Genomic DNA, 72089 nt, shown 5'->3' on the forward strand with positions numbered 1-72089 from the left:
AAACTTGGCATTAAAATTTTGTTTATTTTACCCTACTACTCCCTTCCTATTTATTTAATAAAGAAATTAATTCTTCAAGAATATCAAGATATTGAGTAACGTTTATCATATTACTTCATATTTATTTTTGTTCGACTTAAACTGGTCTGGCAAGAAATGAGGAGTTACGTCATTTAATGCTTACATTTTTTGGTGTTTTATTCTTGTGCCACTGATTATACTGAGAATTCTCCAAGGAAATCATCCCTCCATCTTTTAATCTTAAAAAAAACACGACGAGGTCTGAGATAAAAAAATGAAAAAAATCTCTTGCTTTGTCAGAACTTATTTTTTAAAACTATATTATTGATATTGAAAGTGTTACAATTATTGTAAAATATTTTGGTCATATAATTTTAGCAAATAGGTTATACCAATCCGGCGAATAATGGTCAGTATTCCTTGCTGCTGTAATCTGCGTCACGCGGATTAAATCCTTCTGATTAATCGTACCACGCTAAGATTAATTGCAGCGAAATAAAATAGCTGAAGATATCTCGCAGACAAACCGCTATTAATTATAGTCTGATGAGAGTTTTTAATGGAGATGTATTTCCGAGGATATATTTTTCGATTTAAATATGTATAATAGGAATAAAATTGTTTAAGAGTTTCGTTCTTGTATATAAAAAAATGTTTGTCTTGTCAATGTTACTTTTGTTCTAACCTCGAAAATTCCATTATCGCTGCATATATATATATATATATTTCAAATAATTACGTGCATCGCTGTAATTTCGGAAATAAAAATATTTAAATTACGAAAATAGCAGAATTTTTACGTAAAGCTATTTCTGATTAATTATTTTTTTTTATTACTTAAAATTTGTTAAAAATGATTTTCGTTACAGTCTATTCATTGAAATCATACATTGAAATCTTGAAAAATTGCGATCGGGATAACTATGATGTTGTTCATTGGCCACAAAACCATAGGCACGGCCGAGCTTTGACTTTAGTGGTCATCCAAAAAATTATAATTTATCTCTGCAGTTAAAGTTTATAAAAGTAACATTAGGTGAACGTATCTGTATCAACTTGTAATGTCAAACAGTCCCAACACAAGTGTGTTAAAGAGCAAGACGTGCACAGTCTCGCGGCAGGTAAGAACTGGTTGTGCGCTTTCACCTGTGGCCGTCGACTATACTCGACGCTCGTACTGAAATGGTTAAAATTACTCTACTTAATACAAAATAATTTCAGCAGCTTAATTAATTTAAGTAGTTTGCCAGATTAGTATTTTTTTATCTGTGAAAAAGTAGCTAATCATATTGATATAAAATCGAATTTATACGTAATATCATATTTGGTTTGGGTATATAGCTTGAAATCATGACGATGTTTTGAATTTAGATTTGTAAGTATAAACTACATTAGGTTACAATCAAAATGTTAAAGTAATACTTTAACAACAATTATAAAAATATTTATTTTGAAAGTGATCCTTCAAAATAATTTTATTTGGATTTACTTACAATTTTTACTTACTAACAAAGAAACAAAGCCAAATTTAGTCTTTTGTTAAAGGATCGTTACAGTTTTGTAAGTATTATAATTATATTAATAAATTTAAATTTATATATTCTATGCCAGGAATATTTATATTAAAATGAACAATTGAATAGCATATATTTTTAAATTTAATTAATTTGTTTTACTCTCAACTTTATCAGAAATTCATAAAACAGATGACAAATTAATTAACGAAAATGTCTGTAGATTGTTGGAGTACCGGGCAAATTCATTTCGGTCGTATAATAAAGGAAATATATTTTTATTTTCCCCGTTAATTATCTCGGGCGAGATCTTCTTTAACCGTTCATCTATAAACGGAACTACGTTGCTAATTAAGGGACCCAACTTACACTTGTTGGCGTAATAAGTTATAATATAATATGCCACATTTTGTACGAATGCTTTTACTTTGGCAAATTTTCCAGATTAACTACTTGCTTTTAAACTATTACATATATAATAAGCTTCTAATTATTCTCTTATGTTTTATATTTTTTGTACCAGTAACAATAATGAGAGAATATAAGTAACAATAATATAGTAACAATAATCTTTTATTTCTTCATTAAAGCTTCAAAAAGAAAAGCTTTTTGTTTGATCGGTAGAGAGTTCAAATCCAAATGGGGGGTGTTATGAAATAACTCTACTTTTGCGTGTTTAAAATTATCTTGTAAAGGAGGCGGCATAAGGGTTTTTTCTTTTTAGGGGATGATATATAATATAAATTTCGACGGCTAAACGTACTTATCCGTTATTTATTACATTAATAATGAACACTCTGCGTTGACGTACATATTAGGGTAAAAAGTTTTGGTATAATTATTATCAAAACTTCCTCTTTATTTGATTGTTAGTAATACATACGTATATATGATCAGACTAGTACATTCATTTAATGGAATCAGGCGTTACCTTGCGGAAGTCCATCATAAGTAAGAAAAGGACCAATATTTAGCCACTTCCACACATGCAGTGGTAGTCATGCAACAAAGTGCACCGCCCGCCTGCCCGCTGATAAATGCGTATGCGGCAAACAATGCGAATTACACAACTGCCACCGTTAAATCGACACTCAACACGTGTTTCAACCCTCAACGGGGCATCTTCAGGAGTTATGATACACCGACTAGAGCCAAACACTGAGTCACTAGAGACGTAATGGCCTACAATACTAACGAAGAAATAATAAAGGCCATTAAGACCCAAAACAAACACCTGCTGGTCGACGTCTCTGAGGAGGATCAGAGGGCAGAGGTGAGGTTCAGGAGGAGGGCGCGAAACGTGCAGACGGTCCATGTGGTCATGCGCGTGTCGCCTGCTCTCTGGGGACGGCTGACGGCTGCGGGCTACATGCACGTGGACCTCCAGCGAGTGCGGGTGCATGATCACTCCCCGCTAGTCCAGTGCACTCGGTGCCTAGGTTACGGCCACACCAAACGGCATTGCACAGAGAGCGAAGACCGGTGCAGCCATTGTGGTGGCCGGCACCTACGCGCCGAGTGTCCGGATCGGCAAGCCGGGAAACCTCCCGCCTGCCGGAACTGCCGACTAGCTAAGGCAGACCGGTGGGACCACGGCGCATTCGACGAAGACTGTCCTGTGCGGAGAAAGTGGGACACCATTGCACGGGCGTCCGTAGCGTATTGCTAAGGGCACCCAGGTGACTCACCGCACTCTCCGCGCAGGGCACCACCAGTACCGCGTGGCGCAGCTAAACCTGCAAAGGTCCAAGCTCGCTACTGCCGAGCTGATATGCGAAGCGCCGAAGAGAGGCTGGGCGTTCGCATTGGTCCAAGAGCCGTATATCGGCGCTATTGGCGAGATGAGGCACTACCCAGGGACAAGGGTGGTACAATGTGTCGCGCGAGGCAACGGGGAGGTTGTCAAGGCGGCCATTGTGCTATTCGACGACACCATCGATATCACTCAATGTCCCCAACTCACGTCTGGCAACGTTGCTGTGGCCAGGCTGAGGACTGGGGCTTGGGAGATAGGGGTGGTGTCCGTCTACCTGGAGCCTAATACGCCCGTCGGACCATACCTGGACCGGATCGGCTCGGCCGTGGAGGGCTTGGGGACTGCCAACGTGGTACTGGGTGGCGACGTCAATGCGCATAACACCTGGTGGGGTAGCCGGTCCACGGACCGAAGGGGGGAGGAGGTCGCAGCCGCCCTCGACCAACTGGGAGTGCACGTGTTGAACCAGGGGTCTGAGCCGACGTTTGATACGTATCGGGGCGGTAAGCATTACTCCAGTCGCGTCGACATTACTGCTTGCTCGACCACCCTGCTCGACCGAGCGGTGGGCTGGAGCCTCGTGGACGACATATCCTCGTCGGACCACAGGGCAATTGTGTTCAATCTGAAGTTTGAGAGGTCCCAAGGCACGGACGTCAAGCGGACCACACGGCAGTACACTACCCGTAGGGCAGACTGGGGCGAGTTCCATCGAACTGTCGCTCGGCTGCTATCGGATCGCTGTCTGACGCCTACCGAGGTGAATCAGATCACCGAAAAGGGGGCGTTGGACAGCACGGTCGGTCGGTATGTGGAAACCGTGAGGGACGCTTGCGAGTTGGTCCTGCCGAAGGTCTCCAAGCGGAAGAGGACGGAATTGCCCTGGTGGTCCGAACAGCTCTCTCTCCTCAAGGCGGATGTCTTGAGGAAGAAGAGAAGGATCAGGGCCGCGAGGCCGGCTCGTAAGGAGCTGGTCTGGCGCGAGTACTGCGACGCGAAGGAGGCATACCGCCTCGAGGCGGGGCGCGCTCAGACCCATAGCTGAAAGCGTTTCTGCGAGAGGCAGGATCGCGAGACCATGTGGGACGGGATCCACCGTGTGATGCGTCGCACGGAGGTGAGGCGAGAGGACGTCCCCCTCGTCCAGTCAGGTAAAGTGCTGGACGCAGCGGGATCAGCCAGGCTGCTGGCGGAGGTTTTCTTCCCGGAGGACGACCCCGGGAAGGACAATGCGGACCACAGAACTGTAAGAGCTAAGGCCGATGAAGTCAATTCGAGGGACCATGATGGAACATGCGACCCCCCGTTTACGATGGAGGAGCTCCGATGGTCCGTATCGACCTTCAACGCCAAGAAGGCACCTGGCTCTGACGGACTCACCGCGGACATCTGCCGTGCGGCCGTCGCCGTGGACCCCGTTCTGTACCTCGCGCTCTCCAACCGGTGTCTCGCGCTTTCCCACTTCCCCACGAGATGGAAGGAGGCAGTGGTCGTAGCGTTGCGGAAGCCGGACAAGGAGGACTACACGCACCCGAAATCCTACAGGCCCATCGGACTCTTGCCGATTCTCGGCAAGGTCCTTGAGAAAATGATGGTCCGTAGGATCCGGTGGTACACTGCACCGTATATCAGTAGCCACCAATACGGCTTCATGCCGCAGAGGTGTACCGAAGACTCCCTGTATGACCTGATCCAGCATCTGCGAACCCGGCTGAAGGAGAAGGAGATCGCGGTGCTGGTATCATTGGACATAGAGGGAGCCTTCGATAACGCCTGGTGGCCTGCTATACGGTGCAGACTGGCAGAGACTCGCTGCCCCGCGAATCTGCGGCGTCTTGTTGACAGCTATTTTAGCGATCGCAAGGTGTCCGTACGGTACGCGGGGGCAGAGTGGGCCAGAGAGACCACCAAGGGGTGCGTGCAGGGATCCGTAGGCGGCCCAACCTTCTGGACCCTCCTCATCAACCCTCTCCTGGAGGAGGTGGCAAAGACCGGGACACACTGCCAGGCGTTCGCAGATGACGTCGTGCTGGTCTTCTCGGGGCAGAAGGCCCAGGACATCTCGAGTCGGGCCAACGCCGTTCTCGCCCATGTTCATGAGTGGGGGGTCAGGAACAAGCTGAGGTTCGCACCACACAAAACCAAGGTGATGGTGCTAATCAACAAGCTAAAGTTCGACTACCCATTACTGAGCATGGGAGGTGAGCCGCTTGGCCGGACTGGGGAGGTCCGGATACTAGGCCTCACAGTTGACGATAGGCTCACGTTCAACAGTCACGTGAAGAACGTGAGCAAGAAGGCACAGGGCCTCTATCGTCAGCTGTGCAGGGCTGCGAAGGTATCTTGGGGTCTGAACTCGGAGGTGATCAGAACGATGTATCTGGCGGTGCTGGAGCCGACGATTTTGTATGCAGCGAGTGCATGGGCGCCGGCGGCTAGGAAGCTGCTGGTCCGCAGGCAGTTGGGCGCGGTCCAGCGGGGCTTCGCGCAGAAGATCGCGAGGACCCACAGGACCGCGTCCCTGCACTCGGCCCTTATACTTGCCGGGTTGCTTTCCCTGGACCTTCGGGTCCAAGAAGCAGCCCGCTTATTTGAAATAAGAAAGGGTCATTCCCGGCAGGTGGTAAAGGACCGAGACCTGGAGGTACCGGTCAGCTACCTGAGACTACCACACCCGTCTGGTCAAGTTGGTGTGGAGTTCTCCTGTCTGGGGGAAAGTGCGGAGGAAGTCCGACTTGCCACCGCGGCTGCCGATCTGGTAATTTATACCGACGGCAGCCGCATAAAGGATAAGGTGGGTGCGGCGTTCTGCGTCAAGCGGGGCGCCGTAGAGTCATACACAAAGAAACTCAAGTTGGGCAACTTCTGCACCGTATACCAGGCAGAGCTGCTGGCTCTAGCTGAGGCAACAGGGTACGCGGCCGGCGAGTCGGCGCAAGTCTGCGCCGTACTGAGCGACTCGCGGTCCGCTCTCGAAACTGTCGCAAGATCGGACACCCTCCATCCCTTAGCGTTAAGAGTGAAGGAGAATGTAATGAAAGCGAGAGAAAAAGGGAAGGATGTAAGGTTGTATTGGGTGAAAGCGCACGCGGGGATGGAGGGGAACGAGAGGGCGGACCAGCTGGCCAAGGAAGCGGCCCTGAAGAGTAAAAGACGACCAGAGTACGAGAGATGCCCTGTTTCATTCGTCAAGCGGCAACTGAGACTGGAGTCGCTCGACGAATGGAACAGGAGGTATGTGGAAGGAACGACGGCTTCGGTAACGAGGATGTTTTTCCCGGACGCCGTCTCAGCCTACCGCGTGCTCCGCAGCATCGAGGTGGACGCGGTCTCGGCCCAGCTCTTCACGGGGCACGGGGGGTTCTCTGAGTACCTTCATAGGTTTAAGCTCAAGGAGGACCCCTCATGCTTCTGTGAACCGGGCGTGGACCAGACCGTGATCCACCTTGTGGCCCGGTGTCCCGCATTCGGGGGACTCCGGTTCGGCTTCGAGTGCCGGTCTGGGGTTCAAATCAGGGAGGAGACAATACCCTCCCTGATTGGTGGCGAAAACAAAACGACATTTATATCCCTATGCAGAGAAATCGCCAAAAAAGCGATTGAAAGAAACAAAACAAACAATTTATAAAAAAGATAAAACAAAATAAAAGGCTAAGAGAACAAATATGTGATAATTATAGTATAAGTTACAATGATAAGAAAATGTTAATCAAAATTACAAATTGAATGTCAAAAGAAAAAAAGGGAAGAATGTCAGACGAACAGAGCGAACGGGAAAGAAAGTAGAAATGTAGCACGAAAGACAGACAAGACCGAAAGAGTATGTGATGAACGACAGAAGAGTATGAAAATAAAAATAACTGTGAAAAAAAAAAAAATTGAAAAATAAGTCCCTGTCCCACCTAAGATAGGGGAACGAGAGGCCCCCAATAGCGGGGGTCATTAAAAAAAAAAAAAAAAAACACTGAGTCACTCTGAAGTGGCTAAACATTGGTCCTTATCTTAGTACATTTATTACCAAAAACAGCAAATACAGCATCAAACTAGTCAAAGAAAAGTCATTATACTACTACTAAAAGAACTTGTGAAGTCGAGATGTATTCGATTTTAAAAGATAAAAAAGTATGTTTCTCACCACACCAAAGTGTAACAATCCACGTAATGAACATCGCTGAGTAATACATATAAACAGATACAAGTAAATATTTTTCTTCAATATTTAATATTATTTATGAGCGTTTGTCAATGTCTTATAAATTTATTTCCACTTCATTAATCCGTGACGCTAACGAACAAGTCATTCATTTACATTTTGATGAAAAGAAAATATGACGGAAAATTTTTAGGACGATGAAATCGTTGGTAATCATTTTGCTACTTTCATTTCTTTGATATTTTAATAAACACTACGCTTTTATATAAAATAATTTTGACATAACACGTTATTTATATAAAAAATAATGTTGATTAAATATCAAATAATGATTTGGGTTAAGTGAATTCTGTTTTTCATTATTCCTGCTAGCGCGGGCCATTTTAGTGTTGCAACGGTATTAAGTATTAATTTAATTAATTGATATTGTTTGTCCATGAAAATTACAGGGGCCTTTGTTAGCTTTGCGGTTAGATTGTTTGTAGTGAATGATTTTGCAATATTTGCATGAACAAATGGCTAATCTTTAAAATCCTTTACGATTAGTATACCAAAGAGAAATTAAAATTCAAAACAACTGTCTTCATGCGTTAAAGAAACGAATTTATAGTAAAGATATACGCTTAAATTAATAGAATAAAATTATTTTTTTTTAAACATTTTAGTCGTTATGCGAAGGTTAATGAGTGGAGGAGTATGCAAGAACATTGCTTTATCAACGGTTAACGGATTTATTAAAAACCCGTAACATGATTGCCAAAATAGTGTGTTGCTAATGAGAAGATAAATTAAAATACAATTATATTCTTATTAGGTCAAATACGCCTTTTTTCCACATAAACACGATGATTGGAAATAAGTAACATTTTAAAGGACAATTTATGGCTCATTTCTCAGCTAAAGGTTTTGAAAACGTCTATTTTGAATCTGAAAATTATATTCCTGTATATAATTTTCATAGATATATTACATAACAGCTTATTTTAATAAGTTATATTTTTTAAGAGTATTGTTCATATTAGAATCTTACTAACAACTTACCGGCTATATTTTTTTAATTTGTAGAGTTGATTAGCTGATCTGGCTGATAATAATAGATTTATAAAACAAGATTATGATCGCCATTTCCGCCCATAGAAGCCCACTACAAGGCATAGTCCTCCCCAAAGATATCTATGCGTGATATCATAGTCACCACGCTTGCCAGGCGGGCTGGCGATTGCAGTATGTTATTATCTTGAGCAGAGAACGCAGCTGCCCCTCGGGAAACATGTTTGTAAGCAGTGTCAATCCTATAGAGTTAATGTACAAAGTCTGAATTATATAATATTGTATTTCTGGAATAAAACCCGTGGCCTACAACCGCATGTCTTAGACTTCACCGCTGGGCTATCTCTGCTGTATAGTGATCACTCTGAAATATTTTTATCTCACATACCGCAGTTTTCATGAGCTCAATTTTGAATAAGCTGCACAAAGCTTGAATCGGCTATCGGCATAACGTCAATTAAAACAAATGCAGTCCAAAATATAGGCCAATAATAAATAAATAACTTCTGGCGGTAAAAAGTCTAGGTGTCTAGTCTAGACGGTAAAGACAGTAAACACTAATTAATTTTAATATGTACTAATCAGAATTTTGAAAACGATTTCTCTTATTATAGTATCACTACATTATTTATCATTTTCTAAATTATTAATTTTCAGATAGTTGTAATACAATAATTGACAGCAAATGTGTTATATACTCAAGGAGTGAAATAAAGCTTTTATTCCTATAACTATAAAATATTTTAAACTAAATATATTTTTCTTGAGGATGTGATGTTTTATTTAAGCTTACTTCTGAATTTAGGTTTATAAATGAAATGTCTTCTCACTAACAGCAAGTAATAAATTGTCACGGCAATTAATCACGACGCTGATAAATATTTTCTTTGAAATATTTGCTGGGCATCTGGGGAATTTATTCTTAATCTCAACAGAAATATCGTATTTTTCGGTACATTTAAAAAAAAAACAATAAAAGGAATCAGTATCTTTTAACTGATTCCTTTTATTGTTTTTACTAATAGTAAGAACTTTGTAATACATAGATTGGAAGTATATCTTATACTTGGTAACATTTATACAACATCCGATAAACTTCGGATACCCAAGTATGAAGACTATGGATCGTCTTAATAAACAGATAACGTTTTAAAATTTTTATTCACAGTTATGTTTTAAACATTGTACTTTGCAGTTAAAGGACAAAAGATGTGTATAGGTAATTAACTAGATGTCAAATTTAATATATTATAAACAATCTAAATTGTCATACACCAAATTAGCAACCTTTAAAGATATGAGACAGTTTTAAGTCTGAAAATTATGAGTATGACGATGCTGTAGCAAAATTCGTGCCGGCAAACGATTTTTGTATTACTACGACTAATCACACGTAATGATGAATTACGAATCGTTGTCTCTCGTTGCTAAAAGTACATTTGTTCACAAATTAATTATTTTGAAGTTCTAGTAACTTTAAAGTTTTAGGTATTTAATTATTATTATTTATCTAATTAATTATTATTATAATTGTTGTGAAGTAGAAATTTTGTATTTGAATAATAGTTATATGTTGAATAGTTAGTTATTTTCTTTTTCAGCAGCGAAGAAAATATGCATGAAAAAGCTATCTTGACGTACTAAGAGAAGGAAATATTGATAAAATTTATTTACATATTTCGAAGAAATGAGGCCCAATGAGGCAAATACAAAATCAATCGTAAATTAAAATGTTTAATACCACTTAATATATATAATTTAACATTTTAATGTTGTTTTCTTTTAGCCTTCATACCTTCCTTTATACTCATGTAGTGAAGTATGTATTTTAATACATGTAATTATCACAAAAGAGATAGTCTTTGTGGAATACGATAATAAAATCACAGTTTTAAATGTAAAACAGTCTTATAACATTGTCTTTTGTCTGCTCGATATATTTATTAAATTATTTGTCTCACTGAAAAAATATTATTAACAGCAGATGAATGTTCCTAAACTTACATATTAATCTGTGTAATGTACTGTATTTAATATAATTTAATTATTGACACTGTGCTGTAATAGAATTATTACCTAGAGGTTCCCTAGCCTCGTCAGTTTTTATTACGATAGTTCCGAGATTACCTACAGCGTCACTTTCATAGTTGCTTCAGCATTCAATATTAGTTTGACGATCCCTCAGAAAATCATCGTAAAACTACATTGAATAAATTTGCATAGCGTCGCGAAAGTTTGCTCTATACGTAATGCATTTTTTCTGTCTGTTGCATGCTTTTACTTAAATTGAATAATCTCGGACGGATTTTTATAGAGCTCCTTGCGCTGTTCGTGTTCGTGAAAACATCAGTCAGACGGCGAGAAGGCGCGATGTTACGTTAATTAGTGAACTCCCAAAGATGTACGTATTTCTTAACGGAGAAAATTACCTTTCAAACCTTTCAATTTGTTTTATCTATCCTATAGTGACAATATTAGAAATATTACGAAAAATTATGTAGCGACTTTAAATAAATTTCAGCAAACGTACAAATTCCTTAAAAGTTGCAAAAAGATCGATTAAATTAAAAAAAAATGTTCAAAAACCTGAATTAAAAGTGTTAAAAATGGGGTTCTTGTATTAATTTTTACATTATTAATACGATATTAAAAAAAAACATTTCAATAACATACTCAAATTTACTTTTATTGCGGTCATTCTTCATAAGAATGTTTTTTCAAAAAATACAATTTTTTTTGTCATGTATATTGCTTTTATTTTTCGAGTAAAAACTGTTTATTTAATATGACTAACTCTCAAAGGGAAGTTATTTTTTTAAAGTTGAATTCTAGATATTACTTTTTAGGTAGGCTCCACAAAATATTGTTAAAGCGAGGAATAGTTATTAATAAAAATAAATTTGTTCGCTGCGGTCTCATCGCAATATGAACAATGGCCGAAGCAATTTGTATTGCGTGGACGAACAACTTTAATTCATTCATTAAATATTCATTGCATTTGCGTATGCAAAACTTCGTGTTAAAAGCCGCGTCCAGTGCTCTATATTTTTAAGCTGTTCAAAGTTGAAAAAATACATGTTAGTTTAAAAAAGTTAAAAATATTATTGACAACCTTTGTCTACAAATAAGTAATATTTTTGTAATATTGTAGTATTAGTGAGCAATGCATTAAATCTTTTTTAATTTCTTCCATTAATGAATATAGGGCCGTCACTATCATTAAGTAAAATATTAAAAAAAAAACTATTTATTTCTTATGGAAATTATGCCTAAATCTAAAACTTATCGTTATTTTTTTAATACTGGGTACTTACAGTATTAAAAAAATAACGATAAGTTTTAGATTCGCGGAAATATGGGGTGTACATGTGTACATGAACTTTAATATATTTCTTCGTATGCTTCCATATGTGGTATTTTAGTCCGTCGATTCCAGATCCGGAGCCTTCCTCGTATCTGTAAATAGCTCATAACGTCATCGAATATTTATGAATGCGCATGGAAGGAGAGCTCAAGCTGTGTGCTAAAGTAATGTGCGAAAGTGCTTTTTGGAAATTTAAATTGTGTTTGTTACATTTTTAAGACACGTCAACAAAGTAAACACAAAAAATACAAAAAGATTATAGAAAATTTTAAATCTAGTCTATACATTAATGACAATGATCACAACATCTTTATTTAAATAAGATTTAACCAAACATTATTAATTTAAACTATAAATTAATCAAAAAATAATACAGCTTAAAGGAAAAACATTTGCTTTTCCGGCAAGTACTTGTTTAAAGAGAATCATGGTAAAGATGGTAACATTTAAATGAATGGAAAAGGCGCTATAATAGATTTTACCTTACATTTAATTTTTAGGATTCTATTTTTATAGACGGCAAAATTAAAGTGCCCTTTAGAAGTTTAATAGACAAAAATAGCGGATATGAGCGCGACCATATAACACCAAAGTATGTCAGAGCACTTGCCAGCTCGGCACCAACTAGCTCGGGGCCGTTGCGCTCGTCCCTCGCTTCCGCACAGCCGACTCACGCGCCGTAGTATCGTGCGTTTAACAGAGGGCAATGCTGCTTGTCATAAATTGATAGGTATTCTACGTAATGTGTATCAAATGAATGCCTGAAGTCATAAATTTCTTCACCATAGTCGTCATTATTTTAGTCGAAAGACGTCTGCTGCTATAAACAGGCATCCTACATAGATTGCCAATAAGGCCGATCAGAAGCGGTTCAATTTTAGTATATTCCGACGACCTTAATTAGGTTATTTACCAGCCTTGTCACCCTATGCCGTGCTTCCCTGTTCGTGGCCTTCACTCCAGAAATTAAAAGCAGCAACTACCTGTCCAGCAGAGTATATTGTCTGCTCATTGCTACTTTAACTTGTCAATCCATCTCACCTTCAATCTCCTTACTCTTTATTCGATCTTAAAGAGTAATCTCGAGTTTCTAAAAGAGATTTCAAAATGAAATTACTTGTATAATATAATAACTTTCAAATGAATTTAATACATAAATCAATACCTAAAAAGTTAGCCGAATTTTGGTCTGCTTTTTGAATCGCTCAAAATGGTTTTTACATTTCTATTAATTAAATAGAACCTTTAGACAATTTCACTCCTAGTCTTGGTAGTTTTATGTAATCCTCTAGAATTACTTTCAAATTTAATTGCTCCGTTGCATAGATTCAATTTGTATAGAGGCTTCGTGATTAAAAATGAACCGTTGGTTAATGATCGTCTCAAGAAGCGACTTCTTTAATTCATGATAAGCGAACTGACGTTAAAAAGCTATGACTGGAATATTACGTATTTAATAGAATTAAGATGAAAGGTTAAAGGAAATTAAAACAACGTAATGATTTTACTCTCCTTAGGAATATTGAAGGGGTATTATTAATTTTAATAATAGATTATTATAGAGTCATTTTTATTTTAGGTTATTTCTTAAATAAAGAATTCGATAATTTAAAAAAATAAAACAATATATACTGATAATTATAATATTTTAAGAACCTATGACTAGATCAAATTATAAAGGTGATTGTATACAGGTGTAGTAAAAACTTTAAAATGTTGAATCTATAACTCATATCAAACAAATTCTTTAAAGCTTTTACACCTATTTCCATACTCTCTGTATGTGGCCTTTCTCTATATTAATTTATATTTTATATTGAAATACGACTGGTCAATAACTTGTGGCAGTATAAAGTCGACAGGGACCGACAGTAAACAAAAATTAATTTATTAAACATATAATAATTCTAATTTTGAAATCGCTTTCTCTTACTATGTTATCATTACGTTATTTGTTTTTTTTTTCTGAAACCTTTGTTTCTTAAATAGTGTGTACCGTACCTTAATTGATAGCAAATGAACTATACACGGACAATGGTAGCACAGCAGTAAGGATAGAGATCGAACGATCGAAGATACCGGGTTCGATTCCTGGGTAACAACCTTATATAATTTACACTTTATGATTTTATTATATAGGACTGCCACTGCTCGTAGATAAGTTTTCAGTTAACCTGATAGATACCATACTGCGATCACCAACCTACCTGCCACGCGTTGCGATTAAGGTATATATATTGAAGTGGGGATCTATGGACTGAAATGAGTAAAACAATTAGCCCTTTTAAAGCTTTTTAACCTATAAATAATCATCCTGTATAGACAGCTTCGGGTTAATTATTTTTAAACATTTAATTTTTGAAAAGTTTTTTTAGAAAGAAAATATTTTGCCTGTAAATGTAAAGGCTTTGTAGGCATTGTTGTGTAAGCTCTACAACGTAATGGACTTATATTGTATTCGACGTGACGTAGTACCATAGCAGAGAATCTCGTAGCGTCGTAGCGTCGTAGCGCGTAGGTGTGTAGCCATTTGTCAGTGGTTAAGTTACGACGCCAAGTTACAAATGTACTACAGCCCCAACATTTGTTTCTCCTTAAGTACATAAGACCACGAATATGTTATGGGAATTAATTATATTGTTTATTATGGCCTTGAGATGTTACATTCCATAATACTCCATTTGAGTTAAGACATTGAAATAAACGATCATTTAAAATATTATCTTTGCTTAGAAATTAGAAATAATACAACGAGATTTTTTAAATCGTTATAGTTTTAAATTACACTAAAACGTAATTAAAATGATAATAATTAATAAAACGAAACCGTGACATTAATGAACTGGGCTTGAACGTGATTAGTGAGTCTTTGTCACTTCAGTAAAATGAAGAAATAAATTAATTAATATTTTTCTCTATCGTCTTTAATCACAGCGCTGGGTCGTTCATTAATAGCCGATACAACAGCCACCGTTAATTAAGAGAGTATTTTTGAGGAAGAAAAAATATATTTTGCTCTCCTCGATTTATTTTACTTTAAAAATAATGTATGTATATATAATGTAATAAAATTGTGTATAATAATTATTAACAGTTTAATATTCTAAAGCCTTTAAAGTCAAAATAACTTTATTATATTATATTAGATTAGACTATTATATTAGAACATTACAATCAACTATCTATAAACGTCTGCTTAAAATTAACGTTTACTTTAGTTAGTAATGCGCCGCTTACAAAAAAGACGTAATAAGAAACTAAGTGGAGTTTGTAATTCTTTTTGATGTTTGTTTTAAAAATATTTTTAGACCTTCACTTTCCAAATGTCTTCAATGATAACATACTTTGAAATAGAATAATATGCATTTTGTCAGAGCGTGCTTAATAAATTTCTTTTAGTAAGAGATAAATTTGCTGCAATGTTATTAATAAATTATATATTTATATATATATGTATATATATATATATATATATATATATATATATATATATATGTATATATATATATATATATGTATATATATATATATACATATATCATTATTAATATGTTAATCGAAGTGGATTACTGACACGGTTTAATTTTGTTATTGAAACAAAAAACTAGAGCGACTTTATCGACAGTTACTTCTGAAGTTTTTTTTTAAAGAAAGAAGTCTTCTGACGGTTTGTTCTTAAGAGAAGCATCGATAAAAACGACGAATAAAAGACTAATATAAAACGTGGTTAAATGAATCGACTATTTAAACTATTTGTGTATATATGCATATATACTATACGTATAAACAAATGAATGGTATTCTGGCACAAGATGTAATAGAACTGGATATGGAAAGCCTCAAAGTATTGATATCCAATTATTAATAACTATGAATATAGTCCAGCAGATTCGCAATTTGAAGTAGGAATAGACAGGCCCCTTAGCAAACAGACCGACCGGCAACCGCACCGTATGTTCCCGATAAAGTGGACACACAATCTTATTAAGGTCGTCGGAAGACGCTGCATCCAGACTGCTTGCAACGGGTCCTATTGAAAATATATTAGGGAGGCTTATATACTGCTGTGAATGTTTTGTAACTAGTATACTGATAAAGAATATGACTATTATATTTAAATAAGTTAGTTTAAATAGTTGATTTATTATAAGATAAATTTATTCAACGGGATTTACTTCTTGTCACAGATCTCGTAATTTCGCTATAGCGAGATTTAATTTCCTTCGGGACTTCTGTCTAAGTAATTTCATTCGAAGATCTAAAACTAACGCAAATAAAAGCAGACATCATGACGTCTGGGATAAGTATTATTTAAGCAGAAAAGCGCTTTTAATAGTAGATTTAAATTATTGACAGTGCTCTTGTACTTAAACTGATATTAAAATGATTTTAATCCTGCTTATTTTTTTAAAATGTTACGTAATTTAACAATAATCATGCATTGCAATAAAGTACAATAAGTTTACTCTCTTCTATAGAAAAATTGAGGAATTTGTAACACTGTGTTAAATCTTTCCGAATTTCTCTATGATATTGAATCAGGCGCTAGGGAGATAGCCGAACGAAAGTACTCACATAGTCTAGCGGATCGGCAAGTTAAAATGGTAATGTGCAGCTGGTAGCAAAGAATAGACGCTGGGACCTTCTTGAGTGGAGGCCATGAAGCGGCAAAAGTCTTGTAAAAAGTCCACCTTAAGTAAGAAAAGACCAATATTTAGCCACTTCCGCACATGCAGTCGTAGTTGTGCAACAAAGTGCACCGCATGCCAGTCTGTTGATAAATGCGCATGCGGCAAACAATGCGAATTACACAACTACCACCGTTAAATCACTCAACACGGGTTTAACCCCTCCACGAGGCGTCTTCAGGAGTTATGTTACAACGATTAGTGCCAAACACAGAGTTCCACAGTCCACAACACAATACAAAAGTCCACCCACAAGGGGTAAAGACAACTGTGGTAAGATTGTCGAAAGACTCGGGATGAAGATTGCTTCATTTTGGTTTATTAGAAACTTATCTAGGAGGCCAATATCCAGCAATGAACGTCAAGAGGCAGAAATTATAATGATAAATTGATTATTTTAATTTTACTAAAAACTTATAATGTATACAAATAGATATGTACATTAGGCGGATTTGCCACTGAAATAACGTCAGAGATGTTAATAATCATGTATTCCCTCTTTAACCTATATAGTAGAGTGCCACGCTATCGTCATCGACTGGCAGGGAAGCTTTTGTTACCACAAAAGCAGTGAACAAACAGGCTTTGTGCTCGAAACTAGTATAATGTAAACAGAAGTAGCATTACTAATTAGGTTGTGATTATGTTTAGAAAAAGAAGTACAGGTCTCATAGTAAATTTATTCTATATTTTAGAAAAATTGACAACTTTTTGTTGTAATATGTATTTACGTATAAAATATGAGTCATACGTGAATTTATATTTTCGCTTCGTCGAGAAATCTTACCTTAAAAACTTATGATGAATGAGTTATGCATACTAATACAGGTTAGGATTCCATGATACTTTGTAGAGACATGGACAGTAAAGGATAGATAGAGTACGGAAATAGTTGCTTGTTGCACGAAATTATAGGTTTGTGGTTCTGGAAAGAACGGCTCGAGAAAGCGATGCATGTAAAATAACCCAGTAAGAGAGAAATTGGATTTGTAAAAAGGCCCGTGCCGCGGTCTTAAAAAACCACGTATAATCTGCAACTAACAAATGAGGAATAAGTATGCCGTATACATGTGTTGACGAGCATTTTGATCTACCCATCGTCGGGTTGCCGAATTTGCATGTAAATCTAAGTACATCTTTCATTCAATTCATCTAATTAATATTCCATTGTATTATATCTTGTTCTCTTACAACATTAAGTATTTTTAAAAATAGGTAAATCGACTCATTTTTAAATTGAATATTACATATCTTACAGGCATTTAGGATTTTCTAATCAGTTATATGTTCTGTCAGGATATCGTAACTGATAAAAGTTTTGGGACTATTGAGATATACATTTCATGTGTTATTTTACATTATTACATTATTATTTTATCATGGAAAAATTTATTTCGTATACCCGAGGGAGAATTTTAAATGAAAAAGTATTGTAACTCAAGTTGTCACATAAACATACTTATCAATGAAACTATTATAACATAGCTGCACCGGTGATTTCTGTTTGCTTTTAGAAATGATTTTGCAAAGCACAGCGGGACGCACGCTTGAATGTGTTGGAATATTGAAATCCTCAATACCCGAAACACATTACTGCTAACGACCCATGCTTCAATACACGTTGCTTTGAATGTGTTGTGATTTATTTTATTTACGTGACTTATTAATGTTTTTTAGGTTAGAATCATGGCGCTCTTACGTTCCGCAAAATCGATAAAAATAGTTATTAGTTCTTCTATTTTAACGGCATTGTTAATAGTAATTTTATTTGCTTCATGACTTAAGTTTTCTGTATCCTAAAACATAATATACACGCAGTGAAACAGAGGAATGGGGGGTCGGCTTCAACTTTCCGTCAGTCAGCTGTCAATGCCTGTGGCGGCGTTCATGTTCTTCCTTACTTGGCCTCCACCATGCCGCTTTCTATTTAGGCTGCTTACAACGATTTCTGTAGTAGTGCTATTTGAAAATTATATGATTTACATATAAACTCAAAAACTTATATAAATGAAGGCATTTATATTTAGGCATTATTTTGAATGTAATTTTATTAATATATATGTATGAATAGTACGCTCCGTCGCTTGTTATCTCAGCATAATATTACTGATATGGAAAAACGTGGTTCATCTATGTCTTAATTATTCCAATTTTCCAGATAGCTATTATATTTGAGCATTATATGCTCTGTTATAACAATTTCTCTTGACACAACAAATGGCGATATTTTTTATTATATATTCAGAAAACACATATTTTTTAATTTTAACCATTTGATAACCGCTTTTGGTACAAGTGTTGTCGTACTATAAACCTAGTTCTGACAATTCAGTGCTAGTAGGTATTTTTTTACAGATGGACATCTTGGTGCTTATTGATGATGTTTATTGTTTTGCTACATTGTGGGTCATAAGTATTGCTGAGTGGTTAAAAAGAAATACTGTCTTGTAAAACATGTTCAATAAATCAACGTCAAGTCGAAATCTGGTAAAAACTGATTTCAGAAAATTTATAATTAATTTTTCAGCTCGACGCAAAATAACGTAACATAGTTTTTAAAAATAATTTCCAGGTTAGTCGCTAAGTCTCGTACTATCTGATTGCGGCTAGATGTTGATTTATGGGAAATATGTCCAAAAACCGCCTTCATGCGCGCATAAAGTGTTGCGCAAGGTTTTGTATTTCCAAAGCTATTATGTATACCTTTATTTAAATAAAATAAAATTTTTAAAATCGTTTTGTTTATTTATCACTTAAATAATACTCGCTTACACGCTTATGATTCGTTGCAGTCGCGCATACATGATTTCTTTGTAAGGAATCTGTTCCCATTGCCTCCGCAACCACCGTATTGGAACTCCTTACATTCGCCAACGTTGATGTCATAGTAGTACCTTAATTTAGATATATTTAAAATCCTTAACATAATATAAAATCACTATTGAATAATAGTAACTTAATGATTAACTTAGATAAAGGACTATGGTTTATAGTCACTTTTCCTCGATGACCTGAAGTTAGTGTTATAAAAGGAGAGAGGGACGGCAGTCAGAAGTCCTTTGTCTAGCAAAGGACGTCCTTCGGCTGAAATTATAAAGATGATGAAGGGGTTATCTTACTATCTTTTATGCATGTATTTTGGGGAAATCACTTTCATGAAAATTTTCGGCTTAATTTAGGCTTCCATCTACCAATAACTCGTGCAACCCTTATCTTTAAGAGAAGGAATGCCACTATAGGAATGTAAATTGTACACTTTGTGCTCTTAATAATTCTTGCAATGTTTGGAAGAGTGGCTTAACGCCAGAATCGGGAGTTAAAGATAGGTTGGCTAATAGTTGCACGTGTGTTAATTCTATGTATGTTTTATTGCAGTGGAGAGCTCTACTTTTCATTTTGATTTAGAGGGCAGATCTGATGGATGTGGAAGATACTTTGCCTTCTGGGGGGACAACAGTGGAATTTCGCCCCACTAAAATCCTGTATATGCTAATCCCGGTAGCTCCGTTTGGCACTCGCCGCTATCTCTCTAAGGTAGTGCTATTGCAGTTAATCTGGTTAGGGCATGCGTTTTTCACATTAAGCTCTCATATTACTATGGTTCGGGACCAAGTCGCTTAATCATTAACCTCAAGCTAAGTCGCTGACGTCTATGGCCAGCGCGCTTGAATTTCTGGTAGTGTGCTAAGGTGTGCCCCTTGTTTTGAGAACAAACATCTAAAGAGGACCGTAGGATTATTTTCACTGGTAGGAGCTCGACGTAAACCTTTAGTTACTATAAAAAAATTCCCGTAAGAAAAAAAAGGAAAAAGATGTTGTAAAATTAGTAAACATGGTATACTACGGTGAAAGTATGTTTGTATCACTACTTAAAAATTGACGAAATAAAACAAGATAATATTGCAATGCGGCTGTTGCAGTTGTTCCATAATTCGATATATCTGATATTGGATTATGGCTCGCAGTTTTGTTCTGGGTTTTAAGTTTATACTGTTCTTTACATGTTTCTAATAAAATTACTTACACTGTCTCGAGTGCTAGACAAATTCCAACGTCAGGCTGTAAAGCGCAGTAATTTGCTTTATCTTCTTTTACTGTTATAGAATATGCACCTAAAATTATATATTTATATAAAATATTTTTAAATATTTTTACATCAACACCCGTGAAACTTTGTTTTTTCTTTAAATTAGTTTGCTTTAAGGGCGAAATGAATCATTACTTTTCGCTTGCACCAGAATCTTTGCGTTTCTAATATGAAAGTCAAGTTAACAATACTTAATTGAATGCATACTTTTACAAATTTACCAAGATAGCGGCCTGTGACAAGAGTTATTTTTGTCACATTTTAAAGTTAATTCTTTTAACGGTTTGGTATAAAAACTCATCTAGGGATGTATCCATGGGGAGAGGGAAGGGGGGGATAAGACAGATTAGAGAGATCCGTTTGGACAAGAATAATATTGATTCGTAGGTGTACAACATTGATTATAAAGTATTATGTATGAAAGGAAAATTGTATGCCTTTGTACATATTATATCGTTATTACATTATTCAAAAATAAATGCTTTACTGATTATACTTATTTTTGAAGTTGTGAGCATATATGCGCGAATTGGAATTCCACTTTTATCTTTATAAAATATAGTAATGGTTTAAATAAAAGTTTAAGAAAAGAAAATATCGAAACCTGTATCTACTACGTCAGTATGCTTAACTGTTTGTATATCACAGCTCAAACAATTCATAGCGTTTAAGTGACTATTAAATTAATTTAATTAACGAAACAGCGTACAACGCTAATAGTATTTAAAAATTAAATTAGAACAAACCGTTACAATTTTGTTCGCATTTCGATTGCGAATCGAAATTATTGCTGTTGCCATCGCACCCACTGTAGGTGAAGTTAACGCACTGATCTAATTGGGTGTCGTAGTAATATCTAAAATAATATTAGAATATTAAGAGACATGAGTAAAACAATCTGAAAACTTATTAAAAAAAATAAAAATTTCACAGTGTAGTGATGCTACAAATATGTATGTAATTTTTTACTAGTAATCTGTAAGTAGTAATCTTTTACTGATATTAATAGCTTTCAACATCATCTTAATATACCTTATATTTGGAAAAATAATTACAAAAAATTGACTCTTTTTTGTAGCTTCTTCTTAGATAAGGGCGTGTTTTGAACCTTCGTAGCGTTGATTTTCTCATTACGTACACAATTAATTACAATGAATGATAATAAATAGATAATAATATGAATAAATGAATACATAAATGTTGCATTTACACAAAACATATTTGAAAGAATGTAATTTATGTTTCAGAGTGCGCCACGTTAACATATTGCAAATATTTCATTTGAAAATAAATTGATTTTCAAGCTTCCTTTTATCTGCAAAAGCAGCGGTGATGTATTTTTTTAAACGATGATGAAAATAATTCAAATTAAATATATTTTCAAATACAAAATTTTGCTATACTCCTATCGCAACCGTAACTTTTTAAGTCGCTGCCTACAATGTTACTGGCACATAAATACCTTAAAAGAGATTTTGTACAATTTCCTGTCTTCGGCTGCAATTGACACCAGTAATCCCAAGACCATATGTTATCAAATGCTGGAAAAATATGAAACAACAATCCATAATGATAATAATTGTGAACATCAAATTTAAGTGTTTTTCTTCCAACATTTAAAAAGCATGTGAATCGTCGGTAACACGGTAAACAAAAGACGCTAAATAAAAACGGTGAAAGGTTACACAATCTTTACGAATTGCTTCAATAGCATTCCGCTCAACCGCTGACTTTGTGCTGTCCGACTCTAATTTACTTATAATAGTAACGAGTATAAACACGTACAAAGAAAAAGATTTTTTTTTTAGTTTTCATCTGCCGAAAACAATAAATTAATTGCAGTCTCTAGATATAGTACGAGATAGAGCCGTAAATATATTAATAATTAAATTAATTCATATAAAACAGTAATGATTCTAAAAAATTAAAAAAAAAATTAAAGGAGGTTAGACGGGTTGAGTGTTGTATGTGCACAGATATAAAAAGATATTCCGATAAAAAAGATGTATGAATGAACTAACAAAATTTTCGTCCAGAAATATACGATAATCTGGAGTTAGTGGTGATTTCATTGCCGGTTGTTTTTACATTAATACTTTTGTATTTTTTTGTAGGTTTCGGCATGGTACCTTGACGTACGCTAGCTGATGACAATGTAACATTATTATCCGCCTTGTAGCTCACGGAAAAGTACACGAGTAACACAACGATTGCAACTACACAATGCATGCGCATATACATTTTATGAACATTTTACGGCATATTGCATATTGATACCCAACCCGTCAGTATTAAATATTTTATAGTGCAATATAATATTTTATATTTGATAGCGTACAATATAAATTTAAAACAAATTAGTAGTGCAATTTTTAACGAAAAATTATACCTCATAATTTTTTTTCCAGAATTAATCAATGTATTTAAATAAATTGTTTTAAATATTTTGATAATATGAAGTCTTTAGAAACATCTAGTGATTAATAAAAAATTATCAGTTTATAATAGAATGTGATTGGTTCTAGGTATAAAAGCTTTGAAGGGCTGAACATATAGCTCATTTTTCAACAAAAAGCTTCAAAGTTTTTATACCTTCTTTCAATCTATATTGTACGAGGGTAAATCAAAAAATTCTTGGAATCAATATTAAAAAATGCAAAGATTTAAATAATAATATTTTATTTTTCTACATAATCTCCCTCCAATGCAATGCATTTAGAATAACGCGTTTCTAACTTCCTTATACCTTGTGTAAAAAAATTATTTTCTTGACTCTCGAAAAAGTCCTCTCGGCAGCTATAACCGCGTCATTATCGTGAAATTTTGTTCCACGAATTTCCCCTTTAATTTTGGAAATAAGTGAAAATCACTTGGGGCTAAGTCCGTAAAATATGGTGGGTGGTCAAGGAGATTGAAGCCAGCACAGCGGATTGCGTTGAGCGCAACTTCCGATCGATGAGCAGGAGCGTTATCTTGAAGGAACAACACGCCCAACGACAGTTTTCTACGACGTTTTTCTTTAATCGCTTCACGCACTTTCGGGATTAAATTTGCATAATAGGGTCCAGTAATCGTCTGGCCTTTTGGCATGTAATCAATAAAAAGGATTCCTTCACTATCCCAGAACACAGAGGCCATAACTTTGCCAGCGGTAGGAGCAACTCGAAATTTCTTAATGGATGGAGATGATGGTCGTTTCCAAGACATGCTTTGTCTTTTAGTTTCAGGATCAAAATGGTGGACCCACGTTTCATCCATGGTGACAAGACGACGGCAAAAATTATCCGAATCACGCTGGAACATTTCGAGATTACGCTTGGAAATTTCCAAACGTCGCTTTTTGTTTTCGTCGGTTAACATTCGTGGCACCCATCTTGCAGACACTTTTTTGAACCCCAGCGAATCAATTAAAATGGATTGAACGCTACCAAAAGATATCTTTAGGATCTCAGCTATATGTTTTATATTCATTCTTCTGTCTTCCAAAACCAGATTCTCAACCTTTTTGACATTTTCTTCTGTAACGGAGGTTGAAGGCCGCCCAGAACGCGGGGTCATCTTTACAGCTTGATCTACCTCTTTTAAATTCAGCCACCCAGTACGCAACCGTAGAATAGGGTACAGCATCACCCCCTAATGTCTGCTGAATGTCCAAAAAAATTTTCTTCGTAGACATTTTTTTCAAACTGAGATATTTTATCACCGCACGTAACTCACTTTTATCCATAATTTTGACCTTTTAGCAATTCGTTGCACAAAAAAATTAATTACATGAGAACGAACTGACAAAAACAAGTGACAGTCTGCATAAATATAGTGTGATAGACACTCTTTAATTTGAATATCGAACTTGATCCAAAAAGGTTTCATATATATGCACTTCTAAGAACTTTTTGATTCACCCTGGTATAAAGCGATGACTCTGAAATATGTTTCATTAATTCATTTTTCTATGGGCATGCGACAGATCAATAATTTCTAGTATTACAAAGTCTGCATGGACAGATAGTATCTAATGATTAATTTTAATATGTATTAATCAGAATTTTGAAAATGATTTTTACTATATTGCCATTACATTATTCATTATTTTTGAAGCCATTTTGATTGATCATTGATTTTTGAATAGGGTGTAGTATACATTAATAGACATACTTGCTTTTCTACTATATAATAGATTTGTTTTATTTACGATAAATAATGATAAATTATTTAGCGTAAATAAAACAGATCAGCATATACTCTGCTGGCATACATACATATTTGTTACGCAAGATATTTTCATTTCGTAATAATAGCTGACGATGTTGATAATGTTGAAACACGTCCGAGTATATCGAATGACGCATCGGTCGTTCGATGTTCGAATTAATTGGAAGGTAAGGAAGGAAATCGGATTACAGAACAACTTTCACTCGGAAAATGTTAATGCAGATAAATGTTATTTGTATTTATAGTAATAGAGAAGAAAATATATTTTTCGAATTATGGAGATAAATTTGTGAAGATAACATTATTATTAAAATTTTCATTGTTGCAAATTCACTTTCGTTATTTATTTTGAGGTAGATCTAACTTCAGTTAAAAATAAAATAACCCAGAACAGTAACGAATGTCGACTGAGCGAGAAAATACAACATATAATATACACACAATATAATTCAATTATTTATAAACTTTTCAATTATCTCTTTCCACCACAATCCTGAATGTTATGGTAACTCTCCTAATTAGCGGCAATGTTTTTGGATTAATTAACAGTTTGTTTAAGAACCGAGTTACGAGAATTATTTTGATTTAATTACTTTCCTAGTTAGCAATTTTATTTGAAAGTTTGTTTTTAAAACGGCGGCAAAGTTTCGAAAAGTTTCTAAATTAATGATGTGCTCGTTCTTTTTTAAACGTGAACGTTGTTTGTAAGAATTCGATTAGTATCTATATTTAAATACATGTATAGATAAAAGTAGACGTAAATATAATATTCTCTGGCGATTCGTTGGAGACATAGTTAAAATAACCGATATATCTTTGCGGATTAGTAAATTAAAGTGGCACTGCGCAGGCTACACAGCCCGAAGAAAACATGGTAGCTGACATGACAACGGATGGCAAGCGCAACGTAGAACGTCCACCCTGAATGCAAGCTGTTTCTAGTTAGAAGGACCAGTTGGTCTTTTCAAAATCTTTAGGGTGACCTACGTAGATATTCTATGGCTGAAATGATGAAAATAATTCCATAATAAAGTATAGCGTTGGAAAATAATATTCTCCATAAAATTAGAAACCTACTGCTTTGTAGCTAAGCAGTTGTTTACGCTTTTACCATCTGCTTTCAGGTAATGCTTCAGAATTATCATATAATAAATTGATGAAGCTTCTGAGAAATTTTAAAAGAATTTTATGTGAAAATACAGCTAGGGTCTGAATTCATGTACCAATTTATGTATACTTGTGAATGTAATCACAAAATATATCCTGGTCGGTTTGTTTCGGACTTTTCTCGGAATAGGTCACGCCCGGAATCATTGCCGCGTATTTAAAGTTGAAGGATGGCAGTATAAGCAAATTCAATTTGATTTTAATTTCCAACAACTCTTTTTTTCCTATCTTTTGTCTGTGGTTGTAAAAAATATGTTTTAAATATTTATATACATATCGCGTAATAACAGATTACACAAATTTTGAGATCAATGTATTTCATTTGTGCATACAAGTAGCTGTTTGTACATTATGGTTTATCCATTTATTATTATAAGCAAAAAAGCGCTTAAGACGCCGCCATTCCGTGGAAGGCAATAAATTTACGAGATTGGATTAAACTGATTAAGCCCCGGCTGGCAGACGAGCAATTACCGACAGAGTCGAACGCTATAATCCCCGCCATGAAGCAAAAAACGCTAATTAATAGTCAAGCTTTAGCTATAATTAGCGAAGATATTTCATCGACGAGGTGTAAGGATCAAAGTAATATCTAACGATAATTATATCATAATCACATCCTTTGTTGCAACTACTAGCTTCAGTATTCTATTCACGACAAGTTTGAATTTTAATGACTTATAATCCACGTACATATAGATTGAATAAAAAATATTATGTATTTCACTTCTCTTAATTATGACGATAGGTAAAGTGTAATCAATTATTGTGGTTATCGATTTGGCTAAATTAACGATATTTTTAATGTATTTAAATATATTCTGTTGAATTTTGTTCGATGACTTTTTTAAATTTACTGCTATCTCATGTATTGTGTTACTTTTTTATCATACATCGTAACGTATCGCAGATCGTATCCAACCGATCTTATTGAAAATTTATGGGCGAGGTCTATATCCAGCGGTTGGTGTCCTGCAATTAAAATAATTTTAAAGATGATATATTATATTTTTGTATTTTTTTTGTTTTTATGCTGTATACTGAAATAATTAATGCCATTAAGATCGTGATATCTTATGTTTGCTAGTTGTGAATGGATATGGTTTTGTTACGCAAAATTTTATAAGACATAACTTATTTTTATAGTAAAGGATCTTTCGGTCATTTCAATAGTTGATATATCTTCAAACATGTAATCGTTGTCAGATATTTTCAAAGTTTATTGTAAATTAAAAGCCGACGAACAGATGTACAGGACGATTAGTTTTAAGTGTAAAGGCTTTAAAGGAGGGAATTTAGAGCTCATTCGCTGTCAATTAATGCATGGTACACGCTAACTTAAAATAGTTTCAGGAATAATTAATAACGTAATTATGACATAGGAAAAACCCGTTTTCAAAATTCGAAATTACGAATTACGTATTAAAATTAATTATTGTTTTTTATCTGTCTTTATCAAGTTTGTACTTTCAGAAGTTTTTGATTTGTCGCATTGTAACAGAAAAATAAATTAATATTCCATATTTCGAAGAGATTACTTTATACAATGTTATTGGAAATAGGTGTAAGAGTTTAAAAGGTTTTTGCTGACAAATGGACTATACATTTATCTATTTACTTAAGCTTATAAACCCATAACTAATAATCCTTCATTGTATAGTCACTATTTGTTAAGCACTAGGTACATTGAATCAATAGTTAATTTATATATTTTTGATTAATTTTAACCTAAGAGATAAAACGTTTAAACATATACCTGTGTATATAAATCAGTTGTTAATTTTGTAAAAGTATGGGGTTGGGACTAAAACTGATTAAGGCTTGGTTTGCAGACGACCAATTACCGGCAGTCTCGACGGTTATAATCCTTGCTGCGGGGTAAAAACTTCTAATTAGCCAGGGCTGGTTGATGAAACCATAATATAAATCTTTATATTAAATTATCATATAATTAAAACGACGAATATCAGATTAAATATTTTCATTTCGTCATATTATTAATAATACGATACATCATGTAGTAGAGGATGAATGCGAAATTAAAATAAAATATTAAATACTCCAAAAGTAGATCTACGGTGAACGGATTAACCATAATTTAATTAATTTAAGTGAATGGTTGGTTTTTCTGTATACATTGTCACTTTAAAACGGAAAAAAAATAAAACACAAGGCAGAAAATACGGTATTACATATAGATAAGCAGATAAAGGAAATGGAAATTTTTTTCTAGTTTTAATCAAGTAACATATAAATTTTTAAATATTTCTGGAATTCTCATTAATAATTAATTTTAAAAGTGGTATAACATTTCAGATTTATATCCTACACATAGACCTGCTCCATAAATTTTCAATAGGGCCTATCGGAAGCAGCCTACATACAGCATCTTCAGAAACTTCGGGCCCACCCGCTCTGCGCGTTACATTACTTGAGAAACCTCAATTTTTTGACACATAGGTTTGGATAAAGCCAGTTAAATGAAGATATATACATGTTTATGGTTAATATAATAAAAATATCGTGAAATGTTATTATTATTTCAACAAAAGTTAGGTTATATAAATCAAAGCAATTAAAAAAGCGGCCATAGTCAAAAAATGTTTTTTCTTGCTATCTTAAGACAGATTGATATTCTCTGTTGACATTTTAATTATAAAGACCGGTACAAAATTTAATTAAGGGACGACGTCGGATGGCCAATTTCATTTGACACAATGTTGTCGGAGGATTAGTGCTGTATTAATTATAATTACTTTTACCAATTAAAAATTAATAAAATAAGTTATTTGTTTCAAAAGGTTTAATTATTTCAAAATGTTTGTATCTAATTAATATAATATATTTCGAAGACCTAATTTACGCTGTTAGAATACAAGCCTTAATTGACATAAAATTACATTCATCTTATACAATTACGTATATAAGGGAAGAGAGAGAGCCTTTTTAAAAAGTAACTATTAAAAAATGTAAGCAACACCGACATAAATGCTGTGATTACTATTTTTGCAATACAACACAGCTTCGAGGAATTATAATATACTCGATTCAAAGTAATATTGTCTAAAGAATTCCAAACGGATCGGATGTTCAAGAGAAGACCCAAAAATGCTTACAAATATTTGTATGTTCATATGTATACTCTATAATATTTAATTTTTACAATCAAGTGATTTTACAATGCGGTAATGCCGACATATATAACTTCTGGTCAGATAGCATATTGTATGATTATTCCATTTGAGTTCATACCAATACAATTAATTCTCTTTGGTACGAAAGTCTCACAATTTATTTTTAAATTTCGAAAAGTCGTTGTCTTGAATTTCAGAAAATGACACATGTCATCGGCCTAAAACTCAACAAAATTTGTGTATTTTATTTGATAACAACCATTATGACCTTTATTTTCAAACAAATCATTTAATCATAGTTACATATTCATAATATTATTTGCTGTTAAAGTTATAAAACTAACGAAATCATAAACTAACTGTAACGATAAGACAAGAAGAATAAGTGGAATTGGTTTTTTAATGAATTGTCAAATTAGCAAATATTGAGATTTTGCGATTGTACAATGATTGAAACAAGTACCGCTGAAAATGCGACAGATGTTCTTCCTGTAAACACCGTAAGATTTTAAAAGATCTCTGGCATATTTTAAATTCGATCATCGTTATAATTGTGCTTTCAATAATATATTTTTTTTCTAAAATTAACATTTTATGAATGTTTATCCAGGATGTATTGAATGATGACGACGACATCGCTCGGCCCGAAGCAACGTTCCGTTTCACAGTCCAAAGTATTAGCCAATTAAAGGAGCAGGTTTTATCACCATCGTGTTACGTCAGATGTCTTCCTTGGAAAATTCTTGTTCTCGTCCGTAACACCACAACGCCAGACCGACAACAGCAGAAAGGTCTCGGAGTGTTTCTTCAGTGCAATGGTGATTGCGATTCTCCTGGATGGTCTTGCTACGGACTTGGCGAAATAAAACTTCTCTCTTACAAATCGGACGGTCAGCATCTTTGTCGGAAAATTCATCACATGTATCACAGGTAATTAACTGCAATTGAACGTTCTTACTAAATGTTACTACGAGTTACCGCCGAGTATAAGACGTGCTATTTTTAAGAAAATGGTTTAAAATATTTGGTAGAGATTATATGTGTAACTTGTTTTATTTTCTCTGTGTCTTAACTTTCTGGGAAAAGTGCGATCAATCAATGAAATGAATTAAATGTTTTTATTATATTTATAGTAATGTATTATACCGTATTTATTAAATGTTATATATTATTTACACATTAACTATCCGTAATTTATACTTCTACATCTTCCATACAATGGTTGTCTGCAAAAAATTGCCTTGTACGATAAAATTGCCCATTTTACGTATGCTTTTATGCAATAATGTATATATTTATTATGTATATATTTGAATACACATAATATATATATATATATATATATATATATATATATATATATATATATATATATACACACACACATACAAATATTTATATATATTAGCGTATACTAAGAAGAATATTTTATACTTTTTAACCTAATATAAGATTATTTTCAGCAAAGAAGACGATTGGGGGTTCACACATTTCATTTCATGGAAAGATCTTATGGATGCGGATAGTGGATTTGTTAAAGACGACGCTATAACAATTGAAGCGCATGTGGTAGCGGAAGCACCTCATGGCGTATCGTGGGATTCAAAAAAACATACCGGATATGTTGGTTTGTATTACCTTTATTGTCTTTCCTGTAGATCTCAATGGCTTGAAAAAAATCAAATATATTTCTTTGACTGAAGCTGGATGTAAATAACCCATCAAATGTAGAGAATCTTTTTAATAGTGGTTATTTAAATGATTATTAGTAAAAGTTATTTACTTGGTTCTCTAAATGTAACACTGCATGGTGTTTTTGGTGTATTAACAGAATTAGCAAAAAACCAAACGGATTCTGAATAAACAGTACTACGTCGTAACAGATAGAAAGTATCGTTTATAATTGAAGCTAAACCACAAGCCTCATTTTAAAGGACTCAAAAATCAAAAAAAAAAATGAGATAAAAGTATGAATACGAAATAATAACGATTTAATTCAATGGATGAATTATTTTCATATGAATTTAAAAATGGTTTTACATTTGGGATGGCACGAAAATTTTAAAACATAGAAGTATTATAATTTTTTATTTATTATAATCGGTAATTCATAATAAAAAGATTGTTGAATGTAATAAATTCCGAAAAGTAGCAATATTTATGTACTGTTTTTTATTAAGCCTATTATGTTAATTATTAAGCAAATAAAATTCTATAAGCATGTGTTTTGTTTAAGGTCTTAAAAATCAAGGAGCAACTTGTTACATGAACTCTCTGCTACAAACTTTATTCTTCACCAACGTATTACGTAAAGCGGTTTACAAAATTCCAACCGTGGGAGACGATAGCTCTCGATCGGTCGCTTTTGCATTACAACGTGTTTTCTTTGATCTCCAATTCTCGGATAAACCGGTCGCAACAAAAAAATTAACGAAGAGTTTCGGATGGGAAACTCTTGATTCTTTTATGCAGCATGACGTGCAAGAATTCCTTCGTGTAAGTTTGTTTGTGATTATATTTAAAATTTAATAAAAATAATAGTAAAACTTCTCGTAGTTTAGAACTCAAAAATATTGTCTAAATCTCAAATTACTATGTAACCTTTTCCAGGTTTTATTAGATAAGTTAGAGAATAAAATGAAAGGTACTTTAGTTGAAGGCACAGTTCCAAAACTGTTCGAGGGGAAAATGACATCTTTCATTAAGTGCAAAAACGTTAATTGCAGTAGCACTCGAGTGGAAACATTTTATGACATCCAACTTAGCGTTAAAGGAAAAAATAACCGTTAGTAAAAATAAAACATTAATAATATTTCTTCAATTTGTCAATCCCGCGTCTTAGTTAATTTTTCACAATATTCATAAATATAAGATTGACATATATAATAGAATGTAGTGTTGAAAGCTTCTCTTTTGTTGGAAGCCATTTAGATGAAACTCATACTAATCCATCTCCTAATGTAATATATTATAACAAGACTCTGCATCACGGCTTTACAATAGGTTGCATGTATATTGTTTTACTGAAAGTGCTACAAAATAAATCCCATAATTTGTATAGATAACATATTGGTTTCCACAAAGTCGAATAAAATAAAAAAAAGAATAAAGTGAAAAATAATGTAAATTTGTTTTAGAATTTCATTTATGAGTAATTTTTATTACTCTGTGCGGATTGAATAGTGATATCAATCTATTTTAATCTGCTTCAGTTAAAACTTTTAGTAGTGACACATGTTTTCCCTAGCATTTAAGGTCACAGAAATAATATATTCTTAATATATTTTTATAATTTTTAGTATACGAATCATTTAAAGACTATATTAGCACGGAGACGTTAGACGGTGATAATAAATATGACGCCGGTGAGCATGGTTTGCAGGAAGCGGAGAAAGGCGTGAGATTCGATCAATTCCCGCCTGTTCTGCATTTACATCTGATGAGGTTTCAATACGATCCACAAAGCGACGCGTCAGTGAAATTTAATGACAGGTAATAAGTTCCTAAGAATCGAGATTCCAAAATGTCTTATGATTACTTTACCGTTGATTATTTGACTAGGAATTATTTAGTGTAAAATTTTTTTAGAACAACATTGTGTACATTGTTATTGTTATTATATATAAATTAAGGAAAACAGTATGGTTTCAAATTACATATTCTGGTACACACACACACTCAGATACTAAAATGTGCGATGATATTGATTGTACGTTCTAGAATTTTCTTCCGAAATAAAGATTCCCAAAGTAACATAAAATATAAATAATAATTTTGTCTAGATATTATTGACAAAAAATATAGTATACATAGAGTTACTTTTGTGTGAAATTATAATTTATTTTTAAACTCCAAAGTTGCGCTAGATTTTCTTGCCCGGTAGGAATATAATATAGGTAGGAATATTCCAAGATTTCCTTTGTAATTACTTCCATAATGAAGTTGTGCATGGTACGCTTGAAGGTTTTTGGCCCTATCAATTTTTTTATTAGATGTTGGCGAGTAAAGCAAATTGCATTCAAAAATACGTATTAAATTTGTATTGATCTTAGAGCGTATTATTTGTTATTGCACATGCGATCATTGTGTCATAGAAACAATAAATATTCGTTTAAGTTAACTGTTAATTTAAATCTACAAAATGACGAAAAAAACAGTCGATTTTAGTTTGTTAATATCGCATTTTCAGGTTTGAGTTCTATGAAGAGATCAATTTAGATCCATATCTTCAAGAGATACCGCAAGTGCCAGCGCATTATACATTACACGCAGTGCTAGTCCATTCGGGAGATAACCACGGTGGTCATTACGTGGTGTTTATTAATCCTAAAGGCGATGGAAAGGTACATAAATCTGTTATTGTAAATTAAACACGATATAAATTATCCTAAATGAATAATCGTCATTGTTATCATCATTTCTTTTTTATATCTGAAGATACCATTATCTAATAAAATAAAATAATGTCAATGTATGAAAAAAAATATTTTAAAAATTAAATGTTTTTTCATTACAGTGGTGTAAATTTGACGACGATGTAGTTTCCCGTTGCAGAAAAAAAGAAGCAATAGAGTACAATTTTGGCGGGAAAGAAGATGCGCCATATTTAGCAAGACGTGCGACTAGCGCGTACATGCTTATTTATATACAGTAAGTTTATAGAACACGAAACAATAGTTTTTTTTGAAAAATGATAATTATTGTTATTTAAATGCACAATTCTGTTTAACGTTAGAACATCACAGCTGAACTATGTGCTTCAAGATGTAACAGAGAATGACATACCCGCGGACTTGTACGAGCGCATCAACGAAGAGATGAGATACGAGATGGTAAGAACATGTAAATATCGATCTCTCGCATGAACATGTACGTGTTTTTTTTATTTTTGTTTTATGTAAGCAAATCAAATTGCGTATTTCAGGCGGCAGAAAAATAAAATGCAGAAAGATTAAATCTGATACGTCTGTCACCTCCGCCAAGTACTACGCGAAGATATTTAGTGCATTAAAACAATTCTTCACTTTGCAGGCTTTAGCCGGCTCTAAATATAAAGGAAGATAGAATAAATCCGGGCTCCTCAATTTGTGAATGATATTTTTTAATTTTTCTTGTTTTTAAAAATTAGCATAACGCCGATGGAGACTGATTTCGTGTAAATTCTATGGATTTTTAAATCAATATAGCTATTTACTTTGTGTGTATTTTATTGTAATTATTTATGTACTTCTGTTAATAAATTTGTTTCCAAATTCAATTTTCAATCTCGTGTTTTCGTATAACAAATATATACATGTGATCGTCAGGAAAATAATGGTTTATACAAAATGAAAAAAAATTATTTCCAATATTTTTATTATAAATTTATATTCCAAACAAAAAAATCTAATTAAATGTAATACCTTGCTTTGGGGTACTGGGTATTTTATTTTACCACCTACCTGATCTTACAGCCGCAATGCGACATTCTTCACTTTCACACTTTCACAATTCACAATGTAATTCTTGATTATAAAATATTATTTTTATTTGAAATCAAATACAGGGTTATAAATAACATTTTTATGTAAATTAGTGTTTTTTCTAAGACAAATATTTACGTATTACGAATAAGAATCATTAAAATCTAAATAATAATAGAAGGCAATTCAAATCTGCGCGAACAATACTTCCGATCGTTCGGAAATTATTTTCTGTGCACTTGGAAAAAAGGGTAAGATATTGATCCAGGAGTCCAAATTTAATGTCAAAATACCCACCTGAAAAATTGAATTATTACTTCAAGATACTATGTAAATATCAAAAAATAGGAATAAGAAAAATTCTGTAATGTACGAAAGAAAAAAATTGTTGTAAATTGTTTTGTTACTAATTGTTAATATTAAAACATTAAATAAATGAATAAACATATCACTATAAAGTATTTTCAAAATTTTAGTCTGAAACAAAATTCTATTTACTTCACGTAACAATACTTACCTTTTTTATAACGTAAGCTTTTTATTGTTCTCAAAACTGGCCAGATATAAGTACCGACAAAGAATTTTCATTACAATTTTATAAATACTGTTTACGAAAAGAGTTCTTTTTAATTTTTATTCTTTATATTCAGAAAGTTCGACTGTACAAAAGTTAGAATAGCTACAATAATGTTTAGGCTCTTCACTTATAATTATTACTATACAATTATATGCATACTTTAGCGTCTGCTCTGTATGAGAAATAATGTGATATTCCTCGGTTTAAGCCTTGCAGCATTCCGAATACATCGCCCGGTCCAAGGGTCTCGTGCGTGGTTTCCGTCAAGTCGGCTCTAACTGACACCACCGAAACAGTTCCCGACGCAACCCAGAACATACGAGCTTCGCAATCACCCGCCACTACTATATAGTTACCTTTAATAAAAAAAGATACTTTAAAAATAACTAATGTTGTTTGGCAACTGGTATTTACAATTTAACTGAGGTTGAAGCATCTAGCAACGCTTTGTCTAGATCTTAATGACTCCGTTCTTCCGGGAACTTTGGCTCGGGCTGTAGCATTATTTGTTTCTGTGGATTGGGAAGTAACACCAAGCTCTTAGGTCATTAAGACGAAGAAAAGCCCATAGAGAGAACCTCAGTTCAAATTCTAACTAAAATCGCGTTCAGCACTCCGATGCTGCGGTATCCGGGAGGACCGAGCAATTTAAGTATTATCCGTTTTGTTAAGTATATATTGTGAATTCATTGTTTAAAAAGACCATTGCCAATTTATCGAACAAAGTGAGTATTATTTTAATATTAGTATAAAAATTTCCAATTTTTAAATTTATTACGTATAAAGGAACAATGATAATTTTTATATAGTTACTTTAAAGCTAACAGGTTCGGAATTCAGTCGTATTAAAAATTTAGTGAATAAATATTGTCCGACCGCTTAGTCCTTTAACCTTACTAAGCTGTTAAGCTAGGAAGTTAACCTAATGTGATCAGTTGAACGTATACTTTCGAACACAGAGACTAAATAGAAAGTATTTAAATGGCTCCTGGGTGTGGTAAGCCCTGCAGACAATGATGAGTCACTGTATTCTTAATGAGAACGGTCTATAGCGTAACCACAGTCATTCGGTGCAGATTTTTGATAAAAAGAGAAGTAAAGTTTCTTTTGCAAGAGCTAGTATATATGGGAACCACGGCGTCTCATTCTGTCGTCTACGAGTCGCATGGTCGTTATTGAGTTCCGGTTTGAATAGAGCTGTAATTAGTGAAATTACCATGCCTTTGAGACGCACTATCTTATGTCTTACACATTATACCGCAAAAGCTGCTTTGTATAGTAAAAACCCCTGCTATTAAGTGTTAACGCCTCTATCAAACAAGATGGTATAAAATAACATGTTTAAAGACAATGTTTTTGTGACTGTGGTAAAGATGATTTTTCCCTATAATATCAGTGAGGACAGTATAAAACCTTAGCTCTAATTATTAAAAAATAAATTGTGTCCTGTTTTATTAATACTTAGAAAATTGTTTAATATAGTTTAGTATAGTATAGTTCTTCTGTTTTATTACTTTATTAACGTTTACAGGGCTGCAAACGTCTTGCAAACATATTCAATTTTGTAAGTAATGTAAGTTTATATTGTTTTTGTTTCACCGTTTGTGTGCCTATTTAGAACAAATAACTAAGTACAAAGAAAATTCGCTTACTCACCGGGAAAAAATATTGTATATTTTAAGGCCGCGCTTAACTGACGTAGAAATGGTTCTCCGGTATCAGTGAATAAGTAACAGTTTCTCAGATGGTGACCAAACATGGCTGTCATTAATTCACAGCGCAGGACGTACGGTGTGTGTGATAATAAATCTGGCAACTTATAAGAGAAACGGTGATGATAATGTCTTTAATAAATGTACGAAAGTACCGACATAGCCTAGCGGACTGGAAAGTTGAGGTGGCAGTAGACAGGCCACATTGCGCGCAGGTTTAGATTCCTCGAGTGGAAATCATGGACTAGCAATCGTAACATGTTCTATGTTCTCATATATCATAAATAACATGGCGACAGTATCATATATATATCATATACACTCGCCCGAAATGCTAAAAAGATCGTTTTAATAATTAACATTTTGTTACGATATTAGCAGCTGAATTTAGGTTTTTGAAAGAATGAAATAACGTGATCGTCATTATACATATGGTGAAATGGATGGTAAATTCTTTTTAAACATTTTCCTAAATCTCATTACATTTACATTACTTGCGGATAACCTTAGAATATCATTGCAACTTACTCGAAAGTATAGAATTTTGTCACTAACGTTTAACCTTAACTACTACAGGATCTGTTTATATTTTGAACTTCCTCTAACTACAGTACTATGATGGTTGTTATTACGTTGCGATGCAGATACGATTGTTAAAAGTCCTGAAAGATTTCTACTGCACATATCCAAAAAAACTTTACCTGCCGACCGCGTTCGTTCACCCATAGTTGCCGCACATATTTCCAAAATTTTTTCAATTGATAATCTGAAAATTATTGTCGTATTAGTGAAAGTTTCGTATCTGGTCGATGTTTCTGTGATAAAGAAAAAGTTTTTTCCAAGCAAAAATCTAGGTACTATTATCATCATTTCAGTCCCATACATTTACAATAGGACCGGTTGTAAGTGGTCTTCCGATGAACTAAACAAGGTTCTTTGTTTACGTTTTGGGTGGACGTCCTTCGCTGCTTTTGCCATACTACTTAAAACTCAGTGAAATTCAGTGACAAAGCAAATTGATACTAGTTTTTTTTATTATTCTTTCGCATTAATTTCCGAAAGCCTTCTCAGTTAAGTGTGTATTTAATGAGATAACTTGCCAAACTTATAATTATTTGTTTTTTTTAACTTACCCGAAAGCCCCTGGTTTTTAAGAAAATCGATTAATTCTTCTGTTTTTCTCTCATAACTGTTCAAGGCGTATTTTGTGGAATGAGCAATCTGTATCGAAGTGGCGACAACAATGGCAGCCAACATTTTGCCACAGATAAGGCAGAGTGCGAGTATTGCCATTGGGAATATATCACTGATATGAATTTCGTCTCCACCCGTTCCAGTTAATTCAGAAACGACCAAGTATAACGAGGTAGTATAGTCCCAGCGATGTTGTGGCGTGTCTCTAAAATAAATTGCTTTATAATTATGTACGAAAAACTGTATGTATACGCATTACCTATCTGTGAGGTAGCTCTCGAACAAGATTTATTTGCTAGTAAAAATTAACATATAAATTTCAGAAAAAAAATGTATTTAAAAACAAGGATTTTTCCCATAAATGCGATAATATTATGTATAAATATTATTAAGTTAAAAAAAAACAAAGCGAACTTTTTTATGTTCCTAAAATATGTGAATAAAATAGCTTTAACCGTTACTTAGTTCTTTTTTTATCATTTGTTTTTATATGATTTCTTTCATTACACATAGTATCATCCTATATTAAAAAAAGCCAAAGTTTCTGGCTAAATTATTGTTTGGGTCATAAAATAATTTAAACCAAAAAAAATATATATTATATAAAACAATGAGCTACATTAACGTTTATTGATAGTTACTTACTCGTCTATAAGATGCATTTTCAAAGTCCTTATGAAATGAACTGGCGAAATGGCTATAAGAGTAATCAGCCAAATGCATGTAAACGTATGTATAAACAATACAACCAATAAAGCTGTTGTCACTGACTGGAAATTAACAAATATTACTTTGTGTTTTGTTAATTAACAAGAGCTATTGATATAAATCAAAAGTAATGTAATTTGTAAATGCACTGAAAAGTTTTAATTAAACTGTTATATTGATTAAAGTTTCCTGTAACGTGGACTACGGTTTATAATTTTTTGTTAACATCAGAGACAGATTGTTATTTCGCAGAATTTGTCCACAAAAAAGAGTTTTTACTTAACTCATGCGTGCTCTAAATAACCAGTACTTTGGGAGAAGTTCTAGGTATTGTAAAAAAAATCTTTCTATAAACACTTCGCGGAGAAATGGGGGAAAATAGACGCTGTCAAAATGTGGTCCGTAAAGAGTTCTTAATATCTCGTGTTGAATTTATATGAGATTAATTATAAATGATTAATGTTGGCAAGTAGCGTCCGAAGCATGGAAGACATTTGGTGGACAAATACTTCACAGAGGTACACTAGTGTAATTTGACGAATTATTTATCTAAAATTGTTACAAATTTAGTAAGGTTCGTTATTATTATAATAAATGACCATTTATTTATCTAGTCTATCATAAATGTTAGAAAAAGTGAATCATCATTCATGAATTGTTATCAAAATAACACTACATTCTTGAATTGGACAAATGTCTATCGGCATGAAGTCAGAGTACCTTATTAAGTTATTTATTTCACCAATGGAGCAATCTGAATACATTTATTTCGTAATTAGATATTCATGTGTCTATGATTATTATTGTAGGTTAGTCGAATGTTTAATTACACTCTTAGTATTTTTAAGCAATAAATGAAGATGTACTTGTAAAGTTGTTAGGTTGTTAGTAAGCTCCGCGGCTGTGTGGCAGTAAAAGTCGTAGATGTGCTTAATTCGCAGCAATTTCGTTGCACGGAGGTAGTGCATTGCTTTAAGCGGTTTGCTGTAGAAATATATATTTGTTATAAAACTGAATTAAAAAACGAAATCGTTGAGTTCTGGACTGATTACTTTCTATCACAACTTAGACTTTAATGAAATAATTTATTTTTCGTAAAAAATACGAAGAGATTATTTTTCGAACTTTTATTTTTCTCGCAGAACGAAATCAAATTTTGTTGTCATGAACTGCTAGCTAGATTTTTTTGCTAAGTATTATTATACAACATTGAATAAGAATTTTAAATAAATATGTACTAAGCCAAAAAATTGGAAATGTAATTTACCGGATAAAGCCGCAGGGAATTAAAAATATGTATTAATTTGCTTGCTTACGGAAAACAGAAGCCAAAAAGTTCCAGAGGGAAATTGGCAACAATGTCCGTCCAAACCCAGAGCTTGTGCTTGAAATAACGTCGTCTGCATTTGGAGTGGTTCACTATTAATTCCCCGTGCCTATTCAGGTAGCCCTATTGCAAATATAGAGATTGTAAGTACATTTGTTACAGAACATAAACAAATTCATTATGTTGCTGGATTTTCGACATTGTTTCTAATAAATTGTTTAACAATAATAGTGATAGAAATAGTGGATATATTTTTCTTACATTTTGAAATTTTATCATAAATACGCATTTTTCCGCTCAGAACATAGACGGCCATATTTCGAAACTTTTGAATCCAATCGATACATAAACTAGAATAAATCGACCATCTGTCTGTCACCTATATAACTTCGTGTAAACGGAATTACATTTTATAGTTATATTTTTAAAACTCGAAAGTACATATATATATTAACATGGTATATAATTTTTTGTAAATCATTTCGTTTAATTCGGTCACTATTTATGAAGTTTCTTCAGTCTATGTAGTTGAAATTAATTTCCTTGTAATAATAATAATAACGAGATTTTGTGTCCAAACCATTCCCATGTCTAGACTGAAATTAATCTTTTATATTTATGATTGAGATAAAGATCTTGTGAAGCCAAGGGCGTACAAAGTCATGTATATTGACAATCACTTTGTGATTGTAGTGAAATGTGATTTCATCATCATGATAATAATTTCGACCGTAGAACTTCCACTTCTGGACATAGGCCCTTAAAATTTTCAATAGGACTGGACTGGACTTCATCTAGAGTCTTTCAATGATGTTAGTCCGTGGTCTCCACTCCTGAATTTCATGCCTCAGCGGTTGTCTGTTTTGCGCGCTGTGGCATTCATCATCATCATCATGTGGCTTTAAGGTGATTTAGTTTCCGTTGGACGTTAGACAAAATTTAATAACTGGAAAAATCTTGTCTAACGTTATATGTTGTGTTTTGAATTCTGTTGTATATATTACAAGACGAATTATCTTTTTACATACCTGATGCATATACGTGTAGATCTTTATGTAAAAGAATATGTCAAACGCTGATTGCAACCAGAATATGACAAAGCAATCATTCAACGTGACCAATTCATACAAAATCAGTACATAATTAGCCGTGGCTATAACGCACGTTAGGTAACCGAATGCCTGAAATACACAGCGATGATTGATTGAAGGTGTAAAAGCTTTAAAGGGATGAATACATAGCTAATTTTCTGCTAGTTAATGTATGGTACATCCTTTCCAAAAACGTATTATTAAAATTAATTGTTTACTACATGTCCTTGCAGACTTAGTACCGTCAGAAGTTACTGTCTAGTAGTATTACATAGAAAAAAATTAATGTGACATATTTCAGAGTGATCACTTTATATTGGGATGATTGAAAATAAGTGAAAAATTAGCTACACATTCATTATTTTAATTCTTTTATATTTATAACCAATACATCTATATGACAATGATAAACGGAAAGATAATCGTTACGTTGTAAGATAAATATTGAAATATTCTATTACATTAACATTAACATTTTTTTATGAAAAGATAGTTTTTTTCAGTAAATCAAAATAAATCTAATCTAATAAGGCATTAAGTTAGCCGTTGCAAAAGGTGAAAAACACCACGTGTGTTACAAAGTATTTTAAAATGCTTTTTTGATTCAAGCTTTTAACGTAAAATCAATGGGGTGTCTATTTTACATTTTCTTATTGAATAAAAAATGTCAATTAACTCGTATTTATGCGATAAATAGTGACTTACCTGATACAATAATGTTCCTGGTCTGAAAATATTCGAGAAGTGCAAATAGCTTTGATAGCTTATTACACTGGCAGCCGATTTAGATTGACTTATATTTGAATGCGAGCTATGAAGTGATATTTGTCCAACTAAAAAAATAATTTGCTTTAGTATATTCTTTAATATAATCGAACGGTAACTTAGACAATAGATTAGTGGTTAACGATTGCTAAGTAGCAGCAGTGTAAAGTTAGAACGTAGCTCTCAAAATCGTATCTCGAGGAATTAAATATGCCGATGTTTGAGTATATTGTATACCGTTGCCACAGGATACAAATGGTGAAAGAAAACATCGTGAAATACCTCTTATCAAACATGAATAACTCTCTATCAAAAATGTAAATACATGTGTGAAGACGTGGTGAATCATGTCCCGTCCCAAATCAGGCTACATTCTAAAGTTAATACACATTAACGGTATTGTGTACCTGGTACTTCAAATCTACTAGATCCACTTCTAGAATCAACTGCTGAATCTTGAGATTGTAGGTCGAAATCTGAATCATCTGAAACAATTTTTTACTCTATATATGTGATGCAGAAATATATTAAGTAAAATATGTTTTTGAAACCTGATTACTTTTTTATTACAAACAATTAAAAGTATAACGCATTTGTTATATACCTGTGGAGTCTTCGTCGCTACTTATGTCCATAGATATTGGTAATATATAATCTTTTGATACTTCGAACGCTCTTTTCAATGGCTCTTGTATTTTGGGATAATATTTTACTAGGTTGAAGAATGTCTGGCTAGGAATTACTAATAAGTCTAAACTTCTGCTGGCGTAAATAGATACTTCGGAACAAGACATGGATTGCTGTAAATTTAAAATATTTATGAGAATTTCTTACCATGAACTCTAAGCAAAATTATTTTAATTAAAATGTTTAAAAATTAAAGAATACCCCAGTAAAGTTTCCAAACATTCCACCCGGTCCCATACATGTGATCATTTCATTATAAGTACTTAGTACATCGACCTGCACAAATAATTTATTATTACTAGTGCAGTTACTAATTGCAATAAATAAAAATAAAATATTTTAATCGTTGCGATCGATACAAATTAACACAAAGTAATTTTTATTTTCCGCTTATGTTTATAATGTATATGAATTTAACTTTGATTTTGTTTTATTTATAATGTTTTATTATGAATTACGGATGATCTGTAAATGTAATCATAATTATGAATGAAAATAAAGTTTTACGGAAGTTATATGAATGTTATAAATATAGATTCCTAGTTTATAAGGACCAGTCATTTAAGTTTTTATATTATTGAAATGCTTTGTAAATAAATAAATATACTACAGACTCAGCCATAAGTATTTCAATTAGATGAAATATCTTTTTACGGCTATTTAAAGAAATTTCATCTTATAAACGTGCGCTATTATGGAACGTATTTTATTATAATATATATGAAAGCTCTCGAGATCTCTCTTAAACTTTCCCAAAAATTAATTTCAAATATAATTGTCAAAAACAAAATATAAGAACTCTTAGAAAATGTAAGGTACCTTTCCTCTATATATTATGTAGATATCATTTTGTACGTCTTTGCATTGAATAACCGTGTCTCCTTTGAGGAAATACATTTCGTGTAGATGTTGTGTGATAACTCTGATGAACGAACGTTCCACTCGGCCGAACAACGGAACTTCCCTCAGTGCTCTTTCATACATAAATACTAGTGTGTCTTCCATTAAAGCCGAGTTAAGACCACGACAGATTTGCTATAATAACAACATAATCGACTTTAAGGCATTATTGGGTATCAGTAATCAGCGGTAAAATGTTATGTGAATTCCTATATATTTATACTTTAAATTCGTTTCTCCTGTGCATATTATATATTTTATTTGTATTCTTTTGAGACGTTTTAAGCCAAGTTTAATGTGCATCATCAGGTTGTACCCAGTAATGAGTTACACTATTTAAAGTATCTAGGTGACATAAGCAGTGTACAAAACTTTGTATTACAAAAATGTGTAACTCTGCCTTCCTGGTAGTGGCCCATTATTCACAATTAGGTTATCATTTTTTGTTACTCTCAATTATTAACAAATATTTTTTTTCTAAAAATATAAGGCTAAGATCTCTAGAGTGTCATGGTAACCGGTCTGGACGTTGATAAAAGAAATAAAACCTTTGCAAAATAGAATAAAATAATTGAACAACAAAAATGCCGCATTAGAGTTCTACTAACCTGAGCGTTACTACCATTCGTTCTTTTCCAAACGTATTCAAAATATTTAAGAGTTTTAAGAGTAATTACAGGGTCTACATTTTGCTGATAAAGAAAATCCGTCAAATCAGTCGTTTGTTCCTGAAATTTGTACTTTCTGTGTTTGAATGCACATATGAAAAATTTTATGTTAATTATAAAATATATTGAATATTTTAAATATAAAGACATTAATCACAAATTTTTGAGGGTTCGAGGTTTATAAGTAACAGTGATATCCGTAAGCGGTTTTGAATGTTTGACAATTATAAAGCGAAAAAATCTTTAATGTCTATAAAATATTTTCATCTTTTCAGTCGATGGACGCCCACTGTAAGGGATAAGCCTCCCCCAAAAATCGTCGCGATAACCGGTCCCGCGCTTCCCGCTTCCAAAGACTTTCCAAAAAATATTAAAATGTCAAAATTTAGTTGTAGAAGTCTCATAAAATTAATTAAATTCGCTAGAAAAGTGATCTCGACGGCATCCACTATCATCCATCATTTTAGCCAAGCCGTCTACAGCCGGACATAGGTCTTCCTCATAGATTTTAAAATGGGACCGGTTGGAAGTGGCCTGCATCTCGCGATTTTCTATCAACCTTCTTTTTTTTATGGCCCCCGCTATTGGGGGCCTCTCGTACTCCTATCTTTGGTGGGACAGGGACTTTATGAGCAATTTTATTTATTCACATAATTATTTTTTATTTTCATTCTCTACTTTCATACTTCACATAATCTTTCAATCTATTCTTTTATGCCACAATTCTGCTTTCTTTCCCTTTTGCTCTGTTTACCTTTCTTTCATCCTCTTTTCATTTTACATTTTCTTAATTTCTATTTTTATTGTATCACATTTTTATCTATTCTATATCACAGTTTTATATTATTTTATTTTTTTAACTTGTCTTGTTAGTTTTTATTAGTTGTCTATGCCTGACAACAAATTTTTTTTTCTTATCAACCTTCCCAAGGTCCTTTGTTTACATATGGGAAAGGCGTCTAATGCTGATTTCTTTCTAGATCGTTATTATTTTTTTCACACACTAGGAATTTTAAGTAAGCGTTCTGAAAAAAGTTGAGAAGATCAAAAAAGTGTACTCACTGTATGTTCTAACAAGGAATGAGACGCAGTTGATTGTGTGGAAGCTATATATCCAAACATGAAAGCAAAATAAAGACATCCGGATATTTGTAATGCCATGGTCAATAAAACATCTGCTTTGTTTGAAAGTACTACAGGTGTGCAACCGCAGCCTGTAAACGTTTTGAATATCTTTGGAAATTAAGCCTCCAATAATTTCGAAAGTTACGTACTTATCTATAAGTAGCCGAAAAGTAACATAAAAAAATCTTTATTGTTTCTTAAATATTTGGAGAAATTTTAAATTTTTTTTTCATGCTTATATTATCTTCGTGTTATTCATTATTTAAGTAGGTTTTTTCGAAAATAATCAATAAAGCATTTCGTACTTTACTCAATTTTTCCTACGTAATGTCTATGTAATGTAATCATGTCTTTATTTTCTTGTAAAAGTATTCATAGCCAAAAAAGTAAATAGTTAACAAAATTATGCAACGAAAAACATTTTACCAACAAACACTTCGAACACCCAATAGAATGTGTGGATATATTCTGTTATTGCATCTGAAATTTAGAATGGTAAATAATTAAAATTGAGTGCCATTACTATGCTTTTTGCCAATGCGTTGATATTATATCAGTATTTTTTTCTGCAAACTCTTTGCAAGGCAATGCAGTAAGCTTAAAATTTTGGGTAGTCGTGCCGTATTATTATATACCTAAAGATGACGAGCCCCAAAGAAGAAATTCAACGAATTTCGATTTAAAAATATTAAGCATAGCCGCCTGCATTATTATCGTAATCACCTCTGCCGTAGAACATCTAATGTGTCATGTCTAATATGTAACGTCTAATCAATAGGATTAGTTGGAATCGACCTGCATCCAGTATCTTTCGGCTACCATAAGGAGCTCAAATGTCTACCTCGTGATCTTCGCTCCTTAACTTTAAGGTCTCAGGGGTTATTTGTTCTATGCACCATGATCTTTCCCACTGGTTATTTGTCGTTCATCTATGTGTCATTTGTTTCGGAATCGTAGAGAATTACGAGCTCTCCATGGTTCGTTTAGTGAATTTGAGTTCGCAAATTAGGTTCGTAGTGAGAGATCACGTTTCACTGCCGTAATAGTTGCCTTGTTATAACACAATTATTGCAGTGTTACTAACCATCAGAAGTCTTATTATGTTTAAAAATATACGTTTTTATCCACTACATCCACTTACATTTTATCTCATATTTGTGGCCAGATACAATAAAAGTTCTCGTGCAGTTTGCCAATATGTAAAAAGAATCAATTGGCATAAAAGGCTCGCAAGAATTGATAAAAATGAATGCAGTGGCGAAGTTCACAAGGGTCACGACAAGCGGTAAGAATTTCAATAAGACTACTGCTTGATTTATCCGCATTATATCATTTTCCCAATAAGAAAAAGCACCTAATATTCTTGTTACCTAGAAAGAATTGAATAAAAAAATAAAAGGTTAGTAAAATTTAAAGGGTTATTAATAAAATCGGATTAATAGACCGCCCAAAAATACTTTTTGAATTAATTAGAAAAAAAAAAACTTGAAAAGTTTTCAACAGATATAATGCTGGTAACAAGGTAAGTTTACGCGGCACGGACTGCAAATGCATAGTGACAAGAGTTTGAAAATATCTGTAAAATATGCTCCAACTTACCAAAAGCATGCGATTCAATCTATATAAATCCGTATCAGAGTGTTCGTTAATTATATTTGACTGAAACATTAATTAACTTTCAAGAAACATATTAAATAAAAGTAAATTATATTAAAATGGGACTTACCATTTGTTCAAACGGAAACACACTGATTAAGTCAAGAACAAACGCATGCTTCAAATAACGTATAACAGTTAGCAATGGATGCGTTACTAGTAATGATTTCTCGTTGTAGTATGCGACATACGCCATGAAAACAATATCAATGTACAAAAATACATCTGACCATATATATATATTTCCGTACTTGTGTTGTTTTGTCTGTAAGTATGAAGTAAAGTTCTCGATAACTGCATACTTAAATAATTTGGTAAGAATATTCCATCAGCGGATTAGAAGTTAGCAAAAAATGGATTTCAAGAAATTCCATCCTTAAGGTTTAACGGGGCTTCAATAGGTTTAAGAAGCGGCCGGCGGTTAATTAGTACGCACATAATCAGAAAAAAAACTATTTTAAATGTTGACTTTAAATATGGCTATACTGTTTATTTTCAGGAGAAAAACAAGCAGTTTGCTATTTAGGATACTTACCGCTATGTTATATGGAACGACCAGAATATAGTAGATAGCTAACAATAATCGCATTGTGCACCAAATTTTCAAGAAAATTCCATGAGGGGTTATGCAAAAAGGCACAAAAAAGTATCGAATGAGCCTAAAAAGAAAGAAAGCCACATCATTTATATTTAAATTTATAACACTTAACACTTAAAATTTACCTTACCTCATTACTCCCAATTGTTCAAAAGCTTTCAAATAGTGCGTTTTGTCTTCACGGTCGTTTATTATTATAAAACTTTCCTTAATTTCTTGCTATAATGTAACATGAGCAAATAATATTTTTATTAAGAAGTAAATTACAAAAGATTTTTCAAAACTACTTTTATTTTACTGCTATATACGTATTCATATGTAACACAAAATTTGCCATGGCATAATTTTACAATATCCTCGAGTTTTATTTAAATAAAATTCTATTACAAGCCCCATATGTGTAGATCATCCCTAGATAATCCGATATTATTTTTTTTCTTGTATTATTGACAAACCCTTATCTTGGAAAGATATAAACAGATACAATAAAAAAGTAGCGAAGTTAATGATTAGACATTATTGATTTATAAGAATAAATTCTTTTTGTTTTTAATATCTGAAAAATTTCTTTTTGAAAAACTCTTTTAAAAAGTTAAAATAGTAATAAAATGTATAATACCGCTATTCTGTTCGTTTTAATGTCAAGTCTGCCGACTAGTGGCTTCGCGTTTTCAAAACGCTTCGCTTGTTCGCGGATTTCAAGATCATTTAAAACCTGTCAATTAATAATATGTAAAGGTTCATCGATAATTTTTAATGACATTTAAAATAATGAGTTAAAGTTACCGCCATGACAGTGTGGCTAATGTCCGGAAATATACTCCAGCACTGAACCAATGTCCGGTAGTCGATGTGCAACAAAATGCAATTAGTGGATGTTATAACTGTATGTACCTTAAAAGTGAAACACATTTGAGGCAATCCAATAATTACTTAATATTATACAGAGACATTAGATTTTTTATAATTATACAATATTTTAATTATTTCAATTTTCTTTTTATTTCTAAGATATTAAAAGAAATCAGATGAAATAGGCAAAATTAACTACAAAGGGCAGTCTCATCGCAAACGGCGATTATTTCCTGGAAAACTTTGGATGGAGTTGGTTAATAAGAAAATACCGGAGCGGATAGACATCAAGTGATGAGAATTGTCGGAAATTTATTTATATTCATATTACAGACTAATTTTAATTTAAAGCATTAACAATATCCATATTAAAATATATATATAATGTTTAAATTGAAGGAATTGTACTAAAAAGGTGATTAAAGTTAAATTAAATTTTAATCATTGCACGTGATAAAAAAGAGAAAAAAAAAACATTTACTTTGGGAAGACCTAGAAGCATCTCGAATACACCAAATTGACTTTTGGGACCGCAGTTTTGAATTATTACACCTTTATAATTTATTACATTGCAGTGACCCTGAAATAAAGGAGTTGTATTATAATAAGCGTTAAATACGTGCATATATTCGACCCTTGATATTATTCTTATACAAAAGTACAAAAAAACTTTATTTAAATCTAAGCATTACCGATGTCCTTGCTGGGATACTTTTCATACTTGTATATTGAAATAATAATTCGAGAATAAACTTTACATATTGAACATTCTAGATGTTCTTGCGGGATGGTGGGTTGAAGTGGTTGTTGAAGTAGCGCGCAGAAGGAATGGATACTGGGGCCTTAAGATGTGAGCTTCAGTGAAAATAATTTAATCGTAATACTGATTGAAGTCAGATTATCTACTAGCCCTTCCGCTATATAGTGATGGCGGATTTCTAAATTTTTCCATTCTTTTGTGTATTTTGTTTTGTATTCTATTATTTTTCGTTTTTAACTAGGAAAAATTATTATTCTCCGGAAAAGCGGTGGGAGTGAACACGGGGCCAAATGCGCTGGTCCGATTGGTCTAAACCAATCTTTATACCGCAGTAGTTCAATCAATGCACACCGCCAAAGATCGGCACAGAAAGTGGTAAAATAATGCAAGACAAAGTTTCTAAAAAGAATCGCGAGTTGAGAAGGATTGAATGATTAAAGAAATCCTGTAAATATGGCGATTTATACTATATTACTTATAAACAGAACCCCATCTTACTTTTTGCAACATGTACATATCTCTACCGATGTCGCCCGCGTGCTGAACAATTTCATTATCAGGCAATACGATAGTTTTAACATTAGCCGCGACCGTTTGCAAGAAATCGTGACTAGATTCCTGAAAATAATATAGCACAGTTAATATAATATATGATTTTGTCTCCCATAAATTACTTAATATTTAAAACTTACTTGAAATAATGTGCAACACAACAAAGTCTCAACCATTTCTATAGACAATATTTCTTGTTGGAGATTTTGAGACATGTCTTTAAATATTTCGTCAGCGGATACAGCGTTGTTATAATACCTATATAATTAAATAAAAGGTTCATTATCTGATGTGTTTAGTTTTTAAATGACGGTCAAAGAGGTAAAAATATTAACGATTTACAAGTCCTTAGTAAGTAACATTTGAAAGATAAATTGATCCGTTAAATATATATGCCATCCTATATCTATAAGAGACAGGTTTTGAGTTACATTTATATCCAAACCGATATTATAAATGAAGCTTGCACATTGTAACGAAGAAACATTATTGTGTTTTCATTTGAATGGCGTTGTAATTATATATATTTTCTTTATGATAAGGACAACAGACTTAAAAGTTATGGGAGTTTGTTTTTTTTAAATTAAGTACGTCAAAAAGTTCACCGTTTTAGTGGTCAAACTTAATGCAATGTTTTTGTTTGTATTTTGGTTTTACTGCTACCTTGTATTAATTAAACAATAATAATTTATATTTAGGTAAAAATATTAATTTTAAATTTAATAATTATATAGAAGAATGTATAAAAGTCTCCAGAGAATATGGTCAATTTAACTAATTTAATGAATTTCCAGTTTACAAAGTTAATTACACTACAAGTTCATAAAAGAAACTTAAATAAGAGATAATGCTAAACTAAATTTAATTCTAATTTATCATTATGTTCACTAGAATAACATTTTTCTCACCATTGAACGCAAAAGAATTTCTTTACTCTCGCCTTTATTTTGCTGCTAACATGATTTACAGATAAAAAATAAAATAATTCCCTCATTGAATCCTGTGGAGATGTTGAATTAGAAAACTTTATTAAAAAAAATAGTAAATTTTTGTTATAGTGATTGCTCTATTACATTAGTAAGTATTGTGAAAGTGATTATTAAAAATTCTCCAAGTGATGAGTGGCTGAGATTATTGTAGGCAAGCTCTCAGGCCATTCTTATTTATAGTTGCTATAGAATTGGGGTTCTTTATATGATATCATTTAATTCAATCAAAATATGTGTTAACAATTTTTAGAGCATATAAAACTTGCCTTGAATTTTAATTTTCTTTGCGTAAGTAACAAATAAATACTGCAAACTCTTGCTACATAAAAACATCCCAAGTAAGAACCAGCGATAAACAAAATGGTGACCTAATAAAAGAAAATTTATAAATTATGGATTTTATATAGTATTGTTTAATATGACTGCTCAGTACTTAACGATAAAGCTATATGTTCAGGTATAAATAACTGCTAAATTAACCCAAATAAAAATGATACCCTGGATTTATACTATTTGAAAATTTAATAATTTTTTTTAATCAATTTAATAATAACAATAAATATATAATCAGTTTTTATCATTATTGCCGTATTACAACATTAATAACACGATTGTCGTAGTTAGCTATCGGCGCTAGTTTTCAGCCACTCCTTTTTAAGGTGTTATATGGAAAGCATATAGCGCGGACCTACAAAGCAACATGTAATGTCCCACATCAAATAACTACATATTATCAGTACTTCTGCGTATGTGTGTGTGTATGTTCAAAAATGTATTTAGGCATACTGTAGTGTAAAATATACGTACTAAAATAATATCTTTAACCCCCGGTGCAGTGTCTGAAGATCCGCTGCCTGAGAAGACAGCTGTTCCAAAACCAAGTGCGGTCATCATTGGTCTCTCATGTCTAGCGTCGTTTGTAACAAACACTTTTGTTTCCCAGTAAATTAACTGTGCCATCCATGAGTTCTAATAAATTGTCACAATTTGTATATAATTTGGACTTAATAAATTTTAGTAATATGAACAGAAGATTTATACCAACATCTAAACATAATTTCTTCGGACACGCAATTAAATAAAGCAGGCAACCTGACCAGTAACAGCAAATCGTAAAAAACAAACTGTACTTCAATAAGCATACAAGCTGTAAAAGAATTATGATTTGTGTTTACTACAAAACATTACATACGTTATGAAAAAAATGACTATTTGATTGAATGATGTGTAATTACGGTATTCGTGTCTGATAAAGTATTTAAAGTAAAAAGATTTTTGTACTAGCCAAACTGACTGAAAGAATGAGAAGATTTCAGATTTAACACGTTCACTGCGGGCTCAATTTTAAAGAACTTTCAGCTGGTGCGGCTGAGGTCGAATCGGCTTCAAGCTGAACTTCCTAGTAGTGCGGTTGAGGCCTTTTCTGCCTCATGTTCATCAATATTTTTTTACAATATTGAGTCAATGCTTCGCAGACATAAAGAAAGCTATATTTGTCTTTGTCATACCTCATACGGTTGAGTGTAAACAGCCGCCGCACTAGAGAGAAAACACGAGTTTTACGCGCCGCACCAGTGCAAAGTCTACCATGAGGCTGAACCGACCTCAAGCCGAAGTGAACGTGTTAAGAATGTCAGACGCGTCTTATTACCTCATGTTTAACAAATGAACGGCTAAACTGATGTGTTAACTCATGTTTATTTTTTAAATTTATAAATATCATATTGTAATACCTTTTTCTTATTTTATACTAAAAAAAATTAAAAAATACATAAAATTATAAAAGTTGGACCAGGCGTTCTTGAGTAGTAAGTAGTTTAATTTATACAACTTTGGTTTTTATACATGGAATACAAGTATATTCATCCATCATTTTCTGGGAGGTTAAGTACTTTATTAACTTTTAAAAATATAACATCAAAGGTTGAGGGTATGTCCATTAGTCCGTGAATATAAACATTTACAACTTAAATTGTAGTGTCAATGAAAGTTGCAAGTGCTTTATAAAATAAACCACTTTAATTAGTTTTCTTTGAAAAAGAAGTGCTTACTTTGAAACTAATGTTGAAATTATTCTCCCATTTCGTCATGTAATGCCAAATATGCCATACTTGAACTACTGGAAGTATCGTGACTAATTGACTCATTATTGATTCTCTTTTAGGATCCATTGTGTCGGTAAATATGTGTAGAGGAAAAACTGACAAAATGTCTAAATAAAATCCTACTGTCGCCATTTTTACTTCGGCTATTTCTTTAACAGTGTTCTTTATAGAGTTCTGTAACATAGTATTAACATTAATAGAAAAAACTCAAAACGAATTTTTGATTTTATTTTATAATCTGTTAGTGGTTTTGCCTGATATTTTTTTTTATAAAACTTGTTAACAACAGACAGTAATTGATTAATATAACAAAGTTTTTACTATTTTTGAAGTACCGTACCTTCTCAATGACAGCTGTCGTAAGTTGTATATAAATATTTAATAGTAATCCAGTGAAAACAACCGTAGACATTACTTTTTCCCAGTCGTTCTCTGTGTTTTGAATGGCTATATATGGAGACATTATGCACACATATATGATCATTATAAAGTGCGCGATATTGAACATTTGAGTCTGTAATTTATATAAAAAAAAATTATGTTAAGTAATCTAGCCATTACTTAACATAATTTTTTTAAATTAAAAATATTATTAATTAAAAAATAATAAGTCTTCACTTCTCCATAGCTGGATATTACGCTTCACCAAAGCTTTAAATTTTATGCGATCGTGGTCTCTTTTCATTCGCTCACCTTCGGTCGCTATTCTGAAGTCGTCAGTCTATCACCAGATGGATGGATCATCACCAACAAACAGATGCATAGCGGTTTACTACCAAGTAAAGCGCCACGTATCGCCGTATCTTTGTTCTATGCGTGGTCTCCACCCCTTGACCGAAAACTAACACGTCGATATAGCGCTCAAAGTATGGCAGTGATAATAAGATGGCCTCATCTGTGAAGTCGGGGAGGACAAATGGGACAGGTAACATTTGTGTCTTATTGTCACTGCCATACTTTGAGCGCTATGTCGTAGTGTTAGTTTTCTGCCGAAATTATTTCTCTTGGGTTCGATTTGCTTGAGAAATCCATCGCTCACAGTGTGACTTTTAACTTATGAGCCAGCCAAATGGTAGGAATTGCAATTAAACTAATGCGTGTCCCCTGTCCTGTACACGCGCTTAATAAGTTTGCACAAAGCAAAGAAGAGATGCATTCGAGACATGGCATTGGCAGTTAAAAGGTGCCGTTGAAAGCGTGGCGTTATAATTCGTCAGCCACAGCCACTTACTCGATGAAATGATACAATTTTAAAAACATGCATCACCACCTAACACGGTCCCATTAAACTTATACGGAACTAAAGCTTGGAGAAAAATGGTAGCAGAGAATGACATGCTTGGCCACGGCCCTCAGTCACGAGGAAATGATTAAGAAAAAAAAAGACAGCTGAAAAACTTTTTGGTAGGTATTTTTAAAGAATCTAATTACTAACAAAATCACTATTAGGTTCCAGAATCCATGGAAAATTGGAGTTTAAACAAATGTATGGTTCATCCATGGTTGTGACATTCTCAGATATTTGATAAAGCTCCAAATATTCTGAAGTAAATTTCCGTTGTCGAACATTGTTTTCATCTGAAAGTTAGATTTAAATTGCTTCACGACTCTAGTGTCTATCAATTAATTCATAATCACCATCATTTTAGTCGAAGGTGGTCCACAGCTAGACATTGTATTCCCCGTAGATTTCCTAGAGGACCGTTTAAAATCAGCTTGCATTTAATATCTTCCGACAACCTTAACAAGGTCACCTGTCCATCGTATGGGTGGCCATCCCGCCATTTGTTGCTAGCCCGTAGACCTCACACGTTTTTAAGATATAAGCCATCCATACTGCGTACCGTATGCTGAGTCATCTGCCACTTCAACTTGCTAGTCCGCTAGGCAATATCGCTTACATTGATTTGTCTACATATCTTTTCTTTAATCTCGTAGAGCATAGCTCTCTTCATAGCTTGTTGGACGAATGTGAACTTGCCAAAGAGGCCCGGAGTGTGAGGCTACGTTTCAGTGCCAAAATCATGAAAAGTCATTCACCTCTATAAAACAGATGAGAATCGTCGACGAATGTTGAATCTTCTTCTTCAATTCCAGATAAATGTTCCTTAAACACTTTCATGGGCCGATAACGTGTACGAATTAGTCTTGAATCGCCTTTATCGTATTTAGTAATCGCTTCCTAAAGACAAATGTTTTTAATTCTTTGTTTTTATCAGATAACGTTTTATGACTTTTATTCAATAACATTATTATTTTACAAAATAAGAACGCCCTGTAACGGATTCTAAAGTAACATCTGACAAATTAATTTAAAAAGGTTCTATGTTTTCTCAGAAGTAAATAGCTGACCTGTTTCTTTCTTGATTTCGATAGACGAGTTTCAACTTTCGAACGTATTTCAGAAAGTCTGATTGGGTTCTCTTGCATAGCGCGCATGAAATCTGTTCGACGAAGGACCTACGGATAGGCACATAATAAATAACGCAACTTTATACTTTGTCTTTATTACAAACGAAATAATAATATTTACCTGTAATTCTACGTAAGTCGCTGCTTTGATAGTAACCTTTGAAGGGATTGAATAAAATAAACATATCTCTCCTAAAACCTAAGAAATGGTTTCATTTATGAAAAATGACATAACGCTTAAGAATATTTTATTCATTTCATAATATAACCAATTTACTAACAGTGCCTTCTTTAAAAGCAATCATTGGGCTTTCGTCGTCCTCATCTGATAATAATTCCAAAACGCCCTTTTTAATCCATATCATTCCAGATTTTACTATGCCTTGATACCAGACTTGCTGCCCTTTTAGATATATCTCATGTCTCATAAGTAAAGATATTTGTTGCATAAATGCTTCATCTAAATAAATTAAACACAATATTCATACGTATATATGACTACTAACCAGTGGCGTAGCTAGGGGGTGGCGAGCGGGGTGGCCGCACCAGGCACCACAAGCAGGGGGGGCACCAAAGTTGAAAATAATTTTTTTTTGAATGATGAATAATGAAATGTTAAAAGATAAATGAAAACTATAATTTAAAGTAAATAACATAAAAAGAATATCGAATTTTACTATTTTTGTGCTAAAAAGTTGTTAAATAATATGAACATTAAAAAAGTAAACGGTTACAAAAATATAATATACACCGTGTTTAAGTAAATTTGAAATTATTAAGACTCTTTAGGGGGGGGGGGGGGGTCACCAAGCCCCAATCTGCCCTAGGCCCCAAATACCATAGCTACGCCACTGCTACTAACATCTACTATCATCATTATTTCAGCCGTAAGAGGTCTGATGCTGGAAATTCGCATCCCCGGAGATTTCTAATAAGACCCATTGGAAGCACTTTGCATCTAGTGTCTTCCGACAATTTAACCAGTCCGTCTGTCCACCTTGTGGGTGAACGTCTTAAGCTGTGCTTGCTTGTCTGTAGTCTCCATTTCAGAACGTTTAGCCTTTAACTCGTCTGGTCGGAGAGTTATTTGGCATCCCCTGTGCCACTTCAATTTGCTTGCCCATATCAATCTCGTAGGGATTTCCGGAGCATAGACCTATTCATAGCCTGTTGAGTGACTGTCACCTTTTGTTTTAAATAAGGTAATAAAACTAGTTTGAACAAACTTTGCAAATAGTGCTTGTTTTCGGTATAAGTAATGATTTGCCAATTGTAAACTTTCCCTACAAATCCTTTCTGAAAATGTTTAAGTATTATAATCCAATTCAGAATATATATCGACATCTTTACTAAATGTGAAGAGTTACCGCAATCTCTAAAGAGCAGAGCTTCATGGAAATGTCCCACGTTAATATCAAATATCAATTCCATTTGCAATGATATTGGTAACTGGCAAAGATAATCCGAGCTTAGTATGCCGTCTTTCATTTTCCACAGTTGCGTCTTATATTTCTCGGTCTGTTCAATTACATTGGAGGGGGCTCCACGAAATTTCAAGTAGTTGATCATGTGATGATACTGAATAAAAACATTTTTATTTGCAATATGTGTATGTATTCTAAATCTACAATCTGATATTTTTTTCGTCCAATAGTTAAACCGGAAGTCCTGACGACAAACTTTGAGCGAAAAGAAAAATTGCCTTAATAATCAATGATATGTTTCGTGTAACGCTTTAAAAATACTATTCCTAAAGTGCAATAGGAAAAGCCATTGACAAAGGTCACCTCAACGTTTCGTTCATATCCGCGCAACTTTATGATGGTTTTCCAGTAGGCGTATAAATAGCTATGTTATATAGCCAACAAGCATAAATATAAAACCATCCCAACTAGAACAGCCATTCGGTTTACGTCAATAGTGTTTTATTTCAGATAACATAGAAAAACTTTACTCAAAAAAACATACCTCAAAAGCTTTCTACAGTAAAACATCTACTGAGCCATTTATTTTAAAAGCTTATAAATCCGTGTTTACATATCCAACATTAAATTATTAATGAATTCATTTAATTAATTAATTCTTGAAGTAAATAATATATTTTTTTGGTACTTACCCTATCCACGAATGTAAACCATCGTCGTTTTTTAAGAACCAATTCCCATGTTAGGTTTCCAATAAATCGGTACCGTAGGAAAACGAAACCAAATAGCATTAAAAATGAAGTAAGCAACTTTTCTGTACCATGCTGAGGATATTACGATTTTTAAAGTTAAATTATATATGATCCGGAAAAGAAGTGTGTTAATATTTTTTTATACTTACAAGAGGAAAAGAGTCACCAAAAATAACGTTAAAAATGCGACAAGTACAGTAATACCAACAGGTTCGATAACTAAAAAAATATTTATGTTCTTAATTTGAGAAACTAGCAATCAATTATACATTAATATTTATGACACGTACATGATATTAAGAAAAAAAAGTAGTACAAATGCGGTACTCACAACTCTGTTCACGGACTATATGCAAAACTAAAAAGGTGAATGTACAGCTCATTTACTTTTAATTAATGTATGGAAAACCATTATAATATCTATACATCTGTATAAATAATAAATACATATAAATCCGAAAGTCAGTGATTTCAGAAATAATTAAAAATGTAAGTTTTGAAAATTCGGATTTCTTCATATCAATATTAATCATTGTTGCTTCTGTCTCTGTAGACTTTCTACCACTAGAAGTTTCTGGCCTACCGTTTTACAAAACGAAAAATAAATTAAAGTTACATATATCAGTGGTCACTACGTAACGGTTGATTGGAAATTTGTCTAAATGTCTTAAAGTTTTTTGATAAGAAATGAAGTATACATTAACCACTTTATAGCTTTACATCTGTAACTAATCAACCTGCACTTGATAAAAGCGAGCGTGATATGATGAAGTCACAATATAAGGAAAAATATTTAATCGTATTACAGTATAACTAGGCTTTATAAACGTGTTTGGATAATTGATCTTACTCCAATAATTTACATAGAAAAATTGGCCGATGCTAATATAATCAAGTTTCCGATTCAAAATAATGTACGTAGGGATCAACCGCACGAAAAATTTCTGAAGAAGTTCAAAAGCAACTATATTTCTTAGAGCAAAATTGTTATTCATAGATATAATGACATACATTTAAAAGATAACGTTAAAGACCAGCAGAGAATTATCCCCGTCGTTATACTGTAATAAATTATATGATGTATCATGAATGAGTAGTGTTTTCATAATAAGATTGATTATTTTCCGGCTCATTAATGTTTTTTATATTTTTCCCTTCGATATAAATCAAAAGGCGAATTCTATTAATACCGATTATTATATATTCACTGAAAATATATATTATACAAGATAGCTTGATCATACACAGTTCAGATTAAAAAGATGTTTAATTAATTTTTATTAGCAAGTGACCCCCAATCTGGTGACAATATACTATGTAGCGGCCTTAGCCGCGAGCCCTGAGGATGCTTTTGAACTATGTTATTAAAAACGAGATTTTCGCTAAGCACCGTACTCGCTTTGCCTTCTCAAACTTGCGAAATCGGTAAATGTTAAAAGCACCTGTACATTGACATCGGACAGACAGAAGGTACCAGCCGATACTCAAATCCATCTCGCAGTGTACATACCTGAGGCATCTTACAGCGGTTCCGGTAATACTATAAGTAACGTCTAAAAAGGTGGTGTTTAGATGATTTCTAGTAAAACGAAATCTAAGACCAATTGACTTTAGTAGTAAATATAAGATAAAAACGAAGATGTGCTAAGTACCATACCTATTAAACTGTAATTTATTTGAATTGACTTGTTCCGGGTAGCCTAGTTTGTACCATTCCTTAGTATCAAAACGATTGACGTGCATTGAATACAATAGGCACGTACTGGCATGCGATATTAGAATAACAGACAAAACATGCTCGAGAATGTATACATTCTTACGCGAACTTCGCATCTGAAATGTGTTAAATTATTATATATTCTCTGCAGTATTTGCCACACTTCTAAATTTATTTCTTCAACACTCACCGTTTCATTAATGTTTGTAAATAAGACATACATTCTATAAATCCGTCCGATTCCGAACCAGCTTCCAATTATTGCGTAATGTTTATATGTTGTATTATTTTTGACTTGCAACAAAAATATTAAGTTCACACAAAAATTTAAAGGCTTTTTAACAACATTATAACAATTTTTCATGAATTTAGTTATTCAAAGATTTGAAATATTCACTACGAGAATTATTATTTAAACAAAATATCGTTGTCGTGTATCGAAGTTGTAATTAAACTATACTGCAATTAAATTAAAACATTACTTACAGATAATTGTTAACGGTGTTAAAGATATGACGTCATAAAGAAGCATTATGTTATTTCTTCTGTATACTCTCATATGTAACCTGACTAAAGGCCAAAAGGCGTGGAGTAAATGCAAGATGACGTCAAACATAAATATCAACTCGGACACAGTCAATGTCGCATGCAATAAAATTGAAGACGTGTCTAGATAGTAGACAATCAGGAGATGCAGAACAAATTTATATATAACGATCACTAAAATAAATATCTGTAAAATAAAGAAAACGTTTTAAAATATTGCAACCAATGGAAAATATTCTCAAGCCATGAAATTCAGAACTATGCACGTAATAGCTATTAACCTGCCATGTAAACTTGGAAGGGAGTTCGAGCATGAATCTTGTTAGCCCTCCAAGTCGGCCGTTCCACAAAAAATCCCCTCTGAATGTTACTAGTTTCGCTTTGGCTTGATGCAAATTCAAATGGCTCATCGGTCCCGTTGCAATTGAGGTCGTTCTATAATTAGAATAATTATATGTTTCTTCACTTACGGCACTGGAACGTGGTGTCTTTATCTGAATTTTAATAGGCAAGCTCACAGCAGCTCATCGAGCCATAGACAGGGCTATGTTTGGGATTTATCTATGAGATCAAATCAACGTGATCAAGATCCTGTGAGTGGATTCATAGATGAACGAAACTAAACGACATAGCCCTGCTCATAGGCAAGCTAAAGTGTCAGTGGTCAGGTAACATAGTAAAAGGAATGACCACTAAGGCCTTAAAGTTCTAGAGTAGATACCATAGACTACCTAACGAAGCGCAAGAAGTCCTTCCACAAGTTGGGTAGACGTCCTTGTTTAGGTTATCGGATGATGCTGGAAGCAATTTGCTTACCGCCAGTACAATTTAAAAATTTATGTGACGTTTTACCACTAAATTAATGTGTGATGATGATATATGCATGTGTTACGGTTCGGTGATTAAGAATTTAAAGCAATGAAACTCATTGTAAAAATAGGGTTTTATATAAGAATAAAAACAATGTAGAAAGGTAAAATAACAAAATAAAGCTATAATATAAAAATGTGAATAAAATACTATGATAAAGACAAAAACTGATTTACTGTGTTAAATACGATAACTGTGATACAAATAAAAAATAAATCGTGATATTAGAATAATAAAACAATGTCATAAATAGTGATAAATAGCCTACTACTGTAGTAATTAAGAAGAGGATGCCGGGCGATGCAAAAAAGGAAACTAAGAATGAACAGGAGTGTGAAATCATATGATATATGTAAGGAGAGTGAATGGATAATTACATTAGTAAGAGAAGTGAGAAATTAATTAAAGTTGTAAAATTCTCTTTCCAAAAAATGTACAAGACGCCCATGAAACGAGGCCATCAAAAGTCTAAATGTGTTCTTCTAGTATATTTCTCACGGCACGCACAAGTGGAGACAGTAAGTGATCTTAAGTAAATAATAATAAAAATAAATTAATATACAATATGCGTAACAAATAGAATAATTCAAAACCAATTAAAGTATATGATATTTTTATCACATGACAGTGAGATAATTTTGTTGATTATCTCCTGTATTATATGTACAGCGGGAAATAAAATTTCCCAACGGAGGATGCTGTCAGAAACTGTATCTCATGGCAATAGTAATGATGATTGCTAAGGTAATATCACCGAACTTTGTATATTAAGAGTATGGAAAACTATTTTTGAGTAAAATAAATTAATTACCCGGTCCCTATAGTTCCTAAAGATGGTTCGCTGTAACTTTTCTGCATCTTGATCTATCACAATATGTATGTAAAGAACAGATAATCCTTGAAGAAAGTAATTTAATTAAAAATTACAATAATCAAACAAGTTCGCAACCAACCGGATTATTTTTGAACGACTTACCGAATGAATGACGATAAGATAAGTTAAATAAGGAATTCGGCCTCAGTTTTCGTGTTTGGTGTTATTTTTAAACTGTTATTTTTCATTTCGCATTTTTTTTTAAATGCTACACATGTATACCGGTGATTGGTTATAGGTGTAAAAGTTTGAAGAGGGTTGGGGATTATCATTTGTCAAAAAACTCATCAGTCAAATAGACCTATTTACGTTCACCATTTATAAAGTGCACACTCTGAAAAATATTATAACAATTTATTTATTCTATTTCAATGCGACTGGCCAATAATTCCTAACAGTAAGTCTGGATAGACATATAGTAAACATTATTCTTGGATAGGGTGTACCATACATTCATTGACAGCAAACAAGCTATAAATTCACTCCTATTAAGCTTTTACACCTACAACCAAGCACCCTGTATATACATATTACACAAAATCACTGCATTAATTATAGAAAATATAAGTACCTGTTGTATATTTTTTAAATATATATATATATATATATATATATATATATATATATATATATATATATATATATATATATATACACACACACACACACGTGTATATATGTACATAAATTAGTTTATTTATGAATACTACTTGATGATTATTTGACAGTTCATTTCAATACAAAGATTGTTTTCCATATTTTTATTGCCCCTTCGAAATATTGTTTACATTATAAGTCAAATTATAAATTTGCTATTTATTTATAAAAGTATACTTTAAATACTTAGTATTGAACTGTTTCAACAATTATTTTTAGTGTTTTTTCTAATATACGTTGTGAACAGAAGTTTAATAGAAAATTTCTATTTACTTTTGTGAAACACGAAACTTATATAAAATTTAACGGGCGGTTCTTGTCAACCCAATTTATTTTAATGTCATGAGTCATACGACAAATTATTTTTCCTCTAAGTCAGAAGACAACTTTAATATAATAAAAGCACTCGTAACTTTGTGGTTCGTATAGGCATGAACAGCAGTCAGCAGTGGTGCTAAACTTCCTATCCTCTATCCTATACAAACCCAAACACGTGTTATGTAGGGGCTGCGAGCGATGCGGTAAATGTATCTCTTAGTAAATTCAAGAAATTTGTTAAACATAATCTCTGCCAAAAAGCATATTACTCTGTTTCAGAGTATATTTTCCATAAAGACATTTGGAAATGAATTGTCGTAATTTTAAAGAATTTTTTTGTTAAATAAATTAACAAATAAAAAATTACTAACCCTTATGAATTTTTGTTAGCTTTTCTCAGTTGGTAGCGCGTAACGAACAATTACAAATTTAATTTTAAGTTGACGATCGTAGATGATGATCTTATGTAATAAAGCAATTTTGACCCTGGAAACAAATAAATTTAAGAAAACGTAAGTAACAATTTAAGTTCTCTTGAGTGTAACAAATCAAATTTAACAGTTATGAGGCGATTTATTGAGTATATTTTAAATATCCTTTTTTTTTTCTTTAAAGAAGTCGCAGTATCGATAGTAACAAGGTGGCATGTAATTTTAATTAGTATTAAAATTAATTCTTTATTAATGATAAAACAGACTTAAAATATATGAACTATTTACTGTAGTGTAATATCCTGTTAAAATGTTGTAATGAAAGTCAAAATCGCTTAAAATAAAACAACCTGATGGGTAAACAACGAAAGCCCATCGTTGGTTAATTATAGCTAAACTAGTGATGTCAACCATGCAATATTTGTACAGGCGTACAACAATCAAAAGCCAAGCAGACAGTTAGTATTAATAAATCCTTTATTAGTTAGTATATAGTATATATACTATTTAGTAATTAATGCAATATTGTTTTCGACAAATATTTACAGCTTTATAAAGTTTAATACAACTATTTATTAAGTTAATAAACCATTTATTTGAAGTTAAGTTGTTAAAATAACTATATGAAGCTATATACTAAGATAGCTATATTCTTGTTATTTTTAGAGATGCAGGAGCTATTAATATAACAAATGCTAGGTTACAATACAATAAATACAATTAAATAAAGTTAATAAAGTTAAATAAGTTGTTGTTATGAACTAATATAATTACATTTGTAAAATTGCTCAACCAAAAAATTTTATAATAGTTTCATCAAAAAATAATCTTTAAATCTTAATTACAATCTAAAATGTATAACAACATACAAATCGTAAAGACGAATAATCTTAATTTGTGTTAATGTAAATGATTAATCAGTACTTGTTTTTAATGTTAATCAATATAAAGTGATCCGATCGAACGGTCAATTGTTCATTTAAAGAGAACAACGACGTTTAATGTTAAAAGTTATTGCCATTATGGCAGCATAATTGCTCTGCTTTGGCTCCATTGCAGTAGAAATGATAGCAGTGGCAATTCGTATTGCATGGCCGACAAATTTTAATTCACTCATTAATTTAATAAATTGTTATACGCAAGGCTCCGGTGTACGAGCGAAATGCCGTTCTATATTACACGAATTAATTTATTTTAGAATTTGCAAATGATTAGATATTTCACTTTTTGTAATATCTTTTATACTTTCAAAGATACTTCATTGATTTTGATTAAATTCGTTTTCTAAATTGTTGTCCATAATTTTGCAGTATATAACCTAAAAATTGTTTCAAAAGCTTGTTATTGAAAACAGCGCCATCTATATTCAAGATTTGAAACATGTAGATAGAAGACACAACGTGTTTTGTTTTTGTTATTAATTAAAGTATTTTTTACACAATATATTAACACATTATTTTTATTTGAAAATAAAACTGTTTATTTCTAATAAGATGGTTGTTTCAGCTAATTCTAGCGATGGCTCGTTAGCTCAGCGGTTAGAGCACCCGTTTAATTTATAAAAGTGGTGGTCGGGGGTTCAAGTCCCTCACGAGCTGATTATTTTTTATTAATTGCATTAAATATAATTTTCTGCTAGATAAACATGGAATGAGTTTTGTAATAGGTTTTAATGTTAATAAAGATGATAAACGAAAAAAATGTTTATCTTTCATATCTACAAGGTCACGCTTAATATTAACGTTATTAATATTTTTGCTATTCTTTTTAAACAAATTATTTGTTGACAAATCTAGATTTTTTCAAACAGGAATAAGTGATATCGTATTGAGAAGGAGGTGCTATTACAGAAAATGCTCTCCTCTAACAGTAGTCTAGTTTAAATCGTTGTCCAAACCTGACGCTGGTAGCCAGCTCCAGAGGCAGTATTTTGGGTAAGATTTTAGATTCGGATTTTGTCATTGAAAAGGATTATTTTACTTTGCTCCATTTGTTTGGTAGTCTAATCATCTAAGATGTGTTTTAATTTGAGAATACTGTATCATGGTATCCAGCAATCTTGAAAAACAATACGAAAGAGTTTTTCATTTTCAGTTTGGCTTTCTCTAGAAGGTTACAATGCTTGTTTTATTGACATTTTTCTAGTAGAGTAATTTTCTTTATACAGTTAATAATTATTGTTCACAAGTTCCCATAAACGTGACAGGAAATTTTGAAACTTTATAAAATCGTAATTTTAGTGTCAATCATCGAAGAAAACACCTTTATTTTTGTACGAAAAAGTTGCGTTTTTTATTTTTATTGCAGTATGTGATGTGAATGGAAAAAAAAACCATTTATCTAATTGTAAATTATCACCGCCTTCTCACCTAAATGTATTTTAGATGATTAATTATTGAATCATAATTAATAATTACAATCTAATAAATTATTGTTTTTAATGAGAAATCGTAAGGCTGGTATAGTTTCGTAATTTTTTGTTATCCAAATACCAAATCCGCGCTTATCTGATCTCTATTTAGTGAAAAGGATATTCCTACAAAGTCTCTTAGCGTCATGGTTACTTGGATATCATGATATGTCAATATATACACGAAAATTTCTTATTTGTAGAGAAATAGATAAAATAAAAAAGAAAGTATCTGATCTGATGTTCAGATCCACGTAGAAATTATATTTATTTATTTAATTTTTTTTATTCTAAAGTACAGTACGTTGGCTGGACTTCGTCTACGTAAGCAATAATCTTTTTTGTAAGAAATTAAACATTATAATCCATCTATCTGTTCATAGCCTGTATAATATGTAATCAAACATGACACTTTGTCAGGACTATATTAATTGTTACTATGTTATATTTCTAACTGTGTACGATAATATGAAAAAATATAGCAAAGTTTTTTTTTAATGATGGTACATATGATAAAAACTCCAATTCACAGCACAGTAAATACTTTTATTCTACTTTTAATACTCTTATAGGACTAGCATATTTCCACTAGACAACTTATCACATCGATGGTTATCGAATGAGTGACCGCGCTCCCAACTCAATAATCAAAACGCTGTTTCATCCCCATCACTCTCAATACTTTTACTGGAAGTTGTCACAAAAGTGCGACGGGGTTGAGTAGTGTTGCCGTTTAAGAAAAATGAAACTACATTTTGTTAAATTATTACATACATATACAATGATATTGTCTTTTAGTTGAAGTAGTAGTGGGCAGGCAATATAGCGTGTAGAGTAGAGAGATGGCCCCAGCCTTAAGGTTTTGGAGTAAAAACCGCGAACCGCCAAGCGCAGTGTAGGACGTTTACTCACAAGATGGACAAACTACCTTGTTAAAGCTGTCGGGTGTAGCTGGATGCAGGTCGTTTCCAACCGGTCGTATTACAAATGTAAAGGAAAGAAGATTATGTCCTTCGGCGGAAATGATTTTACAAAGTTGCTTGTTAATAATAAAGTATATATTCCCTAGTATTAAGTTCTTCTATAGATATTGTAAGTGAAAATCATCAAATTTACTATTAATTTATTGGCAATAAATGGTCATTGGCACTAGTGTTATATTTTTGCATCCATAATTTTGCTAAATCAATAAACTATATATAAAATATTTCAACACACTCAAAAATAATTAGTACAGCGTTGTGTACGTTACTCTTCGGAGTACATCAAAATGAAATCGTTTTGTATCAACACGGTTTCGAGCAAAATTGTTATTTACTAAGGATTGTATTACCATCACAATGAAAGGCCAAACAATGTCTTTAAATACGTCAGAGATTGTGTTAATGGAGAGAAAACTACTTACTGTATTACATATAACGTATTGTATTACATGTACAATATGTAAATAGACTTTGTTCAGAGAAGGTTTGTTGTAGTACGTATATATACAATACAATACAAGATATAATACGAATATATACAATATAAATTATCGGTGATTCCAATTACTTCTGTACATCGAAATTATTTTTTTTATTTGAAATTTTTATTTGCCATATTTAACGAATTAATACACATAAGTACCACGCCTCACCTACGGATGCCTAACCTGGACGTTTGATCTGAAGACTTGTAACAAAATACAAACCACTCAGAGGAGAATGCAGAGAAGTTATGATATCAAATTAAAAGACAAAATAAGGAACACAGCTATCCGTAAAAAACGTGTATATACAAATGCACTTACCTATTTCCTCCAAAGAACACTTTCTTTGGGCTGGGCAGGTCACGTGGCGAGGTTTGCTGATAACAGGTGGACACAAAAGGGTTATAAAATGGACGGGACCACGAGGTACCAGAGCGAGAGGCAGACCTAATGCCCGATGGGCTGACGAGATCGTGGCTACGGCAGGTCACGGGTGGGTCCAAGTTGCCAAAAATAGAGAAAAATGGAAAGAGGTTTTTACCTTGAAGTGGTCAATACAAATTTAGTACAAAATTATCAAAACTAATTTTTAAAATTACCAATTTTTAGTCATTTGTGTGGAATGAAATAAAGCTTTATTATTATTATGTACACGTAATTTTCGACATTTTTTTAAATACAAGCATGGCTACTAACAATGAAGAATAAAATATCTTTATAGGCTATTTCAGGATTTTCATTTTCGAGGCGGCGTTTCAAAGGGTTTAACGGAGTTCTCGGCGCTGTAATCACGTGATTGCAACAAAAAGAACCGGCAACGAAACACCGCTAATTAGAAGAGCAAAGCCGTACGGGTAAAGTCGAAGCCACCTTTGTTAGTGAATTCCGCACGAGAGAGCTTTCATCCGAGTTTCTCGCGTAACAACGATCGCAACCATTTGCAATTATTGCAGAACAGTGAACTACGAAATATGAAGTTTCTGTTTTGTTTATATTTTTTATGCTAATTTAGGTTTTGTCATAATTTTTGTCACTTTAATATTATTCGTAAGGCATAACTCTCTCCCAAAGATATCTATGGGGGAATATATCATAATCGCCACGTTTGGCAGGCGCGTTGCCGATCGCAGTGGGGTATTACGGTTCGCAGAGAACGCAGGCGCCCATCCTCTGGAAACTTGTTTGTAAGTAGGGGCAATCCTATCCTATATAATTAATGCACGTAGTATGAATTATATAAGATTGTATATTCTGATATTTGTTTCCCGAAATACAATATTACGATAGCAAGTGGCAGTCCTAATCCGCTGGGTTACTACTGCTCTGAAGCTCTTCTAGAAGTTATTTTTTTATTATTAATTTATTAGCATACGCTCAAAATAACATATGTTTAATTTAGTTAAAGTAAATATTTAAAATTCTTAAGTTTATTATTATTGTCACGAAAATCCATGTAGTTAGTGTTTTCGCTACCATCAAACATGGAAAAAATTAACACAATACAATGAATGTAATTAAATAATATAAATAATTTGTACAAAATGAGTCGATTAAAATAATTTTTGTCATTGTTATAAAAAAAGTAAAAACATTTAAATTGGTTGTCATCGGTGGAAAAATAAATAAATATTCAGTTCTTATTTTTAGTATGTGTCGTCTCGTGTGATCGAGCGTCGAAGTATTCATTTATAACAGAACGATATTTAATGGTAAAAGTTATTGCCATTGTGACGGTAATATTGCTTTGTTCTGGCTCTATTGCAGTAGAAATAATAGCTGTGGCAATTCGTGTTGCGTGGCTGACAAATTTTAATTCGTTCATTAATTTTATAAATTGTTGTACACACGGCTTGAGTGTATGGGCGCACCCACTGCCATTTTTTATTACATGCATTTGATAAGAACTTTCATATTTGCTTATAAGTACTTTTATTTCTTTTGCTATTTTAATTATTTTCGTTCTTTTGCATGACAATTATGAAGTAATAACACTATTAATTATCTTCATTGCTTTCAGTAAATCCATAGTCGATTAATGCATATGAAAATTATAGATTATATAAGTAACAAAGAAAATTATCATAGGATGCTTGTCAGAAAAAAATATGAAAATATGTGAAACCAAAAAAAATATTAGAAGTTCGTGATCTTTATTGAAAACTAATTTTAATGCCTAAAGCTTTTCAACTCGGCGGTTGGAGCGTCTAGTTAATTATAATATTGGTGGTCGGCGGTTTAAGTCCGTTACGAGCTTTTTTTTTTACGATATTTACGTTTAGTATTATATTTATTTTAGTTCTCGTCAGTATTTTCAAGGCATAAACGAGGGGTAGCAGTTTTTTCAATTTTAATTAATTTGATATCACCAAGGTCACAATTGATTAAATCATTTATTAACAATTTAAGGTATTTTTGTATAAGAACAAGCAACGTGGTGATGACATTTTTGGTGGTGTAGATTAACAAAATGTTTTTTTTCAACTGTTGTAATAAATATTTTTAATCAGTTTAACAAGGCATAGACCTCCCAGAAAGATATCTATAGGGGAGATGCCATAATTGCCCCGCTTGGCTGGCGGGTTTTGTGATCGCACCATACTAATATCAAATGAAATGAATATAGACTAATTATGCATAGGGCAGAGAACACGGCTGCTCGTACTATAGAAACTTGCTTGTGAGTAGTAACAATCCTATATAACTATTGCATAAAGTGTGAATTATTTAAGATTGAATCCAGGGGACCGAACCAATCGACCTACGATCGAAATTCATAGTTCTCTAGGGTTATAAGTCTCAGCTAACCGCTGGGCTACCAAAGCTCAATATTATCTAAATATATTTAAAAGTAAACTACACATACTCTGTGATTAAAAGTATAGTGAAATTGTCATTCGCGAGCATTAGGAAGACAAGTAAATTATTTTTCTTAGGTTTGAAGGACTGCCTGTAACATTTTCCAAGCGTCTGTTTGTTAAAAAGTTAAATATCTCCGATTTATATGTGTTTTTTTCAATTTTCCAAAATATTTAAACATTTAATTTTCATTTTTCCAAACGCGTCAAGATTCGATTGATGCCAAAATCGCTCAAACTTTAAAAAAAAATCGGCAAAAACTAAACTCCTATCGTTCCGCAACCATTGTATTTGCTTAATTTTGCTCCGTGCAGCTTCTGGCTTTTCTGAAGACTCAAAACACCATTGCGCGGATGCCGTTTTGACATGATTGAGGAGATAAAAACCGAATCGAAGAAGGTCTTGAAGAAGGCTGTAACAGAAAAAGACTATTCCGACTGCTTCGAGGACTTGAAAAAGCGTCGGCAAAAGTGCGTTTTATTGGATCGGGATTACTATGAAGGTGATGAAAATGATTTAAAAGAATAAGTAAGGAATCAACATTTTATGAACAAATTCACCTTACTTTTTTAACACATTATTATAAACATAATTGCTATGAAAAAGTTAACATGTTCAACACACCTCTGCACATAAACAAAGTTTTAGATGAAAAATATAATACAACAAAAAGGTTTTAGTGCAATTTTAAAAGTGCTGTGTTTTACGTTTCGTGAATAATTTCGCCACGGACGGCCAGAACGTTTTAATAACCTTAATGCACTGTGTTACATGCATACTAAAATGATATGAACCAAGTGTTTTATTCATTTTCTAATATTTAGCTCTGCATATTTAATTTTTAATTATGTTAAACTAAAATCAAGCATATTTTATTAACACATTAATAACGAAAGTAACTTAAATATATGTATTAATTTAGTACAAGATTTGTTTTTTCAGAAAAAAATATTGTTTTTGATTTTTGCAATGATAATGTAACACACAAAAAAATTATAATATCACTCTTACCTATACATGATAATTGTCTACGAAATTGAATCAGCCATAAGAACGCCCGTAGAAGAACGAAAGTAACCGATGAAGCCCACTGGATTGGCAAATGAAAGTGACAGTAGACATAAAAAATTGCCAACAAAACAAATGACCAATGGGGCCTCTAGATGCCTGAGTGGAGACCATGAACCGGAGAGCATAACGTAGAATGCAAGCCGTTTGCAACCTTCTCTATTAAAAACTTATAAACGAAGCCAGTTTTTAGCAGCGGACGCCTTACGGGTGAAATGATGACTTTGATCAAGTAATTTATAAAATATCGACTATTTTGTTCAATTAGAAGAAAAAGGTATAACATACTTCCAAAATCCAATCGCTAGTGAAACCCGAACTTGTACTCTTACTTAAAAGTTTTAAAGGCGACGAGAACGTCCACAGCATCTATCGGTTACCGAAGCTTGAACAGAATTTACTCTCTACTTTCAAAAAATTATTACCTTAACATTTTAATTTTTTACTTGTATTTATAAATTCCGCTGGACATCTCTTGCTTTCACAAGTTTTTGGTGATATTAAACTGTTATAGGTGTAAAGCATTAAAAGTTTGAATGTAAAGTTTATTTGTCAGAAAAAAGTCTTTTAAACTTTTACACCTATTTCCATTCACCATGTATGAAATAATCACTCTGAACAATGTTACAATAATTAATTTTTCTATAACTATAACTTGTGTCAGCACAAAGTTTGTAGAGACAGATAGTAAACAAAATTTTTTCAATATGTAGTGTACTAAATATTGAAAACGCTTTTTCTTACTACATTGTCACTATGTTTTTTCCTATTTCTGAAATTATTTATTTTTACATAGACAGTATCTTACGTTAATTGACAGCAAATGAGCTATACATTCACCTTCTTATGCTTCTACACCTATAACAAATCCTATGGAGTCACTATTAATATATGAATACGGCAAATTAAAAAGCTTTTGATTTTAGTTTTTTCATATCTTCGTTCATTATGAATTCCATTGGGGGCTTATTTGGGAACCTAATCATTAGTTGGGAAAGTAACATTTCTAAAATGGTGTTGTAACTTCGAAAATATATAAATATTAGATGCTACTTTCAAGTATTTTAATTTTTTTAAAACTCTGGCCTCTGATTTCACGGTTCGAGACACCGACAAGAGTAAAATAGCGATTATTTTCAAAAGCTTTCAAACCGAGGATACAGGAGTTAAATAGTGTACATTTTACTTCATATCGTTAGAATGCAAGTAAGTTGTTAAACTATAAATAGCTTCGGAATTCAACAACTTGTATTATAGTTTTAGTACTCAGTAATACAAAAATTAATTACGGTGATAAGAATGGATAACATCACGCGAGTGGTGAACGTGATCTATGCGAAATACAACAAAGTCAGTAAGTGATTTAAGCAGTTAGTCCATTGTTATAGTTAATTTTGTTCCAGGAGTAGGCG

The 72089-nt window shown here is 32.9% G+C and overlaps 3 protein-coding genes across 3 annotated transcripts; 1 reads left to right on the plus strand and 2 right to left on the minus strand.

The window, feature by feature from the left end:
* Positions 1 to 19278: 19278 nt before the first annotated feature.
* On the minus strand, positions 19279 to 22889 carry LOC137932406 (kunitz-type serine protease inhibitor A-like). Its single transcript, XM_068776016.1, has 5 exons — positions 22655 to 22889; positions 22096 to 22174; positions 21380 to 21489; positions 20571 to 20658; positions 19279 to 19440 (listed from the first exon to the last, which is right to left on the minus strand). The coding sequence occupies exons 1-5, from the start codon at positions 22872 to 22874 to the stop codon at positions 19323 to 19325; spliced, it is 615 nt and encodes a 204-aa protein (XP_068632117.1). The 5' UTR covers positions 22875 to 22889; the 3' UTR covers positions 19279 to 19322.
* Positions 22890 to 29592: 6703 nt separating this feature from the next.
* Positions 29593 to 34360, plus strand: LOC137932314 (ubiquitin carboxyl-terminal hydrolase 7-like). The gene is made up of 10 exons (XM_068775919.1): positions 29593 to 29646; positions 29757 to 30076; positions 30610 to 30773; positions 31383 to 31642; positions 31757 to 31931; positions 32446 to 32638; positions 33336 to 33489; positions 33663 to 33796; positions 33882 to 33988; positions 34071 to 34360. The coding sequence occupies exons 1-10, from the start codon at positions 29593 to 29595 to the stop codon at positions 34208 to 34210; spliced, it is 1701 nt and encodes a 566-aa protein (XP_068632020.1). The 3' UTR covers positions 34211 to 34360.
* Positions 34361 to 35332: 972 nt separating this feature from the next.
* On the minus strand, positions 35333 to 59295 carry LOC137932315 (uncharacterized). The gene is made up of 36 exons (XM_068775920.1): positions 59120 to 59295; positions 57612 to 57681; positions 57403 to 57534; positions 54915 to 55056; positions 54310 to 54452; positions 52821 to 53048; positions 51815 to 51916; positions 51577 to 51738; positions 51036 to 51137; positions 50689 to 50780; positions 49921 to 50038; positions 49727 to 49846; positions 48950 to 49048; positions 48403 to 48510; positions 48236 to 48331; positions 47747 to 47835; positions 47554 to 47677; positions 47089 to 47283; positions 46962 to 47021; positions 46504 to 46732; positions 45789 to 45842; positions 45300 to 45451; positions 44178 to 44297; positions 43489 to 43704; positions 42871 to 42945; positions 42587 to 42782; positions 42378 to 42467; positions 41923 to 42050; positions 41155 to 41307; positions 40116 to 40249; positions 39666 to 39783; positions 38737 to 38861; positions 38031 to 38296; positions 37599 to 37663; positions 36842 to 37001; positions 35333 to 35541 (listed from the first exon to the last, which is right to left on the minus strand). Exons 1-36 carry the CDS (start codon positions 59293 to 59295, stop codon positions 35333 to 35335), a joined length of 4848 nt encoding a protein of 1615 aa, XP_068632021.1.
* Between the last annotated feature and the right edge of the window lie 12794 nt (positions 59296 to 72089).

Source organism: Battus philenor, unplaced genomic scaffold (genome assembly GCF_028537555.1).
Source record: "Battus philenor isolate CCGP_79_NKW_IND1 unplaced genomic scaffold, ilBatPhil1.0.hap1 SCAF_9, whole genome shotgun sequence".
In the NCBI taxonomy this organism is placed as follows: Eukaryota; Metazoa; Arthropoda; class Insecta; order Lepidoptera; family Papilionidae; genus Battus; species Battus philenor.

Bases quoted from the DNA above. Each gene is read 5' to 3' on its own strand.
- LOC137932314 (XM_068775919.1), top strand. From the start codon at position 29,593: ATGATTGAAACAAGTACCGCTGAAAATGCGACAGATGTTCTTCCTGTA. The intron at 29,647-29,756 runs GTAAGATTTTAA...ATGTTTATCCAG, and splicing joins ATGTTCTTCCTGTAAACACC to GATGTATTGAATGATGACGA. The intron at 31,932-32,445 runs GTTAGTAAAAAT...TATAATTTTTAG, and splicing joins CGTTAAAGGAAAAAATAACC to TATACGAATCATTTAAAGAC.
- LOC137932315 (XM_068775920.1), bottom strand. From the start codon at position 59,295: ATGCGAAGTTCGCGTAAGAATGTATACATTCTCGAGCATGTTTTGTCT. The intron at 41,308-41,922 runs GTAAGTCACTAT...TGTGTATTTCAG, and splicing joins CAGGAACATTATTGTATCAG to GCATTCGGTTACCTAACGTG. The intron at 39,784-40,115 runs GTAAGCAAGCAA...ATATTTCTACAG, and splicing joins CTTTTTGGCTTCTGTTTTCC to CAAACCGCTTAAAGCAATGC.
- LOC137932406 (XM_068776016.1), bottom strand. From the start codon at position 22,874: ATGTATATGCGCATGCATTGTGTAGTTGCAATCGTTGTGTTACTCGTG. The intron at 22,175-22,654 runs GTTAGTTCATTC...ATATTTTTCCAG, and splicing joins TATTTCTGGACGAAAATTTT to CATTTGATAACATATGGTCT. The intron at 20,659-21,379 runs GTTTGTTCTAAT...ATATAATTTTAG, and splicing joins ATGCGAACAAAATTGTAACG to GTGCATATTCTATAACAGTA.